Source organism: Enoplosus armatus, chromosome 6 (genome assembly GCF_043641665.1).
Source record: "Enoplosus armatus isolate fEnoArm2 chromosome 6, fEnoArm2.hap1, whole genome shotgun sequence".
Taxonomy (NCBI): Eukaryota; Metazoa; Chordata; class Actinopteri; order Centrarchiformes; family Enoplosidae; genus Enoplosus; species Enoplosus armatus.
Window position 1 is genome coordinate 20378660 of NC_092185.1, and position 60948 is coordinate 20439607.

General features: G+C 41.5%; 1 protein-coding gene across 1 annotated transcript; it reads right to left on the bottom strand.

The window, feature by feature from the left end:
- Window positions 1-16876: 16876 nt before the first annotated feature.
- Window positions 16877-58847, bottom strand: LOC139287017 (solute carrier family 66 member 2). The gene is made up of 4 exons (XM_070907976.1): window positions 58639-58847; window positions 57994-58127; window positions 33475-33691; window positions 16877-17051 (listed from the first exon to the last, which is right to left on the bottom strand). The coding sequence occupies exons 1-4, from the start codon at window positions 58845-58847 to the stop codon at window positions 16877-16879; spliced, it is 735 nt and encodes a 244-aa protein (XP_070764077.1).
- Between the last annotated feature and the right edge of the window lie 2101 nt (window positions 58848-60948).

The following is a 60948-nucleotide window of genomic DNA, read 5'->3' on the forward strand; positions in this document are numbered from 1 at the left end:
GAAGCGGTAAGCCACTTTGCTGTGCTTGTCATGTCAATAAAGGTAATGGTAAGGTCAATGGAGAACAAGCCCCCGCTGATAGCTTTTCAATTTAGTCATAGTTCAGCTTCTTGCTGCCAGTCACTGCTCAACACAAGACTGTGTGTCGTAGTGAACTCAATTGTCGTAAAATTATGGACTCGAAAGTGACAGTAAGAAGAGAAATTCACCGTCTACAATATATTGTAAGCACTCCATTCATTCCCTATTTTAGATCCCTTACCCTTCCATCTTGGTATTTGTTTTACCACTTCATTAAACATTTTGCCTCTCTAAAATACTTGTTATGGACATAAATGCTGCCACTCTCTCGCTATTCTACTACTGTGGTTCCCCAGCACGGCCTCAGCTTGGTTTTCTAAACAGCATGCGCAAGAATATTCAATAGTCCAATGATTCACAGCAGGTTTTTGCCGCCCAAAAGCTACAGAAAGAATTTGACTTTTTTGCACCACTCATGTCGCCTCGTACACCAAAACTGTAACAGAAGCAAAGCACAGAGGTCATCTGACAGCCTTTCATGTTTTCTCTTCCTTGCCCTTGTCTTACTTTCATCCATGTCATCCTGTCTCCCTTGCTTCTCCTTCAGCTTCGTTGTCTCCGTTCCAGCTCTCGTGTTGCCGTTACAAATAGAAGTGCTCTCAGCTTACCTTCCCATCCATTGTCATGGCTCAGAGAATGTATTTAATGGGGTGGAAAAATACTATTAGATTTTGTTGAAGGTTAGATCCATTAGGCAGCCCCACTCAAATAACAGCGAGGTAAGAGGCGTCCTGGTCACTCAAGGCTGCAGAATGCATGTGTGTTTTCAATTTATGAGGTTAAATGTTGTAATACGGATTGCGAATGTAAAGTGACAAAGTGTTTGAATTGTTCTTTTACAGGGATTCCTAAAACTCCTATTCCTGAATTGTTATTCGCTCATGAGGTTGTGCAGTTACAGCTGCATCACGATTGTCTTAAAACCCCTGAAAACTTGGTTTCAAATCTTAAATCTTAAAAATAAAAGAGTTTTTAGGCCACTTGGGAGCAGCACAGCAAGCTGGGGAACCTGTTAGCAAACGGTTGCTTTTACAGGCATCCAGCCGACATGGACCGACATCTTCATACATTTGGAGTTTTCTGTCCACCTGATGAATGTAAGTCCAACATTTACGTCAATTTTGTCTGTCTGCTTGTCTGAGCTTTATTGGTGAAAAAATCTGCCTGTTGCAGCACGAAACTGAGTTCATGAGAGCAATGAGACGCAGGACATGAAAACAAAACAATGAGCTAAAAAAAAAAGCAAAAAAAGCAAACACCTTTTACGTGTCACATCGTCATTTGATCCAGCAGCTTTAAGTGTTTCTCTATTATACTAAACTGCTCAGACTTCAGCAGTACCTGTTGTGGTCGTGTGTCACTACATTGCTCAAGAGAGAAGCTGATTGAGAAAATAGCTTTTCAGGGCCTTTTAAAACCTTCCCACTCTCTTTTCTTCCCTCTTTCGCCATTTTAACAACTCTGCAGCACACTCAAGGTCAGTGAGCATCTGGATTGTCCGTGGATCACAACAGAACGCCTTTCAGCGAACCACCTCCAGCGTGTGCTGTGGACACAAAGCACTGGAGGACTGAACTGAACTGCTCAGAAATAATGCAGCAATCATTCATAAGTCAGCAGCAGGAATATAGTGATGTGAGAAATAATTTACACCTGCATTACATTTACAACACTGTAAATCATTGCAGACTGTGATACATGCAGAGTAAAAGAGATTTCCTGACAGAAGGAAACTGTAAGCATAAGCTGTGACAGCCGTACATACCTTCATGTAAGCTAATGTATGAAAGAAAGGTGTGATTAGGCATGAAACTGCAGAATTAAAGGCTTCACAGACTGCACAACTGTCATATATACAAGGCATTTGTCATTCTATCCTCGTATTGCCAGAATAAACATTTACTGCGATGGAGAGGACGTTATCACCAACAGACTTCCATCACCTTTCTGTTTTTTACATCCCAGCACACTTTGAGGAATAATGAGGAGACAGCTGAAGCATGCATGCTAAATATCCTCACACTCCTGCTCGTCATCTTTAAACTCCCTTTCTTTTCATCATCTTTTCCATCTTCCCCCATCCCTGTCACATAGCCTCTCCTTGCAAGTCTTCTTCTTCACAGTCAGATTCACCCATCCTTGCCTCGCCTCTCCTCCTCCCTTCTCTGCCCTCTCACCCTCTAGCCATCAGTTATCTCCCTCAGGGTGAGGGAGGGGAGGGCACCGCTGCCCTTGGATCTCAAGAGCACTGCCAACATCTGTGCCGGGGTTTTTTACTTTCCTACAGAGGAAGGTGACACACAGAGCAAACTCGCTGCACAAACATTACAAATGTAAAGGTCAGGGTGGAATTTCCTTTTTCTGAAATTCTTTTGCATTCGTAATACGTTTCGCATTCCCTCTGATCCATATAGTATTATGTATTACACAGTAGAGCACAGATTGTTGTGACCGCAGCGCGAGTGGGCTCACCTTCAGCTGTGGCTGCTCAGGTGCAAGTTTGTATAGTTGCAGCTGCATAGATAACTAGTGGAGATAGTAAACATACAGTTAGGCCCAGAAATATTTGGACAGTAACACAATCTTCATGATTTGGGCTCTGCATGCCACCACATTGGATTTGAAATGAAACAACTAAGATGCAATTGAAGTGCAGACTTTCAGGTTTAATTCAAGGGGTTGAACAAAAATATCCTATGAAACATTTAGGAATTGTAACCATTTTTATACAAAGTCTCCTCATTTCAGGGGCTCAAAAGTAATTGGACAAATTAACATTACCATAAGTAAAATGTCCATTTTTAATACTTTGTTGAGAATCCTTTGCAGGCAATGACTGCCTGAAGTCTGGAACCCATGGACATCACCAAACGCTGGGTTTCCTCCTTTGTGATGCTTTGCCAGGCCTTTACTGCAGCTGTCTTCAGTCGTTGCTTGTTTGTGGGTCTTTCTGCCTTAAGTTTTGTCTTGAGCAAGTGAAATGCATGCTCGATCGGGTTGAGATCTGGTGATTGACTCGGCCATTGCAGAATATTCCACTTCTTTGCCTTAAAAAACTCCTGGGTTGCTTTCGCAGTATGTTTTGGGTCATTGTCCATCTGTACTGTGAAGCACCGTCCAATCAACTTTGCTGCATTTGGCTGAATCTGAGCAGAAAGTATATCCTTATACACTTCAGAATTCTTCCGGCTGCTTCTGTCTTCTGTCACATCATCAATAAACACTAGTGACCCAGTGCCATTGGAAGCCATGCATGCCCATGCCATCACACTGCCTCCACCATGTTTTACAGAAGATGTGGTGTGCTTTGGATCATGAGCTGTTCCAATTCTTCTCCATACTTTCTTCTTCCCATCATTCTGGTACAGGTTGATCTTAGTCTCATCTGTCCAAAGAATGCTGTTCCAGAACTGGGCTGGCTTCTTCAGATATTTTTCGGCAAAGTCTAACCTGGCCTTTCTATTTTTGAGGCTGATTAATGGTTTGCACCTTGTGGTGAACCCTCTGTATTTACTCTCATTAAGTCTTCTCTTTATGGTAGACTTAGATACTGATACACTACTTCCTGGAGAGTGTTCTTCACTTGGGTGGATGTTGTGAAGGGGTTTTTCTTCACCATGGAAGGGATCCTGCGATCATCTACCACCGTTGTCTTCTGTGGACATCCAGGCCTTTTTGAGTTCTCAAGCTCACCAGTGCGCTCTTTTTTCTCAGAATGTACCAAACTGTTGATTTGGCCACTCCTAACATTTCTGCCATCTCTCTGATGGATTTCTTCTTTCTTTTCAGCCTAAGGATGGTCTGTTTCACTTCCATTGAGAGCTCCTTTGACCTCACGTCGTGGGTTCACAGCAACAGCTTCCAAATGCAAATGCCAGACCTGGAATCAACTCCAGACCTTTTAACTGCTTAATTGATGACAGGTTAACGAGGGACGAGCCCATGCAGCCTTCTGAGTCAATTGTCCCATTACTTTTGGTCCCTTGAAAAAGAGGCGGCTACATATTAAAGAGCTGTAATTCCCAAACCCTTCCTCCAATTTGGATGTGAATACTCTCAAATTACAGCTGAGAGTCTGCACTTTAAGCCCATATTGATTATATAACTGTATCCTGAATATGTTTTCGCAAACAGCTAAAATAACAAAACTTTAGTAGTCTACAGACTGTAGCCGTGCCGAGCTTGTGCCTGCATGGAGTAGCCTGTTTGTGCAGGTAAACTACTTTCAGGCTTAGCCATTATATTTGCTTATTGTGTTAACCTTGGTTACACTATATTTGTTATCCTTTCAAATGGAGGTCAATGGTTGTCAGCGGCAAAAAAAAAGAACCGAACCACATTGACCTTGTCCGATGATTTGATATCTTGCACTTCTGCACTTTATGAGCTTTGGAGTAACATGTTGTGATGTTCTGCATCTCTCCTCATTATCCAGAGAGAACTATATAATTCCAACATGAGTTTAATGAGCTTGTTGCGTATCTGCTTTCATTTCCAGCGTGTAACTGACAATGATCAGAGACCCAGTGACAAGGAGCTCTGCAGAAGTTGATGTTGTCTTGGCATGCACATCACACAGATGACCTTTGGTTAAATCCCCATCAGCTCTGAGATGTGCTGTAAAGACTCAGATCATCAAGCTAATGCAGTACCATAACATGCAAATGACCCCCGGTTCAATACCCGTCAGCGGTAGTCAGTAACAGTGCGTAAACCCTATGAACTGAGAAATACTGCAGATAGACGCTCTGCCTTCCTCAACTAATTGTGGGAAGAAATCAGTTTGGCGCTGATGGCCATGAGGGTTATGACCCATATCATCATCTTCATCATGGTCGTGTTTACCATTGTCTGCATAATCATCATTATTAGCCCCTCCAACTTACATCACCTGGCCAATAGATAGCCTGGGGGCTGGTGATGGTGTTCTGAGGTACATGCAGCCCCTTTGTGTCATAAACCTCTTTCCATATAAAAAGACATTATAATTACCTCACCTGAGAGCAGAAAATGGCTTCCACCGGAAGATTAATAGTCCGGGAAGCTACAATAGAGTCCCAGTGTTCAGTTTAACAGCCAGATTAGAGGTGGTTTAATTTGAATCTAAATTGAAGCATAAAAAAAGACAGAGGAAGGTGAAAAAGAAACTTGTTTTGGTGAGAAAGGAATTGGAATTGATTAAAATGTTAGGCAAAATGGGAACGCAGTGGAGTTGAGGGTACTGACCTCAATCTAATCCTGAGCTAATTGCTGAGGGAATGGAGGAATTGAGTGTGAGAGAGTGTGAAAAGGATTGTGAAAAAGCCTTTGGGCAGTCTTCATCTAACCCTAGCCAGTGAATGGCTGCGCACGGGCAGAGGAATTTATGTTAAATATGCTGCTGAGTTTTTCAGTGAAGCTTTCCTGTCTGCTGCTTTTGCTGCGGCAGTTTGTCTTCGTGCAGAGAAAACAGCTGGTGTGTGTGTGTGGGTGGGTGGATGAGTAGATGTGTTTATATGGGTGTGCTACGTGACCTTACATGCCAACTAGTGAACAGAGGAGAGAAAGCAGCAGAGTGCTGCCGAGGCAAACATGAGGCAAAAGGGGCCGATGACTGCAAACACACACACACACACACACCCACACACACACACACACACACCTCTCTGAGCTGGAGAGCATATGGGCAAACAATACAAAATGCTGGCTATTCTGTTTCAAATTGGGGGCCAGCTGTGGCACAGTGACAAGGTGGATATTTCACTCTCCGACTGCACTCCCCTCTATGAAGCTAACTTATGGAGTCATTTATAGTTTAGTCATGGCTGAGGAGAGGGGATCTGGAGAGAGAGATAGAGAGAAAAGGGACTCAGTGAGAAGAAGTGAGACAAGAAGCAGTCATAATGAGTGTTTGAAGTGTGTGACCCTTATGCAGCTCTTTGACTGACTTTTAGATGCCTGATGATGAATCAAGTCATTTATAACTATGGCTACAACAAATTGAACAACAATAAATTTCAGAAAATAGTGAAAAATGCTTCAAATTGCTTGTTTTGTATGACAGTCTATAACCCAAATATATTTAATATTTAACTGACAATGATATCAAGAAATAAGCAACAAATCCTCACATCTGAGAAGCTATTCTGCTTGGTTAGTTATTGGTGAGGGGTGGACGACAGCAAAACAGGAAAAGGTAGCCAGAGCAGGAATGGTGGGCAGGCAGGTAGCAACCGGTGATCACAGCAAGCAGGAGCTTCTGAGACACACGGCGAGACACAGGTTACGGTGGGAGCAAATGACTAGAAACAAGCACAACAAAGCACGCTGCCACAGCAGCTGACGGAACAGTCTGACGGGGGCTGGAGGGAGAGTCGGGGTTGATGTGCTGCAAGTCTGATTGGATAATGAGACGCAGGTGCCCTGATCACCGGTGCTCCAGAGCAGGAGCGAGCAGCCACGCCCAGACAGAATCACAGGAGACAAGAGGGAAACTGGATTTCTGGCGGGACTGTAACATCTATAACAATACAGTTTAAAAAGTATATCAAAATCGATGCAGCAGAACCCAGAATATTATTACAGAGACCCAACAGTTCCTGGCAAAACTTCACAGAGAGAAGAAATAACCTGCAGTGAATATCCCACCCCATCCTAACTCTGACCCTTCACTTCCATCCACAACCATTCACTCCCACTGATTCTGCATTGCTCTCCAGAACACTTAGTCCTTTGCCTTTATTTGACTCCCTGAGTTTAATGTTTGGTCTGTTTAGGTGTGTGAATCGCTGTTTTGTGGGATGTGTGAAATTTCAAGTTAAACAGTAAAATGAAACAACACTCAGAGGAAAGTACAGTGAAGTCAATGCTGCTCCCTTTTTCTGTGAAAGACATTGTTGTTATCTGCATTGTTGTTCTGCAGTGAACCCCACTGAGCTGAATTCTTTCCACAGTACGAGCTGCTATACTCTTCTTCTGTCATCTTCCCTCTCCAGGAGTTCAGTCTTTGTCATCGCTTATCTGTTTACTGGCCGGATGGCATGTTTTTCTGACTCCACTGCAACAACAGCAACTAATGTCGTAACATGACACTTTCTGTGCTGCATCCTCCGCGCATGACAGACAGCAAGTACACACACGTGTGCACACAGCAGTCAATATGAGCGCACACACGGAAAAACTTCAGAGAGAGAAGAACCTGTCCCCTTCACAGAACAGATGATTCCAAAATAAACAAGATGATGTGAAGAAGAGCTATTTGGCCATCTGTGGACTTCAGATGGAGAAATGTCAGTGAAAACATGCACTCCACAGGGGAGCAGTTGGTGAAGTAAGGGCATCCTCAAGGAGACTTGGGAAATGTTCCTCTCTCTCCAGGTACAGTGGCTACAGGAGCCTCAAACAACCCCTTTCTATAGCAAAACACACTGCAGCAGCATCCCATCTGTAGGATAACTCACACATGGAGGTCACTGCATGCAGCTTCATTTAGAGATCGTCTCAGCTGTTACGCGTGTCCTTTACATTTCATCTGTGGTGTGAGGTATGATGACCTGTGATGCTCTGCTCTTGGCTCCCTGGTTGGAGCTTCAGGCCAGATGAGACCATCCATCACAGCTCTCAGGTCTTCATCCCGCTGGGTCGTTTCCTCCTCTTCGTGAAGCCGCACTGAGCTCTCTACACACCATCTGCCTGCTTCAGGCCTGGTTTCCTCCTTCCACAGTCACTAAGCACTGCTTAAAGAGGAAAATAAATACCTACATTAAAAGTATTCTTTTTTCTTTTGTACATTGAGTTTAAAACTAAATAAAAAGGATAAACTAGAAGTAACAACCTGCTTGCTTGGCACTAAAGACTTTATAGCCTGCCCGCTATAGCACATAGCGGCAATTTTTTCCTACTTATGAAGAACACATGAACGGATATGACTAATATGAATAAAAAAATAAAAAATTTGGACTTTTGATTAATTTATTAATCGTTTGGTCCATGAAATGTCACAAAATGTCAACATATCCAAATTTTCCAAGTGCCAAAGATGACATTTACAAATGTCTTGTTTCTTCCAACCATCAGCCCAAAACCCAAAGATATCTAATTCCCTATCAATGAAGATTAACCAGGACATTTAACACAACAAAGCTGGAATCACTGAATTTTGGGATAAGTTTTATGTTGATGAACCAATTCATCGACCAGTTCAGCAAAAAAAAGAAAAGAAAAGAAAGGTATAAGATGTACAGAAGGCAGGATTATCCTGCAGAGGTGTGTGGAATAATTCTCTCTTTGATGGATTCTCTGCACTGGTTTCAATGGCTAATGCTCTTGTTCCATATACAGAGAAATCTGTTCCCTATACATGATGGATGCATGAGGTCTCTATGGAGAAGCTTCAGGACTGTAATGTAAAGTCATGTAATGCAATGTGGCTTCACAACATGCTTCTAAAATCTAAAGTGAAGGCTTCAAATGAGATGTTTTGCACGTTCTTATACTGAACAATCAAATCCAATAAAGCAATGAAGAGATTTCAAAGTGCATTGTGGTCAAATTGAAAACAAATTCAAACACGAGAATTTTTAAAGATACCGGAGTCTTCTTCTTTACACTTTGTCCCTCTGGGTACTTTGTCCTCCTCTTCCTCCCTGCACCTCTCCAACATCGATCTTGAGAGTTTGATCCTGTCCCTCTGTGCCCAGCGTGTCATTACATGCCTGGGATGGGGGGGGGGGGGGGGGGGACTGTCCTGGACTGTGGGACCCATGAGACTGCTCTAAGCCCAAAGCCATCTGGCTACGCTACATTACCCAAAAGCATACAGTTTGAGTTGCACTTTGTCTTTCCCTCTGGTGCCTTATATGCCTTATGTGTCTAGTGTGTTCATTGTTAACCCTTTCACCCCCTCTCTAATGCTGGCATTTACTGTCCTAATATAAACCGCATGGTTTTGTAGGTTGTTTTCTACATTATGTCTCCTCTCCTGCGTTCTGTTTGCCTGTCTGTCATCATAGCCTCTGCTACTCTCTGTGCCCCATCATCCACTTTTTGACCATGGGGGTCAATTTCAGAGGCAGTTCCTTCTAGAAATGAGCAGTAAAATGTTTTTATTAGTTTTGATGACAAGATAAGAGATCAATTTTGTCTCCCGTTCTCCAGCTGAAGAGCTTTTAGAGTGGCTCTGCTGCTTACCTGGGCCCACTAATATCAGACCATCCTGATTCCCAAAAATAAAATGACTTTGATCTCCCTTTCTAGCTCTCTCCCCCGCTCATTTTTCCTTTTATTAGTGGTGATTCTGCCTTCAATAAAGGTTCTATATAAAGATATTTTGAACATTCATGTAAAGATATAGTGGAGTAATGGCGTCCTGAGCAGAGAATGAAGTCACACTCCCCTGTGTGTGTGTTGTAAAAGGAGTTTCTCTGTTGTGTGTTTTGGTAGCCGGTCCAGCTGCGCGTACATGTGAAACTGTTGGCCTTCCCCCGCGTTCTTAAAGAGAATAAGAAAGTGACCTCCACACAGCATTGTAAAAGCGAGACGGCAGAGTGCAGTTTGAAGTGTTCAGCTGAGGGCATTCGCATTCAATTAAAACCATCAAACTGTAGCTACCTAAAGCATATTCTACTTGATTTGTTGCTTTAGGGAAGCTAGCGTTAGCAGGATAGCTAGCAAGCTAACAATTATGGTACATGGTTGTAGGTCATTTGGCCGATAGTAGCTCCTAGCGAGCAGTTACCGACTGTGTCTGTGTGTTTGTCTTCAGTTCAGCCTCTGACTGAACTCCCTCACCATAGACTCCGGTTCTTTCTGTTATTTCCCTCCAGTCTCTCTTGTTTTTCCCCTCTCCTCCTCCACACATGAAGTAAAGTACATTTCCCCTCCAGTCAGCAGTCAGCATGGACGAAGAAAGACTAATTACATTATAACACGCGACAGTGGAAGTCGGCATCTCCGCGGCTCGCTGCTGCAGACAGGTTGAGAAGCCAGAGTGAAGATAAATCCACTTTTTAATCCCAAGAGTTGCAAAAAATAAACTCTGAGCAGTGAACGGCTCCAGATCAGAGCAGAATTCGGTGTGAGTCCGGGTGTTTATTCCTCCAGAAGCTCCGGCTCTGCCCCCGGTGCGCTAGCTTCAGCAGCTGTCTGTCGGTGAGCAGCGGCTCAGTCCCTCCACTCCGCCCGGCCCTCTCCACACAACACTCTGCAAAGCACTTTACAGCATTTTCAAGATGAATATTTACTATTATTATTTATTTATATAATTTACAGACGGTTTCGTGAGTTTTATTTTGTTTGTGTCGAGTTTCAATTAAGTGTGTTTTATGATGATCTGCAAGGTAAAATTAGTGTTTTTGTCAATGGAGTCTGGTGGCTTTGAGGAGAACGATATACTGGTTTCTGGTAAGGGCGGAGGAGTGGCCGACGAGCCCATTTGTTTTGGTCTGAGATGCTGGTGCTCTAGTGCTACATCTAGTGGTTCTAGATATCGTGTAGTAACTTTAAAGGAGGAAAATGGAAGGCCATATGTCTACTTTGATGACTGAGGTCCTGGCAAAACAAAAGCTAATTATTAAGGTAAAGTGATATTCTGATTTTTCCAAACATACACATCTGGATGCTGTTGATAGTATACAAGGCTATACAGCTACAAGATAAATTTGAATTATAAATAAGTCATTAACTACAGCCGTTGATGGCAGTTTGGAAGAAAATTGTGTTTAATTTTAGTACTCCCATCTGTGGTACTGTGGTAGTAAATACCACAATGAAGAAATACTAAGTAGAAGTCCTGCATTCAAAACCTCACTTAAGTAGAAATACATACAAAAATACAATACAAAGTATTAGCAGCTGCAGCAAATTGTACTTAAAGTATCAAAAAAAACTAAGTATCAAAAAGTACTCCACTCAATGTGTTACATTTATTGTGAAATACATGTGAAATAACCAAAACTTTTGGAACTTAAGCAAAAAAATGTGTCTTCATGTAGGACCCCCACTGCTCATACTAAGACCCCAAACCCCCCAACTTTTACAGTTTTGATTGATGATGAGCTCTCAGTTGATCAAAAAGTTAAAATGCTCATCATAGTTGCCTTGAATTATTACAGTGCGCTCAAAGCACTGAAGCTTAACAAGCACTAGCAGGTGATTTGCAGACTTTTTTAACCTCAGATCTTTGCAAAGTACAAGCTGTCCTCCCTTCTTGGTGGTGATTGTTGGGGCGGCATGTAGCTTGAGAGGAAGACTGTAGACACTACTCAGGGCTGAAAAAGTCCCTAAACTCCTCTGCATGTTTGTGTACAGATAATTCCTCTAAAAGATGATGCATTAAAAGGGGTGCACTTTGTCGTAAAGAAAGACATAATAATATTTTATATTTATTGAATTTAAAGGTCCACTGTTGACATTGGAATATATAACATAATAATAATATTGATCAAAAAGTATCAGGCCAAGAAACTTATAGGTGATTATTTGGTTAGGGAATTATAATGCAACAATGTATGTGGGATTTTTTGGTGTACAAACAATATTATAGAAAGCCTGGTAACCAATATAGTCGCAATGTAGTACTTGCTCGATGATATAAATTAATATAAATACAGAAAGTAATATAATAATATATACTTGTTTTATTTTTGAAGAACCCCTGATTTCATTGTGCCTTCTGAAACCAAACCGTTGTATAAAAAAAAAGAAAAAAAAGACATGTTTTTCTGAGCGGCACAGAATATTCTTGGAGTGCACTAAGTCTGGCACTGACTAAAAATGGTTTGCTTATGAACTCACATTTGGAACACTCAATGGGGATGAAAAGTGCACACGACTGTCTTTCACAGCATGACAACACACTATCATTAATAAATGGAGCAGGACAGGGCATCACAGACGTGAAGTGCAGGTGGACTATTTTAGCCCACCTCATCAATCATTAAAATAAGCCACTGTATAGACAGACATGGTCAGCTGATGGATGGGTGGAGAGAAAGACAGGAAGGCAGATGATGGCAGGCAGCCAGACGGGTCCATTATGAACAAGATTCACGATGAAATATTTGGAATGTTTCACAGGCGAAGTCATGTGTCTTTGTTGGCTGAACCCAAGAGTGATAACAGTCACGTACGATACAGGTACAAGTAGAGAGAGGCTCCCGTCTGACTTGTAGTCAACTTATTATTAATGGATGTACCAACAGGTGCAGCACACAGTTTGCCCTTGTCCATCTCATCTATAAACCATAGAGAGCCTCCCATTATATACTGTATCCATGTTAATATTTTACTATCCATAATGCAGTGCTCCTCTGCACTGCTGACTGTCAGCGATCTTACCTTGTGATGGTGTATGCATATGTGTGTGATGATGCACTAGCCAGAGGGGATTAAAGCCTTGAAGCCATGCACGTCTTAACTAACCCCCCACTCATCAATATCCCCTCCTGTGTGTCCAGCAGCAGGCACAGTCTGGCTCAGCCTCAATCTTTTTTCATGATTTATTTGGTGCACAGGTACACACTCTCAATCCTTTAGAATAGAGGAATTCAAGATTTTTCCAGGACAACACACACACACACACACACACACACACACACACACACATTACATCACATCTCTGTATGATAGAGGGAGCTGCTGCATAGAAAGGATTTATATACAGGTGTTTAAAAGCATATCTATATGATTCAGGTCTGACAATCCTGGTTGACCTGGCTCAAACTCAAAGGGTTCACATGAGGTTTCAGTTCAGATTTTAGGTAGAAATCCTGTCTGAATCCGGCTAGAAGCTCTCAGGCTCAGATCTCATCAGATTTGTTCTTTTTCTTTTTCAATGTCAGTGTCAAACTTTATGCTCCAAGACATCCATTCATTTCAAAAACACACAGCTAGTAACGACTCAAGACAACACGCTGAAATATAAATAGTTTATATCTGAGAAAATAGCATGAAAATATTTCATGTACATACAATCTCCATATGTGATGTCACTAGTATATACTGTCGCATACCTTCACATCTTATGGTAATCATAATTGTGTTACATGACATTTAACTGATCACTTTGTTCTGGTACACTTTAAAATACTTTTGGTTGTATCTTTGGTTTCACAGATCCTGTGAAGACATTACCTGAAGAAACATCAGTGAACATTACAACAGTAACTAAAATTCACACAAATCCTTTTATGGCTTCTGTTTTTTTCTGTTGCAACTGATAATTAGTAAATTGTTTTGTGACACAGATGAAATACATATCTTGCATCTGGAAGAAGTAGCAGTCCAACCCTCTCATTCCTCAGAAATGACACCTATTTCTTATCAGTGCTGCAGTGGTAAGGCAACAAGAACGTCTACCATAATGGAAGTTGCTGAGGGATTATGACAACCAGGCAGTGTGCGCTAATCTGTCCTACTGCCCTTGAGAAGAAAAGGCTGCAGAGAGCCCAAATGTTAAACTAAACCCAGCGAGGGTGCCATTCTGAGCCTCTACTGAGAGGGACAATATAAAGATACACATCTGCTGATAAGAGCATATAGAATACAGAAATAATGCAACTGCAATACAACTGAGGTATGCAGGGTACAGGAGATAAGACACACACACCGCTTACAATATGGCCAACAGATGTAATGTAAGATAACTAGAAGTGAAGAATGCATGCGTACCCACATGGAGTGAATTACACAATGGAAGGTCACAGAATAACAAAAGCTGACAGCTTGCAGTGTTAGCTGCACATCAGCAACCAGGACACTTCTATAAATATCATTTTGACCGATCGCTAAAATAAATGACATGAGTTACAGAACAGCAGAACAGCATTTATGGATTCATAGACTCATACATAATGTGGCACAGTGAGGTGCATCCACCAAAAACATAATCCCAAAATATTCCAACATTACCTGTGAGAGAGGTTTGTTGTTTTCATATGTACACATATATAAACATATAGCTGACATAAATTGATATACATACACAAAAACTGGGAGGGAGTGCTTCTCCGTTTACATTTTGTCAGATTCTCCTTTGACCTTATAATGCCTTAAAATAATTGCTAATATAACGTTCAATGAAATGATTAACATTAAAAGCAATAGTTTAACATTTTGTGAAATAAAAACATTTATACCACTCTCATGGCTGTACGGTAAATACGAAGCTACAGCCAGAGGCCAGTTATCTTAGCTTGGCATGAAGACTGGAAACAGTGCCATACTATTTCTTTGGCAGGGACCAGGCTAGCTGTTTCCTCATTTCCAGACCTTATGCTAAGCTAAGCTAAGCTAAGCAGCTGCTGGCTGTAGTTTCATATTTACCGTACAGACATGAAAGTGTCTTCCCATCCAACTTTCTGCAAGAAAGCAAAAAAGGGCATTTCATTTCCCCAAATGTCAAACTATTGCTTCAATACAATGACCTCATATACTTGTGATGTAACATCAAAGCAGAGGCAACACTTGACATGATACTCAGTCACCGTTATATTTAGAAGGACCTTGTGCATTGCCAGATTATTAAAACCCAATTCAGAATTTTAACAAAATTCTCTTTTCTATATATACTTCTTGCTGACCCTGAGGATTATAATGAAATACACTGAGACCTTTACAAAAGTTATCCTATTGCAGCGGCATACTGGCAGCTACAGGAAGAGGTTGCCTGCATGATACTAATCACAACCACTGCAGTGTGTAACTTAAACAAGATGTTTACCGAGGAGAAACTAAAAACAGACAGGTAACAAGCGGACACAAACTGGCTGTTAGGTTAAAAAGGTGCCTGAAATACTTAATAAGCAGGTACAGTAGCTTTATGACTTAATTAAATCATGCCTAGGGGGAAGTGAAAAGAAACCTGCACTGACTGCTGATCAGCTGCTGGTGGATTTATTTTATCCTGCAGTGCTTTTTCAAAGAGGAAACACAAACGGATGAAACAAACACAACTTTCCTGCAGACTATATTGTTAAATTAGTGTTTCGATTATAAACACAGTTTTTAAATGAAATATTTGTGAACATGTTTGCGTTTTGGAAGGCTGGAATGGATTAATAAGGTTTCAATGCTTTTGTTATGGCATGCATTACATAAACTGTCCTCTGCTTAATGGGGCATTTCTGGCTGAATGAAGATGCTTCAAAGTTTGTTTACTACTTTAGATCGCCCCTCTAGGAATTACTTGACATGCTATGAAAAGGGAAACTAAATATTCTAATCTAAGGGACTGTACTAAAATGATTTGGGTGTATGGGAGGGCAGGGGTTCTTTGATTTTTTTTCCACCCTGGATTTATATTTATTATTCTATCCTTCCCTCAATATAGTTATAGAGTTATAGTTACAGTTACATAAATAGCTCCATCGAGCTTATGCAACTCAACTGCAAATCAACTGACTGAGAACCAATACCAATTCAATACTGTTCAATATTACTTTGAGATATTGTGGCATTTTTTTTTATTCCAGGGGAGGGTCCAAAGAAAATATTGCTAACGCTGGGGAGGGTCTCACTCAGAAAGTCAAACGGGGGAGTTCCCGCCTCCCCACGCCAATCATTTTCATGCAGTCCCTAAAAGTAATTTTCTTTTAGCACTAAACCAATTTTCACCTTGTTAGAACTTGGAAAAAGGAACATTTAAGTCATCCATTTTCAAGTATTTCTTGCTTAGGAGTGTAAACACTAACTGTGTTCAATAAGAGATGAAGTAAAAAATAAATATACTAAAATATACTGTAATATTCCTGCAGAGCGTGTTGATTTAACCGTTACTTATCCACGATGCTTATGTCATCCTTTTCCTTTCCTTTTCAAAGAGCAAGAAGACCTCACAGAATCCGCAGATGATGGGATACTAAAAATAAGTATTGGGATGATAGAAATGACAATGCCACAAATATTCAATCATACTGTTACATTATGTCACATATTTTGACGTGAAGTTCTTTGGAGTCTACAAAAGATTTTGTTGCTGAAGTACAGTGCAAAGCAATGCAGCATGGGCACATTTTTCATTGTTTTTCATTTTCTTTGTGGTAGACCTGCATTACTTGTCAATTAAACTACAAAGGAGAGCCATAACACACAGATTGATGTCCTATGTAGTTAACATTACTTGGAGTACGTTCTGTGGCCTTGGCTTGGCGCTACATGCCAACGGCAAAAATCAATTTCAGCTGCACAGACACCAGCAAGCATGCCACACACACACACACACACACACACACACACACACACACACACACACACTATGTACTATGGGAACAGTCCTGTAAGGTGTGGAGTGTGAAGTGGGAGACTCATCAGTCAGGCAGTAGATTCCAGTGCACAGCTATCAGTTGTTACAGCTGCCATTACAGCAGCACAGATCTGCTGTTAGTGAGATGCCAACGTGAGTAATGTTTCCCTCTAACAGTTTCCATGTCCACTTCAGGATCCAAGTAATGTCCAACAGACAACAAATAAATAGTATAAAATGCTAAAAATGCACCAAAATACTGCTTTATCTTTCAAACAATTTAAAGGCAAAGGGGTTTTGTTATTAATGCTTAATACTGAAAATGCTTGGTATTCTGTTCAAGGCTGAAACTGCTTAATTGCACTTGAAGACAAATTGTTTGGGTCTGCATGATATCCATGACACAATACTTAAAAAAATCTATATTGACTTTGGTTTTCTCCATGGTCTTGATGCTACAAGTCTCCTATGATAATTCCATCAACTTATAAAAAGCCTTACATGATCACACTTGTTGAAATTTACATGCAAGCTTTTTTTTTTTTTTTTTTACATTGCCCAAAGCAACAGCCACGTTCAACCTAGCTTGGCCCGCGCGTCTTGGCTGTAGAAAAGGACCTGCAGCAGGATGGCGGCATCGATTACGATCTGGACCGAACCGCAAACCCAGAACTGAGTTGGGCTTTCGTTCAGCACAAAGTAGGTGGTCTTAAAGACGTCGCCGGCCGTCCACAGCAGCACCATCTTCACACTGGAGCAATGGAGACACAGAGAAACACGGTGAAGGTGTGAGGACAGACAGAATCAAGGAGTCTACTCTTAGCATAAAGACAAGAAACAGGGGTGAACAGCTAGCCTGGCTTCGTCCAAAGGTAACAAAATCCATCTACCAGCACCTCTAAAGCTCACTAATAAATGCTATATCTTGTTTCTTCAATTTTTTACAAAATCCATGTCGTTTTTACACTGTGGATTAAACAAACAAGATTGAATGTGTTAGTGAGCTTTAGAGGTGCTGGTAGGTGGATTTCATTACCATTTGACAGAGCCAGGCTAGCTGATTTCCCATTTACAGTCTTTATGCTAAGCTAAGCGAACAGCTGGCTTAAGCTACATACTTATCGTACAGAAATCAGTGTGGTATCAATCTTTTCATCTAACTTTCTGAGTTTTTTTCTTTTTCAATTTAGAGCAATTTTCTTGTTGATGATGTTCCTCAAAAACCCCCAAAGTGAATGAAGTGCAGTAAAACTAAAATAACAGCAGCCTGTCAGCCAAAATTAGAAGTTGCTCCCTTTCCGCATTCATCCTTTTGCATTCAAGTGTTTTGGTGTTGATTTAGCTCCCGCTGTATAAGAAACAGCAGGGAGGCAGTCGAAAATCAATGAACAGGGTGAAGTAAGCTACCAATTGATCACATCAAGCAAGGGAAAGTGAAGGAAAGAGAAAGACGCACAAAGATTGCCTGTCTGAGAGACACAGAGGCAGAGAAGAAAGACCTTGAAGAAGTCATCTGCCATGCCAGCGGCCTGCTGCCAACTCAACACCCTGAAGTCCTCTGAAACTTCACAGAAAGCATTACAGTATAGAGAGGATACTCTTCACCTTGTATCACTGCTTCTTGTACTCCTCCATTCATCACTTTCTATCTCGTCTTCATCCTTCATCCTTTTCCCCCCTGTGCTATCATTCCTCTCTCCTGCTGTTCCTTCTCACGTTTCTTTAACGCTTACCCTTCACAGTCTCTGCCCTCACTCCTACTCCACCTCCATTCTCTATTCTTTAGTCCCATAGGTATAAATGTAATATGGGTTTACTCATTTTATTAGGGCTGACCGGGCCTGGGGACGGAGCAGACCATCAGTCATCAATAAGACATACTGTAAGGGTCAGAGGGGTGAGGGAGAAAAGAGACGGACGGAGACGGAGACAGAGAGCCTGCAGAGGACAGCATTTATCTAGCATGCAGAGAGAGAGACGGGGCTAAGACAGCAAAACCACCAGAGAGAAAGAGAGGGACCTCTGTGAATGGGGAGGAGACCTCTGTGAGATAGATATGGATGATGAGTGCATATGGGGGTAGAGGCAGCCTAATGACTATGGGGACAGCTGTCCTGTACTATCCTTGAGCTCTCCTTGCAGAGTCATGTCAAACTCTTAACTCTCCCCTGGGCTCCCTTCAGGCCCCGACGAGGAACCGAAACATTTGAGGCAAACAGTCCTGCCCTGACATGGGAATGTGAACATTATTATTCAACGTAACAGAGAATGAAGTATTGAAATGTGATTAACTACCCGGACTGACGCAGGCTGCAAACACAGGCTGTGCTGGAGAGCTACAGGATGTGTAATGATCGAGGGTGAACTCTTACATATTATAATAATACATGGGACGGCCGAGCTGCACATCTGGACACTTTCATACGCATCATATCCGCATTGACGCACTCGTGAATTGAGTAATTAACTGTCTGGACTGATCATCACTGTAGGGCAAACTGTTAAATGTATTAAGGTAAAAATAAATTAAGGCTAAAAATCTTTTTTTTGTTGGTTTGTTTTTACATGTGTATTTATTGTCAAAATTCTGATTACCAAAAAGAAGACATTTCAGTTCACCAAATAGGTTGGTAATGGTAATTTGATTGATTTCAATTAAGATTTCAGTTCAGTTTTAAAGTGACACTATGTAACCCATTATTCCTCTTACATATGAAAAGTTGAATTCATAAGCAATTAGCTAAAGTTGGCAAACTCACATTGCTGTATAAAAGACATGACTGAGTCAGTTTGACTGTCTTTGCGACTGCTGTTTCACTTTGTTTTATTATTTACCTTTATCCTGTAATTGCCACTTGTGCCTAGTGGCCTTTGTCCAGCAAAAGTTAAATACTCTCGCTTCAAATGGATTTATTTCAATCCAAAGCTAGAACAGATCTACCCTCAATGTGAGACGGCTAAAAAAGCCAGATGGAGCCAATCTGCTTCAGTCAACACACAGCTCCCTGCTTCTTCCCTCTTTGGTCCAACCGATACTCCCACCTCCGGCTTTAGTAAGAACCAGGCTATTTCCACCTCTCCCAAAGGCTGACCACAGAGTGCTTGTTTAGAGCCTGTTTGAGTCTCTGATGTGTTCTGCTCCCCTAACAATTTAAACTTTCGGGGTAAACACTCCAGGGTTTGATTGAACTGCTCCAAAAATAAGTGCGCCAAAGAACTTAAAATCGTCATGCTTTTACTTCTCTCTCTCTAAGCTGCCAGTATTCCTCTGGGGAAATACTTGCTTTTTGTTCCACTGAAGTTTTTTTTTCCTCAGAGAGTACCCTTCATTGAACTTCAGATTTCTTGTTTCATCTCTCTCCTCATCTTTTCCTTTCACTGCGCAGCTTTCTTCTTTTTTCCATTGTCCCGCTCAACTGTCATCTTTGCTTTTATTGCCTCTGTCATTGCCTTTACTCTGCTCCTCTCTTCTCTATAAAAGGGAATAAAGTTACAGACTTATCAGACTTAAAAGTTGCATTTTTCTGGTTGGAACAAATCCTCCCAAAAAGAATTTGTGAAAAGGTAATATTATATTTAAAATAATTGAATAAAAATATTAGTCATTTTTGTAAATTAAAATTAAATATTTGATCTGTAATGATCTATTTGAATTCAAAGGTCACAGTGTATAAGCCCAACAGGCCATGCCTTGTACTCCAGTGTGGAGTGTTGTCTGTCTGACCCATATCAGTAAACCACGCAATCGTTGTACTCTTCGCTGATGCTAAATGGAGAAAAATAGCGAGCCGTGCTGAACAGATAGACATGACACCAAACCAACCGAGTGGTAAAGCATTTTGCACACCTCCCCATAGATGGAGAAACTGTGGATAAAGGTAAGGCTAACTAATGTTTGCTAACTCCCCGTTAACGTTAGCTTGTCTCTCGAGTGAGGCAGAGCAGCGGAGACACAGAATAATATGGAATAATGTCAAGTATAAAATGTAGTTAGGATTAGGCCACATGCTGCATTCGAATTAATTCAAATAAATTGTGTGTTACGACGGTTTTGTACCAAATGTACAAGAGTGAATACTTTGCGTGAGGTAGTGTGCAGAATGAAAAGCAGCACAGAGCCTCACAGAGTAGAGTTAAATAACTATGGGAATTCAGAGATGAGCACCACCAGTCTTCTTTTCAGTAAAACTGTCGCCGTCATATCTTCTGCCTCCCGTCAAGACGAGAATCTCAAAGTGCCATTTAGTTGAACTTTTAGTTGAAACTCAGTACAGTCACAGCCTCTCTCCCCATTGGAAATGATGGCTTTTCTCTGTGTGAAGTCGAGCTTGCGCTTTAGGTGTGAAAGCCCTGTTAGTTCAAACTTACTTTCTTGAAAGAATGGCAGCCCTGATTCTGCTTGTTCGATTTGTTGACTTGTGACAGAAGTTGAGTGAATGTAGCCATGCCCTCTGTTGTAGGGCTACGGAAAATATAAGTCAGGAACAGAAAGTGAGTAAAGATCGCCAGAAATCTGAGCACATGGTGATCCTATTAAAAATATTAATCATATTTGCGGTTACCTTGTGCTTTAAAACCATATAAATCACAGTAGTAGAAGAAGAAGTAGAGAAAATCTACATGCATAAGAAACGTTGCTGGTCGAAATGTTGGAGCTACAATTATTAGGGGAGATTTTTAATTCAGTGGAGACGATTTTTCTACCATAAAAATACACCTTTAAACTCTCACTATACTTGATTTATTTTTTAACATGGTCTCCTCTGCTCTTCTCTGCAACCCTCCAACCTTCATTTATTCTTTATCCTCCTTTCAGCCTCTGTCTTTCTCTGCTACCCATCTCTGCCCCTGCCTAACCTTCCCTCCCTTCCTTCGCCCTCCCTCTGCCTCCCAAATTCTCCGCTCCCCCCTTTGGCTAATTTCTTTGCTCAAGAGACGGCAAACATCATTAACGAGGATGAGTCATTAACAATGTAATTAAGGAGGGCGGGTCATCTGTACAAAAGCAGTGAAGCAGAATGGAGACAAAGCACCAGTTTGAGGTCATTCATCTCTGGCAGGAACACACACACACACACACACACACACACACACACTTCCCACATTTTACAGACTCGGTTTGTCATGCTAGCCTCATGCAGCTCATTCTGCCAGAGACACCATTAATTGTGTGACTTGTGGCACAGTTGACAGGTGATGAAAGACACACAGAACAAACAACTGAACGTGGCTCTGAGTGAGGCTTTGACTGTCCACAGGGAGTAGGAGTTATTATGGTATTGATTGAGAATATTGACTGACCGACTACCTCTGTCTCACACACACATGCACACACACACAACCAGCGTGTGTGCCAGCTTGCATTAATTTGCACAAAAACACACAGAAATGCAGAGAAACAGAAAATGCAATTCATGAAATTTCTCATTTTCTTCACGTTCTTCCCAAAGCACTCACACACACACACACACACACACACACACACACAGACATACTGACGCACACACATGCACTCACGCTGACTCAATTCAGTCTCTCATCGATTACTACTGACCTGACACCTTCATCTGAGCCAAGTGGCAAGTGATGAGAGGAAGGGGTGAAAGGGTGAAATGGTGAACTGCGTACTTCAGGGATAGAGAGCAAGGAGATGGATGAGGGAGGATGGAGGTAAAAGGGAAAACAGTGAGAGATGGATGACAATGTAGCCGGGCGGGGGGGGGGATAAATCTAGAGAGGGGTGAGAAAGGAAGCCACCCTGATAGTTGGAGAGTGGCAGGACAGGGAAGAGCGATGGAGAAAGAGAGAATGGGGGGTCTGATTGCACGGCGTGATGGCTGTGCTCTATGTGGGCCAGGCAGTAATTGTGCTGTGTATTGAACGAGTGCTGTCAGGCCAGCTATTAGCTCCTCTAAGCGGCTGGAGTGGACGAGTGGAACACTACTACAGGAAACAGGGCTGAGTGACATTTAGAAAGAGAGACAGAGACAGGGGAGAGGGGGAGGGAGAGCGAGAGACACAATTAAAAGGACACGAGTGTGGTGTGTGAATTCAGTGATTTCACGTCCCAAATATTTGCAAAGTTGCCTGATGCATCTTTAAATGTCACTTTGCAAAACAGCATCTTATGGCAGGTTTAAAATCATTACTTAATTCCTTTATAACTGTTCAAATCCATCATACTGGCTGTGTGTTACAGTATATTTTAGCAGAAGACTTGTTAAGGCCCAATCTTTTTGCCAGACAGAAGCTTGTTCTTGTACAATTTTGCAAAACCCCAGATTATATTCAATGACGAAGGTTTTGGCTTTTCTATGCAAACTTTGCACATGGTAACTCCAGTATGGTTACGTTTAGGCAACTTAAAAAGGCACCCTGTAGAGTTTCTGACCAAGTGCTATGGAGCAATGTTTTGAAGAGTTGATCCACGCTTTGTTTGTAGCATGTGTGCACACAAGCACGCAATACACGTTCCTGATGGCAGTTTCACGTTATTCTACTGATGGAAAGTTGGCAGTGATAATGCACAAAAAAAAGTAGCAATGTGCCAAGAAAGGCAAGGAAGAAAAAGAGAGATTGCTAGCAAACATGGCTGTAAACAGTTCCCAGATTTAGAATATCTGCTTTGCGAATTCTTTTTTGAGAAAGGAAATGCACACACCACATTTGTTTGATCTCAAGGATACACATATTGTGCTTTGGTGAGCAACATTGAATGGAAACATAACTTTGTTTGTTTACAAGAAAACTCCACAGGGCCCCTTTAAATGCTTGGTTAGGGAAAGATCATGGTCAAGGTAAAAGAAAAAAAGAGACAAAGTAGTTGAAGCTCTTTTTGCTGACCTCAAGTGGTTTAACTTCATACCTTGCTGCTGTGATGCATAAACTCAGGGTGTGGTCAGTACACTGTGACAGTTTATTTCATTGTAATTTCAAAACATCAGTTTTGAGACAAAACAAAACAATTTTCTTTGGGCATTTGTCATTTACAGACTGAACAATTAAAATAATCACATGTTGCAGCCCTACAGAATATACAGTATGCTTTGAAGGCAAGCATTGGCCATGCCCATAGATTCTTTCAGCCCATGGTTTCTAAAGTAACCATACACCTCCATCTGGATTACTCGGATGCCTGTTTCAAATGGTGCACAAGACAACAAGCAGGTTCCATTTAATATATTGGTGTAGCTATATAACACTCGTACCAATAGGGATCAGAAGGCCAACAGGATCTCTGTTACTGCAGCTGGTTGATTTATTGCAACAGGCATACTTCATTAGAACATGTACTTGATTAGGTTTACTCTATGTTTTATTCTGTGGCCACTTCACATCTTTTAACCTCCCTGCAAATTACCCAGTGCCCCCACTTCCCTAACCTCATTCCTCTGCTGGTTTATCTGTATACCAATCTGTCTCTCTGTTTGTATTCATTCCTCATACCCAACCTGCTTCTAAATCTTCATCCTCAGCCCTCCTTCCCTTCTCTGCCTCTACTCCTGTCAACTGCTGTCTCGTTATCTTCTCGTCCCAGCCTCCTCTGCTGCCTTTCGCCTCGTCCACTGCCCAAGGGACCACTGGCTGGGTGGATGAATATTGGGATGGAGGAATGAAGGAATAGCTAACTAGAATGAAATATGGTTGAAAGTTTCTCGCAGGAGCAGAGCAGACTGCTATCGTGTTCCTGCATCCCTGCACACAAGTTTGTAACCACATACGTAAATTTTATGACTGCAGTCCGGAGTGCAAATGTGAAGTTGACCGTGTAGTCAATGACAAAGCTCTCATGCAACTTTTACAGAAACAATATGGACTAAACTGGAAGGAATAACTGGGTTTTGGGTAGGTAGATTTGTCTGCATTATGTGGTGGATTTCTCATGGCTTAGAACATATTATGACCAAAAGCATCTTGTTGGAAGCATTTTCCACTGCTGTTGTGGAGATAAGTAAGCAGCTGATCACAAATTATACCCAGTGCAGGCTTTAAGCTTTAATGGGGAATCACACTTTGTATGTGAGTCTCCAGAGGGGGGTTAGTCCTCTTTAATGCTTGATAATACTAATACACAACTCTATGGAAAAAGACACACTCGAGCTGCATGGGCTGATGTTCAAAGCTTCAAACAGCTTCAATCACCTCTTCCACCTCTTTTTCAGCTCAGCCATGCATGTGTGCATTGGCATGATGCGTGCGCCCACACATGAGGGTGTGTGTGCGAGGTGATTAAGAAGCAGGGCTGTAGTTTTCCTAGGGGGGACAGATAGAGAGACGAAAATCAAAGGGCCCAGCGAGAGAGAAGCCGAGCTGCTCTTAACCCACTAACTATGAATTATGCATGTTGATCGATTGCACACAGGCAAACAACGAAAAGTTCCCAACCTGCCAGAAAAAGATGGATTCTGCTTCACCAAATGAAGAGGAGGGGAGGTGAGGAGAAGAGTTTGCCTAAGGATATTTTAGATACTTTTTTTGGAGAATGTAAACAAGCCAGAATAGATGAAATGGCCTGTTGGTGATGGCTATTTTAGTAAATGTATTACATCTATAATCTTATGTAATCTAAAGCAACGCTATGTTTGTCATAGCTTTGTTTTTTTAAGCTGTAAATGCTTATAGAAAATAAAATAACACAACATTCAGCAAAGCTACACAATCCTCTAAAAGGTATTTTAATAAGCCAATAGGAAATGAAATCCACTCACTTCCTGACAGGAATATTTCAAACAGAGCCCTTCTTCAATGTGCAAAGTTTGGCAAATACTGTAGTACAGACAGTAGTGGGTGATCCCTGTCTCTTATGGAATCCATACAGGGGATTCAGACCAACACAACAACAAAACATTCCCAAGGTATGTAATAGATCAAACGTAATTGATATAAATGGTCCACAGGGGGAATGAAACACTGGGAAAACATTTTCCATGAAAAAATTGATTAAACATACAGTGTATGTACAGATAGATAGACACAAGGAATCCCAGATAAGAGAATAAAGCAAGTAACCCATGAACCTCAGTTGGCTTACAATATAACATATATAATGAATGAAGTCATTATTTTGATCCCATTACCCTTTTTTTTCCTTAAGTAACAGAGTAATGTCTGCACTACATGTCTAAATATATAACATGGAGACGTCTTTGAGCTCTGTCCAAAATGCTTGTGTCCAGATCCTGTTTTCTATTGGTTCATTTTGTTTTTTGATTCAGTACCTGTGCAGTTCCAGACAAGAAAAGATAAGGTAACAGTTCAGTAGACTTCAATACCTTGGGTCGTCCATATTATCTAAGAAAATGGTTGTAAGTTTTTATCTCGATCTGGATCTGAAATAAAATACAAACAGTGAGAGACAATCTTGAAATACATGTGCCAGGTTCATTCAAGTAGTTTGTGAGAAACCTGTGAAAATATTCAAAAATACTCTGAATATGCTGATTAATTCCTGGAAAAAAATATATGTCAACAGTGCAACAAACAGTTGGTACTGTGTTATATCTTCCTCTCTTCTTTCCTGCTGCCTTAAGCACAAAACTAAGCCTGCCACAACAGAAGAACAATATAAAGCATATAAAGTGAATCTGCAGTGTTGCCCTGACTTCAGGAGGTTTTGGGTGTTATTTCCTGAAGAGAAATGTCTTATTGTATATATGTGATATTATCTCTAAAAAGCCCGGACTCTGGGTTGCAGAGGTCCAGATATTTTTTCTCCTCCATCATTGTGATAGCTACAAGACAGCAGCAGAAAAGCTGCAATGGCCCAATCAGACGAGGTCAAGGCAGAGGAGCCAGGATGAGTCTGAGAAAAATGCTGCTTTTCACTGTTGCACTTGTGTGTGTGTGTGTGTGTGTGTTTGTTTCCAAATGTACTCATAGTTTGCATGATGCCTTACTTGTTTACTTCACAAACAAGAATGAATGCAATCACACAGTACAACCACAAGACACAAGACACAGCAAAAACACCTCAAATTGCTCTTCTCCAATCCCTTCTATGTACTGTGGAACCAAAAGAAAGTGTAAGGTCTCAAAACACAATCTCCTGTCTTGTCTCGCCCCAGGCCAGACAGGACTCATTTAACAGCGAGAGCTACTGCACTGACAATGGCTGTGATCATGTTCACTATACCCTAGCAAACACTATTATATACACACTATACTATGTAAGCACAAAATGCATGCACCCTCTCATGCATGCACACACGTACATATCTCACACTGAGACACAAATACAACTGAAGGGCTAATCCTGGAGAGTACACTGGTTACCTCAGACTGTGAGACGAAAACGTGTACTAATGTCAGTGATGGAAATAGATGGGTTCATAGAGAAAATGTTGTCAAATTGTATCTACAGTAAATGATTCAACTTTTCCGCTGTATATCCATCACACTTCCTGTTCTCAGCTCCTGCAAAGACTTCATTTATATGCCCAGTAACATGTCAAAAATACTCAAGGATATTCAGATGCCACATACAAACACCACCTTTAATATGTTCAAAATAGGGCTGCAACTAACAGACATCACTTATTACATTTCTGATAAATTTTTTAATTTATAGCTCAACAGAAATGTGAAAAACTAATGAAAATAGTTGCACATGCAAAAGATCCCATCACTACTTTACTTTAAACAGAAAAACAACAAATCCTCACACTGAAAGACGTGAACCCAGTGAATGTTTGACATTCAAAAATCTTTTAAAAGATTAAACCATTACTTTAAAAATGTCAATAATTTTTTTGTTGATCAACAAATCTTTTTTATTATAAATGTTTTAGCATTGTTAGCTGTACTTGAAACGAATGTGGAACCAAGCACTTGGAACTGTTATTATTAGATATCCTGACACATATAAACATGTTATCACACACTGTTGTCTTGGGCTGTACTGTTTCAGAATCTACATTTTCTGAGTTGCCAGATTTGGGGACTACTTCAATTAAAATCTGTGGATACTTGTTTATTTTCATACTTGACATTTCCATCCTCCTCCGCTGTGCTTTGTGTTTGGTGTGGTGGTGAACATGGCAATATAACTTTACACCTACTAAACAGCTTTTTAGCATTGTCACTGTGGGCACGCTAGCATGTAGCTCAAAGCCCCGCTGTCCCTCAGTACAGCCTCACAGAGCGGCTAGCATGGCTGTAGAAACTTGTTCATCAATAAAGTCTTATTCATAAATATACCTTATCTAGAGTTATCAGAAATATTCATTGCCTCTACCTAGTTACACTACAGTCCAGCCGCCTTTAGACTAAACTTATAACCTCAACCTCTAATAGCCTAATAGTAGGTTGTTAGTGCAGTTGATCTTCATCTGTGATGCACCTCAGAGCATCTCTACAACATGGCTCCTTCTTCCACCCAGGGATGCCATGTCTAGAACACTGTGCACATGTACCATATATGCAGCCACTGTCCTCACACTCACCTTCCAGATGGGCTCCCTATTGAGACTCACAACTCTGGTTCACAGGTCACAAAGTGCTTGGAGGTCATCGCTGTGTCTGCATGATATCCTCCAGGGCCAGACTGTAAAGGTACTGGCCCTTTGTACAAAATGACCCCAAGAGAAATGTGAAACCACCATCAGGCTGGGTGGCAAATAGGACCACCATTAACGCTTGGAGGGTGTTACCCAGAACTGAGAGCAAGAAAAAAGCTGCTAGCTGTGAATGTGTGAATGAGACAGAGTGACAAAGAGAGGGAATGGGAGACGAACAAGCAGCACACACACTCAATAATGGGACAGGAGTTTATGTATATACTCTATTCCTTTTGCTGGACTCAGTTGAATGTAGTTTGACTACTCTTGTCACATTCAGTAGGGATGTGAAATGATAAGATTTGTACAGCATTCGTTTTCATCTAGGTTTTCTGCTAAGCCTGCCTGCGTGGAGCTAATGTTATTATAACAGGATGTTTACCCTCTGTAACGGACGCACTGCTCGGTTTGGAAGCAGCGGCACAGAGTGTCAAAATACATGGCTTTCCTGGAGTTTGAGCCCATGTTACGTAGAAAGACGTTTCAGCGTATTGCTGGTGTTTCCAAACTTACTTGAAATGATTGTTTTACAGACATTAGAACTAGCACTGTTGTCATATTTCTTCATGAAGTGAAGCCACACTTTGGACCATTTCTTCCACTCTGCACGAGTTTTACGTCACTGTTTTGCAAGACGCAATTGTCAAAAAAAGACATGCATGCATTGATAAAAGGAATTGATAAGCTCAGAGGCATACGATTCTGATGGTTCGGACAATTTGGAGCATTCAGGAGTATAAAGAACAGTAGATTGAATTAAGAGACAGAGAAGAAGAACAGATACAAAGAACGTAGAGGAAACTAACAGAGGTAAGTATCTGTTGAGAAGGGAAGCAGTATTGTATTTGTCTGCACACCTTTTAGTCAGTGCAACAGACAGACTGCCATCAACAGCGTCCCCTCCACTGCCACTCGGTGACATTGTGAAGGTTGGCAGCTTTGTTGCAGAGCTGCGAGAGGAGAACTGGAGAGGAGGCAAAATAGATAAAGTTTAATGAGAGGGAAGAGAAAAACAGGCGGGCTCCCCAGGCAGCCGAGCAGAGAGCGCTGAGCAATCTCTCGCACACAAAACACGTTGTTTATATAAACAAATCGCAATTTTACCATTCAACTGTAGGTTTTGCCTGAGTAATCTGCACTTTTAAATGCCAGACGGGTGACAGCATCACTCAACGACCAAACGCTGTCAGATGAAAACCTGGCATGTCCGTGAAGTCAGTGTTTAATGAAAAGCGAGAAACAGCTTTATCCTTTGACTAAACAGCAGGTAACACTCTCAATTTTGAAATAAAGTGAAGTCACGGAAATAAGCTGGAGGGCTAAATGTGCAAAGTAGTAACTTCATGCAGTAGTTAAGGCTGCTTTCACACCAGCAGTTTGGTTCACTCAGTCCACACCAAAGAAGCTCTGATGCATTTGATGTTGGTGACTGTCAGCCTGCATTATCAGTGCTGCATCAACCCACAGAGGGAAATCAAAACCAAGTTCACTCAGAATGACAGCAGCTCATGCAGCACTTTACTACACCTATGCTCTTATCTTCTGGTGGTCACAAAGAAAGTATCAAAGAAATTATTGATAATGAGAATTATCAGTTTTTTTTTATCCTTTTAGTTATTCATAACCTCATATGCCATAACTAATGACAGGGAGGTATAAACATGACAAAAAGGAGGTGTACTTGTACTATTATAGGAGGATTGCTGCTATATGGTTGCTATGTTTCACTTTTTTTTTTTTACAAGGAACTGCTAAAATACATGGAGGACACAAGCTCAACACACCTTGGTTTTGACCTTTTTTCATATATCATATAGAGCGCTTAGGACATTGTTTCCTTGACAATTCCCACAATCAGCGCCGGATTAAGGCAATCTAATGGTACTTTAGCTTTTGAATTCATGCTAAAATCACATATCTCATATAACTGATCTGGTTCATTTTCACACCACAAACGAACACCAGAGTTTGTTTTGAAATGGATAGAGTTTGAATGACAGAGGTTACACCATCTAAATGAACAAAACCAAATGTGCAAACCAACCAGAGTTTGTTTGTTGGCTCATATTACCACACCAAACAGCTTAGGTGTAAAAGCTTCCTAAAGTGCAAAGTTAAGAAATGAGGCTAGAAATAAAGAGGGCTCACTTTCAGATGTGACTTCTCTTATTCCCCCATATATTTCCCTTTCTATCGCATCCTTCTGTTTTTTCTACACCTCATCCAGTCTCTCTCTCTCTTTGTACCTTTCCATCACCACTCTGCCCCTTCCTTGGTTTCCCAGGAGTAGTGGTATGACTGTGTGTGGTGAGTGTGCGCACACACAAAGTGTCAATAGTGACCAGGAAGCATAATTGCGCTGCGATTGAACGTGCCTGCGTGTGTGTGAGTCTTTCCAACTCTCTCTGCTTTTCCACAACATGCATCTGTTTGAAGGCCGTCATTTGAGCGAGCTGGAAAAGGTGAGCAGTCCTTGATGAAATGGATCCATACACTCATCATCGCACCTCAGTAATAGGACTCAGGGGAGTCTGACTGAACAACAACAAGTAACTGTTTCGCAGGGGACAACAAGGGAGGAAGTGCAGACTTCATGCTGCATCATCATATCTGGAAAACAGTTAACTGAACAAATGGGAGAATCCTTAATTACACGTGATGAAGGTCAAAGGATCTACAACATGTTATACACACAGAGACAGAAGTGCTGAATGGGCTGTTTCAACCCAGCAGGGTCATTCCTCCAATTAAGCCGCAGAGATCGATGGGGAGTTTAGAAAATATTCATGTTGAAGCTGCAGTATTTTCTGGAAAGAGTCATTTAGTATTGTGAAGTGTTTGTGTTGTCATATTATATTATCACATTTCTGAGTATGCGGGGACTTTGCTATAGATCTGAGTTTAGAGGACTGATGTTCCTAACTTATTCATCAGTCATTTTAGAGATCTAACGTAGTGTTATTGCGTATTTAATCTTTGGCGTGACATGCACTCTGAGTTGAATGGCTGCTCACAGGAAGTGCAAGCCCAGATGTACACCCTGAGGACACTATGTGAAATGGGGCATATTACAGAGAAAGAACGTCTTGCCATTCAGACAGTTAATCAACTATACTGCAGCATCTTTAAGTACACGACTTCAAAACTAAAGTGCAATAGAGCTTATTTCTTGTGTTTATGGATGCATGTGTGGTATAAGGCAAAATATGTACAGGCTTGACTGAATTTTCCTCTGCGTGTGTTCATACAAACGCTACTGTGACAGTAGAGTGAAAGTTAATACGGAGAATTGAAGAATTCAAGAAGAATTGTGGATATACAGTGAAGACTGCAGTATGTATACTATAGATGACTGTCAGTTGTCTGCAGTGAAAAGGATTGTCTCTCAAGGGAAAAACATGCACACCACCTTCGTGAATCAAAGACATTCTCACCTAAAGTGTAAAGTATTTCTATGGTATTCTTATGCTTTGGGGAATCAGCAAAAAATAACTTAATGTAGCGAACTAGGACAGAACGACAACAAAAAAATAGAGGGATTAGCAATGTGAAGGAGAGAAGAGGATACATTAGGAATGGGTCTGCAAAAGACAAACTGTAAATTGTATGTTTTTTGCACTAATTAGCAAATGTTCACATGCTAACATTCCAACTATAATTAGCATGTTAGCAAGGTCATTGTGTACAGCCTCATTCCCAAGATCCAGCTTCTCAGTTGAGAGGATGTGCTGCTACTCTTATGTGATAGTAAACTGAAAATCTTTAGGTTTTGGACTGTTGGTCGGACAAAACAAGCAGTTTGATAACATCACCACGGGCTTTAGGAAATTGTGATGGGCATTTTTCATAATTTTTTGACATTTAATAGACCAAATGAAATGAGTTGTTTATTTTGTCATTGATTTGTGTATGAAGTTTGAGTAAGGATATGGAAAACAAAACCACTCCCAAACCTGGGGAGAGTTGCTAATTCCATCTTACGTCACTGCAACATCCTAATTTTAGGATCATCATCACATTCCCCTGGTATGCATGTTAACTTTTGTCTGACTTCAGACTTGTATACTTCCTGAATATCTACTGAAAACAAATTACGGTTGCAGTGTCTTGGAAAGGAAAAGTAAAATATTTTGTTTTGTCTCTACAGGTGTTTTTGACCAGCAAAGCATGCGACTACAATGCGCACACACCCACACACACACACACACACACACACACACACACACACACACCACACACACAGAGTATGCATGGTTTTTGCCCTGATGACAGACAAGAGACATAATGAGGAAATAATGATCATAATTAGTATGAGGTTCTGTGCCATTAGGGGCGTAATTGATCTCACAGTCCTTTACCTGAGAGGCTAATCAGTATACACATTGACCTTTGCACACGTTGACATAACCTTAACAAGAAAAACATTCATAATGCAAGCTAAGCCTTTTGTTTGCCCCCCTCCTTCACCCTCTAACTCCCTCTCTCCATTCAAGGTGACCTTGAATGTAACGTGGGTACAGTCTAAACCTCGGGAATAAAATGTGGCAAGTAATGACATGAGCATTACTTGGATGGGACACGTCGATTCTTTTAGATGGCAGACAAGGTGTTATTTTACAATATCATCACCACCATTCTCTACTTTTTCTGCTGCTAGTGCAGTTTCGACATGAGGCCTGAAAGGAGGGACTGTATGCAAAATTAATCTTTTTTTAAGTCAAATCAGTGTGTCACTGTTTATCATTGGTAATGCCTTTACCCTTCTCAATGAAACAGATACATAACTGTTAAAGACTTTGGTTTACCCAAACCTTGACTCACTGATTTTTTGCCCATTTAGCCTCTAAAGATTATAAATGACCTTATTAACATATTTTGTTCACAAGAATATAAATTACTTGCACTCCCTGGACATTTAGGTTAATAAGAATACTTTCCATGTGGTGTTAGTGAGCACTATGCCAGTGTGAGTACCAGTGTTTCCCCTATTTGCATTTAGCAGCGGAGCAGTGCTGATTATAAATCGAACACCCCAAGACATTGCCAATGTTTAGCAGTCTGTTATTGGTGGTTCGAAAGCGTTGTAGCAACAAAGCAAGAAAGGCTTGACTGCCAGTCTAGCAACCGTAAAAAGACGTAGCGATGACGCGGATAAGCTTGATTAGTCTACTACCCTAAACTCACTAAACCCTATTATCCAAAAATATTAAATTTCACACTCACACAAACCCAAAGTGATGAGTTTGCCATATTATTAATGTAACGTACATTAATTCACTGTCAAAATGTCTCCGCATGTGGGCGTATTGGGGGTGGTCTCAGGGTAGAAACGTCAAATATCTGATCAAATTCACGGTTTATTAATGAATGTAATGTTAGGCCTAACCTTAGATGGCCGTTTTCTGTTATGATTTAATTAGCAAAACTAAGAATCTAATTAAATGTAATTCAGCATCTACAACTTTGTACAAATCAACGGACGCGCTGAATATCTTCCGGCAGGGCAAAATAATAAAACGTTTCAGCACCGCTGCTGGAAAGAATCCTAGGGGACACACTGGAGTACAGTGAATTAGGAGCTTTCTGCAAAGCTCTGCTTGACCTTAAAGTGTGCTCTACCTCATGCCTTTGGTGGACCGGTTGTTGAAGTTTTGCAGCAGCTGCGGGAGGCCCAGCATGGCCTCAAACATGACAGCCAGGGAGCCCAGTGTCTCCACAAACACGGCAGAGTCCAGCAGCAGCAGGGTGACCACTGCACACAACACGGTGAAGCCGAAGCAGAAGAGCAGATAGTCCTCGAACGCACTCCAATTCCAGAAGTAGCGAAAGTCCAATTCTGGAGAGGGGAGACAATGAAGCAGATACAGAGAAACAATTTAACTTATACTCAATACTTGTCATCAGTATTATCTGGAAAAACTAAATTGAATAGATGTGACAGGTAGAGGAGAGAGGAAACAGGAAGGAAAGTGAAGACTGGGAAAAATTGTGGGAGGATTTAATGGAAAGAAAGCAGATAGAAAAGCCTGAAGAGATGATCAAATAAAGAAGCAGAGTAAGAGTGAAGAAGGGTGTGTGTGTAGTGCTGAAGGGTGAGAGGATGCTTACAGTATGTGAAGCTGGAAACAGTAGAGCAATAGTGACAGGCAGAGATTGAAAGCAGCGAGGGGGATATAGCGGGAAAAAGACTGGAGGAGGAAAGAGCAGGAATAAGAGCGTTTCATTAAAGGATGCATAGAAATTCTGCAAAGACAGCACTCCTAAATCAATACTGTGCACATGCATTAGTGAATGGAACAAAGATAAATGAGATACTCGAAAGCTTTTACCTTTCTATTACTTTGGGATAACCTGGCCTTTGGCGAGGCCAGGCTTTACATTTAGAAAGTTTATTACCTTTGATATAAAGCTACTGTATCTTTCCACTGACATAACTCTATTTATCATGTGTGGCTTTTACACCTCACCACAGCCGCCTAAAGCTGTTGTTTGTTCCCTAAACCAGCTACTCAAGAGGTGGCCAGCACCAGGTACTGAGTGCAAAAGTCAGAAAGATTTTGGAATTTAAATTTAACCACCATTTAAATAGTCACAGTGGTCCAGCAGCCCAAACAAATGTCTCGCTGATCAGCTTCAGAGGGACTGAGCTCACAGCTCGGAGGCCGGTTCAGGAGCTGCCAACGAAAGCTTATGGAGGGGAAACATTAGGCCTACTGCATCTACATTCTCATCACCATCAGCCATCTCCTCAGTGGACAATAATGTGAGATGATCGATGATCTCTCATTGCTTATGTATGACCATGGAGCTGTGGAAAACCAGCTGACATAAGCTAAAGAGGATTGATGGCTAAATAAGAGCACATTAGTTAGTGTGGGGACTCAAGTGTGACGCCGCATACTGCGAAGCACCTGACTTCAGCATGTGCTGCTGTTACCTTTCACACTGACTATACACTGTCAACTATTGAATAAAGGCAAAAAGAGTCCAAATCCTAAATATCACTTATTTCTGTCCAACCAAAACTCTGACACTCAATTTAAAATGACAAAATTGAGAAAAGCAGAAAATTCTTATATTGAAAAGATGGAACCAGAGAATGTTTTTTTGTGATACATTACTGAAATGATTAATCCAAATGGTTGCCAATTAATCTATTGTCTATCAACTAATCAATAAAAAAGAGTAATCACCAGCAGCAGTTTGGTCAGGACTTGGATTTGGACTAGGATTAGGAAGTGTACTATATACCACTACTCAAACAATAAAACAATAAATTAGTTAATTTAAAATGAATCACTGACAGTTTTGACAATCACTTAAAAAAAGGCAAAAAAGGATTTGCAGTTTACAGTCTCTTAGATGTGTGGATCTGCTTTCTTTTCCAAAATCCAAATGTTGTAAAATGAATACCTTTGGCTTGTTTTGACTGTTCATCAAACAGAGATGAAATTATAAAACATCACTTTCAGCTCTAAAAGGTTGTGATGAGTATTACTGTGTAAAAAATAAAAAATAAAAATACATTTGACCTATAACAAATATAACTGTTAATTGTACCCACACTGTAATAAAGGATTAGGAGTTCGGTTATAACTGTTGACAAAAAATCTCTTAGTAAGTCCACTCACTATCTATTTTTTGAAGCTTTCAGCAACATTTCAAGGTTTCCGTCAAGTGAGAGTGCCGAGAGCGACAAGATCCATGAATATCATCTCACATACTGTACATATATGGCCACACAAAATATTCAGTACACACACACACACACCTAATACCAGGCTGGGACGTTTCCCGTTGCACTCCAGTGAGCTGCATCTGCTGTTGCATCATGGGACAGACAGAGTGAGACATCTCACAGCGAGTGCAGCGTGGCGTGTTTGTGGCAAACGGCGAACGTGATTAATGGCTTTATTACCGAGAGCCACAAAAGACACATCGCCCACAGCTGACAACAGACATGCAAGGTGGGAGAGGAGAGCGATACAACACACACACACATTTCTCGGCTCTCTCTTACCACACGCACACACACATACTACTTGATATATCGACTGTCAAGGCATGACTTATGTCTGTTCTAACAAACTACGTCGCTGATAGAAGCCAAAGAGCTGAGCCTGGCACACTTTGGCTCTTGATCACAAGCCCCTCTTCACTCCTGGTGCCCCTTTACTTCAACACAACATCAAACCTGAGTCATGGCGGCTGGCAGAGGGAGACTGGAGAGACTGGAGAGTCAGGAGAGGCTTAGAGGCGGCCCTTTATCAAGCAACACAAAAGCCCTTTCATTTCCGTTTTGAATGAGGCCAAGGTGGTGAAGTACAAACATGCTGACAGCAGCAACAATGAGTGTAGTGGTATTTCAAAACTACTGTCAACTTTTCAGTGTGCAAAGCCTCCCGCTGAGCCTCTCACATTTTCATGTCTCGATTTTTAATTCAGCTTCCCCTCCCTCTCTCCCGCTTATCAGACACACACACACACACACACACACACACACACACACACATACACACTCTTTTCTTGTCCTCTTACCATGCAATCCAATCCATTCTCATACAGAGAACAACCTTATGCCTGCTCCTCTTTCTCTCTCTCTCTCTCTCTCTATCTATCTATCCCATCTCATCTCTCACTTATATACAGCCTCGTATGTTTACCTGCATAATCGAATTGCCCGGAAGAGTATAATGAGAGAGAAAGCTATGCATCATTCATGGACTCATCTCTTTTATTTGTCCTCCTCTCATATCATGCATCATCCCTGGCTTCCTTTCCCTGACCAGCTCTCCCTTCTTCAGTCACCCACCTTTTTAGTCAGCGACTTAAAAAGTGTCTTCACTTCACTTCACCCACACACACACATACACACACACACACACACACACCTCCTTTGTGGCTGCTGTCCTATCACCCCAGGACAGGACAGGTGGCCTGGCCTTTTCCAAACAGCATCCTCCTGTCTGGTGTGTTTTGAGGCCTGGGCCGCACTTCAAAAGACCCCAGAGGCTCCAAAGCACCAGGGAGGAGGCAAGATGCTCTCTCTTCACACAAGACTCTTTGTTTACACAGAGCCCATTCAAGATCAAACAATTCAATTACTAAAACGGGCGAGGAAGCAGCCCCGAGGAAGTCAATATCTGTGTATGAAGTTACTCTGAGAGGATGGGAAGTTGCTCGGGCAGGATAAGTCAATCGGTTTATGTATGTGTGTGTCTGTTCAGGTGTCAGTCCGCAGTTGTGACAGCGGGTCTATCTGGGGTGTGGCATTATCAAGACTTCAGCGCCGATAGACCTGAACAGCGGTCTCACACACGCTGCACAGAGGAGGTTGTGTCAGAAAAGAGAGGAAAGGTAGCCTTGTCAGGTCAGGTTGTATGGAGGCTAAACTCGCGTTGTTTCCCATCAGGCCGAGCAGAGAAAGTACAGTACGGAGCTGAGAGAGTAGAGATTCCGAGACAGAGACAAGGATGGGCACTGACAGCTGGAGAGTTTCGAGATATACTGACTCAGCCCCGTCAGTCTGCGAGCAGAGCGACTCAGCTCTGTGGAGCCTGCTTGGTGTGTGTTTTAAGATGTGTGAAAGTTGCTGTTTGACATCTCGTCTGTTGGGCGCTCGGCTCACTGGTCTAATCTGCGGAAAGGTGCGGCTTCCTATAGGACAGACAGGATGTAATGGACTTCTCAGATTATCAGGGTAAAAAACCCTATTTTCTTTTTTAGTTCACGGATGAGGCTGACGATGCAGCGGACTAACTTACCTACCATATCCTAACCTGATCCAGAAACCAGTCAAGGGCGATGTCACAGTATCTATGAGCTGAGAGTTCCTGTATTTTTTCAGCTCACGAACACAGCTCAGAGTGGTGACAGCACAGCCACAAAAATCCCCTAATACCTTATTGACAAGCTTTAATCGGGACACCGCAGGCGCTCTGCAATAATTTGGACAGACAGAAAGTCACTGGACCGCTCTGAACTCTTTCTGTCTCTGACGGATAGATTGTTTCTGCAGCACAAACAAAACTGAGACAGATAGGAAAGGGTCCACTGCTCTTTGTCTCCCTCTTCCTCCGTCAGCTCTCTGAATAATACAAAAGCTTCTAAAATAATGTCCACTCATTAAGTTACTGTGGGAATGTAACACACAGAAGCACACGCAAGAACAAATTGCCTTCCCAGTGGATTTACACTTTTGAACAAGTTCATATTTAACTGCCTTCTCTGGTAAAACACTAAAGTAAAGCTTTCCACTGTAAGTGGAAATTAAAAAAAAACAATGATGACAATGCCTACAATCTACCGACCCTCCACATCATCCTTTCCATTTCATTCCTAGTGGAGAGGAATTTTCAGAGGGGATGCTGCAGCACACTGTCAGACTGGATCAACACCAGCTCTGTGTGGAGAACGGACGGCTCGAGTCCAGCCATGCGATAGAGGGGTTATTTGTGGTAACAAAGACTGCTGTTTCGGTCCAAATTCATACCTGCCTGGCAGTAAACTGAGTCACGTTCTTGAGAACTTCGCTGACTGATCTCAGTCAACAGCTACTGTTTGTCTTCAATCACATCATACCATATCATTTGGAGAAGAAAACTCACAAAAAAAGTAAGTAAGTAAATAATGGCTTGTTTACCGGAAAACATAACAGCAAAATAACTGAAAATGTGCGAGACGGTGATAAGCAATGAGAGGTGCAATGAAAAAGTGAAAAAGAAAATGCAGTTATGGTCATTTTCACTGGGGAAAGCAGGATTAAGATAATACTTTGCGTCGCTGTATACTTCAGGCTGATCCTTTTTATGCATTATTGCTGAGAAATTTACAATCCCATCTTGACAATGAACACACACACTTTTGCACAAAAATGCCTGTACACATGCAAACACACAGGGGAAGCACAATGTCCAGAGCAACTACTGTAAATATCATTTCCAGCTTCTGTGTGCATGTTTTGCCACAGGGGAATGAGGCTTTTTGAAATAGGGCGTGCACCACATTATGTCTAGAGTTTTCATTTGTTTCTGTTGCATTATCTTTTCAGCTTACAAATTTAATCCAGTTTTGGATTTGTTGCTTCACTGCCCAGTTTGTCGCAACTACATCCTCTATTCTTTTATCTTTTAAGAGCAGTAAATTAGCTAAGTAAATTAAGTTGTAACAGAGGGCCACGTTGTTTCTTTAGTCCCTGACAGCACTGCAGTGGTCTCTCTAAGCTCTGTTTGGTCACAAAAGCCTGTCTGCATCTTCAAATTGTCACAGCCCGGCTCTTAGGCTGCAAAAATGGGAGACCCACGGGTAAACGAAAGTTATTTAATTAACAAAATAATCAAAACAGACAAAAACAAAAAAATGGGAGGAATCTGTAAAATCAGTAGTGCGGGTAGTGGATGAATGAAAACGTGCTGCATGGATGCAGTAATGGAAAAACAAAGAAAAGGAAACCAAAAGCCACAAAACATGTGGGGTGAGGAGATCTGCCAAAGGACTGGCAGCTGCTGTGGCTTATGTGCATGAGGCTCACCGAGCCCAGGTGTGTCCCATGCTGCTGATTAACCTGCCAATTAGGTCTGCAGCCCTGGAGACAGAGAGCAAAGCAACAGCAGAGCGAACCAAGCGGAGGGGCCATCACACATAATGCACATCTATTCACAAGGACGACACATTCATTTGCATAATATTTTGTGTATTACAAAAGTCATTGATGCAGAAACATCCAAGTAATACATTGACAAGTCAAAAGTTTACAGTTGCTTGCTTGAATGCCTAATGGGGAGACATATTGTGCATTTTAATAGGGGTTTCCTAAAGGCAACTACAAAGAAGCTGCAAGTTTGAAAGGTAAGATGAATGAGATATTAGGACAGTTAGCTTAGCACAATTACCGATATCAATGAGGAGAGGAGCAAAAAAGGGTTAGGGTTAGAAATAGAGAAATATACCTCGTCTAGCAACTTTTTCACCAACAAAAACAAACAAAATCCTACAGATAACATTAACAGTATGAATTTTAGCCTTTTTATCCCCCTTTTCAGTCTCGCTCGTCAGATGCTCTCAGATGCTGAGCCTGCTAAAGCACAAATAACATACAAAAATAGTTTCAGCATTCACGTAGGGTTTGCATGATGCACATTTTGTCATCTTGTCCTCAATAGACACCATAGTAGTACGTACAGAACAGAATACCTATCCGCTGTCCGCCCTGCTGTCCATATCTGATGTTTATTCTATGTTTTATTTATCTATTTTTCAAAGTTTCACTTTTTACAGTTACCTCTTGTTTACTGCATGTTTTGACATCTAAATTAAAAAAAAAATGAGGAAAGAGAGAAAGATGAAATCATAGAACTAAAGAGAGAGAAAAGTATTTTATTCACCGTCTGCTCAGCTTGCAGCAAATAGTCTTTCATCAAGAACACTTTTTCCTCTGCGTTTCTGCCGCAGTAGCACTTCTGAAAATGGGCAGCTTTGACCTTGCGAGTGAACCATGACTGTGTCTTTCCACGACCGATTGCTTCCTCACTGAGTGTATGCGCGTGTTCTTTCTAGCCTCTTGACCCAGACAAGGCTTAACTAATGAGCTCTATTGGCATTAAAGGCCCACAACAAGAATTCTGCGACTGCTTGACCTCTGTTATGAACGGTCTCCACATCCGTACCCATTTCGTAAAAGAATAACTCTCTGACCCTAAAGAGCTCCAAATCCAAGTCACAATATACACTCCTTGACTGACAGGGAGTGAACAACACTCACATCACATTGCGCACATGATAGGGGCCTGTTAATGGATAGATAGAGCCACACAGAAAAGGTCTATTCAAACATTTGTTGTAAATGTGTGCTGGTGAAGTTGAAGGATTGATGGCCCAGTCCTGTGGCTTGTTTGTGTGCATCCTGTACATCAGCGCAGTTGCTGCATGACGTCTCCACGCCAAACAACATTTGTTTCAGCTTCAGGTCCATTGACAATTCTGGCACACTGTCAAACTCACACATCCAGCACCACCATCCAATCTACCTTTTAACATTCACTCTCGCAGCCTAAAATTCATTGGCCGGCGCCTGCAGCTGTGAGATAAATGACAGTGAGTGAGTCGGCCACTTTTTGTTTGTATACATGCATGTGTTTGCTTTTGTGTTTGAGTGTGTATCCTTTGAGGGGCTCATGTAAGGCTGGGCAGTAATTCAAAATGATTGTTTATTGACTTTGAGTGGAATCGCATCATCTTTGCCCCGGCTCCAGGCTTATGTAAATGCCATCACAATTGATTTTCTTTTATTTTTGTCTCCCTACTAAAAGGTCTTCACGGGTTCGGTTAGAACCAGTCCCAAATAGACCGGAGGATAATTAGACCCGATCCAAAGTAAACACGCAAATAGATGACAAACGGAAACACTGGAAGCAGCATGATACCAAACCTGATTAGACTCAATATAATGTGGACCCAGCCTCAACTTAGGTTCTGGTCCCAGGTCTGTTCTCAGTTATGAGTAACAAAGACGACCTTTACTCTCTACCTCTTATTGCACTCTCTCGCTGTCTTCTCTTTTCACTTTCCGCCTCACTCTATCAATCACAGTACTTCCTCCCTGTACTCCGCTGCATCCATCCAGTACTGTAAGCTCCATTAAGCAGAGAAAAGCAGAGATAAAAAAGCCCTTGATTGGCATTGTCCTTCACTTGTCCTGATAGCATCCCTATAAGCCTCTATATCTTGCCACGGATGCCAGCTAAATCCGTAAATGTCTCAAATCTTTTCAAGTTCACACAAGATCGGGTGCATCTGCAGGTGGTTTGTCCTTAAGAAGCTTCAGCGTTCACTTTTTGAAGTTCATCGCTTGTTTAGGATTTGCTGTCGACAGCAAAATGAAAGTTTGACGTTGCTTTTACAGAAAGTGCTGTTCCTCTTCCGTTTCATGTGTTTTTCAAAGGATATCCGGCGTGATGAGTGAGCAGATATGTTTTGTTAGCTGTTGTTGATGAGCTGCTATCTCAAACACTGAGGCTATTTTCATCTCTGCCATCAATGTAATAACAGACACTTAATCATACTACTGCCCAGTTTCCCCCAAAACTTAATTTTTGTTATTTTTTATTCATAAGTTTGTTCACAGAAACTTAAAAGACACTGACACTGATCTGACTCTTGTTTTCAGTAGCAGTAGAATAAATGCTGAAGGAAAATCAGGAGATTCAGATGAGGCAAAAACATCCCTCATCCCTTTTCTTTTTTCATTTGCAAACTAGCCTTTTCTAACCGGTGTTGGCAGCTTATGCTGTCAGACTCAGGGTTGTGAATGCTTGTTTGATAGCAGAAACTCAGAGCAGCGCACTGACGCTAAGCTGACAGTGAACAGGAAAGTCCATCTTTTTAGGCTGTGATTACGCCCATTATTGTAACTACATACAATACAGTGGCACAGTTTCATTGTTCTGGCTCTAGTCCAGCACTTTGGATTAGAAACGAAACAATAACTATGAGATTTAAGTGCTGGCTTTCCGCTTTAAGGGTGTTTGATGTTTACACCCATCTTATGTTAACAATGTTGGACTCAAAAGGGCTTTTTTTATACAGTCCATATTAGGACAATGCAGCAAGGTAATGAGATTCGGTAATGAGAGGCTGTGCATTTGCAAATGCATTCGTATGTCATAAATCAAAATGTTTAGCCACTACTGCTTTTTCTTATAATGCATATGTCCATGTGATACTGCTTATGTGTGGCGACATTGAATGAGTCAAGATTTACCTCCATGTAGAATGAGTGATACTAGCCACAGATTGTTATACACAACCTGGCTGACCAATTATGAAGTAACTGACTATTCAAGTAGTTCTTACTCCTACTCAAGTCATTACGATGAGTGCTTCCAAATCTTCCAAATCAGATTCTGCAAACTCTCTTAACTGGTAGTCATACTTGCCATACATTAGCCTACTAGTTTTAACTGTATGAATGCCACCCGCTCATCAGGACGTGTGCTTTTGTGACATATAAGGCTACCTTCCGCTCTGTTTGCGGGAAAGTTTAATTCACAAAAAGAGTGAAAAGAAGAATTTCACACTGCCGAGCTTGAAGTCCTGCAGTTGAAAATCAGGAGACGAACAGAAGAACTTCAGCAGTGTCAGTAGTGGTATTAGGGGAACTGAAACAATGAGAAAATATTAATACAGCTGTCAACAACATTTAGTAAATTGGCAATTATGGTTGGCGATTGGATGGTATATATTTTTATTTGGCTAATTTAATGGTCTGTGTCAGAAGAACGAGTGAGAGCTGCTGCTCAGCTACAGACTCTCGTTCAGCGAGCTCACCCAGTCGCACAAAGAGGCCAGCAACAGCAGAGAGAGGCAGCGGGGGAAAGGAGCGTGTAAGGTTAGAGCCAGAATATTTTCACATCTAACTCTGTGAATTAAGGGTTTACCTCGACAAAAACAGAGTCGGTGAATGTTGGAACAGTGGAAAGACTATGGTGTGTGTTGGCACACACACACCTGTGCGAATATATCGGGAACCGCTGGTTGTTGAGCTGATGGTGGAAGGTTGGAAAATATATATCACCCAACCCTATTGGCAAGCCACAAGGATATGGTGAACAGAACATTAACAATTAATGCTTTCTGATTAAGGCATTATAATTCTGTAATTATCTGTACGTGACTCGTGCGACAGGTCTGGACCACACGCAAATTTCATTCTTACCTAAAAGAAAATTCTACATCTCTAAACTTAGAGATACTTGACTTGTATGTGCCACTTAAGAACAAATCTGTTTGCATGAGTACATTTTTTGGCTACTTTCATTATAGCAGAAATAAAAGGGTTCTGAAAGGCTGAAGTGTTGGCGTAGTGGACCATGTTGCTGTGTGTCATATGGATGATAACTGGACAGAGAGGTGAAGCCAAAGTGACCTTGGTGCTGAGGATGGTGGAGTCGAGTGGACGGGATTGAGGGGGTGAGGCATCGCTGGAGCGCTCACGCTGGGAGAGCATGGCAGAGACAGAAGAGGAGATCAAATGAACTACTCGGGCTTCACTTGTTCTTGACTCGTTCCATCCCGCTCATACATTCTCTCGCAGACACAGGCAGACACACACACACGTCTGTGATGTGGGTACAAATACAGTACAGTACCTCATGATTAACACATAGACAAAAGTAGATAGACTCTAATTCTCTTTCCCTCCCTGCTTCCTTCTTGCTGTGTGTGAAGGTGATCTGGTGCGATAACAATCAGCTGTTGACCAGATGGAAGAGTCGGGAGGTCCAGATAAGGACACAACGGCACAGGAGACCAAAAGAGTCTGTTTATTAGGGTCTACAAGGGCAGACACGTTATCAATGGGAGGCTTTCTTCCTATAGAGATAAGCAGGTGTAAATAAAAGATAATGGGGGGCAGCAGGGCTATTATTAGCTGCAGAATTACATTGTGTACATATAAAAGCTTTCCAGATCAAACAAAATGACCTTCATAGCAGTGATGATGCTTTGTGATGTGGCATGTCTGTAGGTTTTGCTGAAAGAAAGAAATTTACATTTAATTTAAAGTCTAACCCACACTGACAACTGAATACAGCCTGAGTGCCTGAAATGCATGTCTGATATACACAGCATTATTGCAGTTCATTAGAAGTATGACTGCCCAGGGCTTGTGCAAATAACATTACCTAATTATTGGGCACAAGCTGACATTTCCTTATGTTGTGGATATAAAGGAACACACACTCACGCACATAACAGACAGTGCTCATAAACCCTATCGCTCCCTTCAATCACTCAACGCTTGTGATCCATCCCACTAACACGTAGTGTACCATGCAGGTTCTACGCTCAGGATGAGTGTGGTCGTAAACAGAAAACGGACGAGACAATATGAGATTTAACTGAAGATGACAGAAAGCACAAACACATTTTTCAAAACTTTGTGTTTGATCAAGTTTAAATTTGTATGATTTAGGCAAGAATAAACATGAGGTGTCTCACTCTGTTGTAAATCTGAACAGCAATGTACAGAAACACAGACAGCGTGATGCAACTGAAATTGGCGAGTGACGCCAAGAATCATAAGAATTTAAGTTTTTCTACAAGAAACAGAGGATATTCATTATGGTATAGTCTCTCTCAGGATTTAACATGCACGCACACACATGCGCAGGCACACACACACACGGCCGCAAACACTTCTTCATCTTCTTCCTCAGGGTACAATTACCTCATCACCCAGGCTGAGCCAACAGTAATTAGCTCAGCAGTGCCTCATTAAAAGTCATTATTTAGATAGAATGTCCATTGACCTTCCTCACTACGCAACTGGCTACTTTCCTTTGTTCCCTTCTCCCTGTGTGTGTGTAGTTACCGCCACAAGATAATGTCCACTGCATTTTACTGGGACTGTTTATACCTGTAGCTTTTCATTCAACTATAATACCAGATGAGTAAATATTTTACCATCTATGGAAAATAGCAGAGAATAGCACATTGGATAAAACATGAAAATATATGTTGACAAAAGGATGCGTTTATAGCACTGTTGCTGTCGATCAATAGGAGTACCAACAAATTGTCTTTGTCTTTTTAATGTCCAATGTCTGTTCCAATTTTAGTTTTTTCTTACCATCTCTACACAGCGGAGACAAAGGAATAAGAAGGAGCCATGGCAAACATAATGACTGCCAAAGGAAAGTGCAAATTAGCTGCTCAGATTTGGTTTATTCACAATATCTTTGCATTTTGAAGTTAATGTTTTAACTACTCTATGAGCAGCAGTAAGTAGAAGTGACTGCCCGTCAGTCAGTTGGTGACACAAACATACTATCAGGTGGCTATGCCAGTGCTTTAGTTACTCTTCCGGTAAAAACATTTCATGTCAATCGCACATTCTGCCTCTTTCAACTTCATATAGGACCCGTTGAATCAAAGATTAAAAGTACAATTTTCTTCTTTGTGCACGCTCAACACTTTTTCTGACACCGAAACAATAAATATATATAAATAAATTATATTCTTCAATTAAAAAATGCTCTGCATCTCCATTTCAAATGACTCAGAAGTGGTGTTAGCCACAAAACGCAAACGTGTTGCTTGATAAATGTTGTTCTTATGTAAATAGATCAGTAAAAAAAAATGATGTATGGACTTGATTCTAGCTCTGACAAATAGGAGTAAGAGGAACCAGGGACTGGGCCTATTCATAAACAACTTTAGAAAACACTTATAATCTGACTAAATCTGACCATGTATGTATGGTCAGTAGCTCACCACATGTGCCAGATAATGTCTTCTCGCAAATTCAGTACCTTTTCCTGTTTATAGAAGCGGTGGCCTTCAGTGCTTGTTTTTTTTAACATGACGCAGACAGAATAAGATCTGAGAATCAGCAAGCATGTACTTGCTGTGAGGTTGCGTCAGTGTCCACTTGCTTGCTTCAACGGTTCAGACAGAAGAGGAGAGAAATAAAGAAGGATTTATAGGGTTGGGGAGAAAAGCGGGGTATTAAATGGAGCCAGAGTAGTGGGAGTAAAGGAATGAAGTTTAAGAATGACAAACAAAGACAGGGTGGTGCTGAGAAAGAGACGGCTGGCTACAGAGATGCTTCTCTGCGGAACGTCTTGGGGAGAGACAGAGAAATGTTCCCTGTGAGACTTGATAGGATTATTAAAACATACTTCCTGGCAGGTCGCCAACGCCGACTTGCCTGGAGAGGGTTGGTGCCCTGCTGTTGTGCTGTCCACATCAAATATGCTCGACATTTGCAAAAACCTCGCTGATAGTGGCCAATACATTTGAAAGATGTATGCTACCAGTACTTAAAGTCTGAGTTAGTCTGCTACCTGAGTGTTACGGAGTGTTTGCATCTTGCAGTGTGCTTCCATGTGACATTAGCTTATCAGTGTGCCCACTGTTCCAGTGTCGAGGTGTTAATTACATTCGGGAACTGGGACATGTTTTCCAGCGATACTTCTCCTCGTCAGTGGGGGCATGAATGCAGTCATCTGAGGAGCAGTGGCAAACCTGCCAAAGACTGTTTGTTTACTGAAGGGCTAAATACTCTATTCCCAACTCAAATGAATCTGTTCCATCCGTCTGATAGTCACTGATCATACTAGGACATAGAGTAAAACAGAATTATGTAAGTTTAGTAATGGAACTTATTGCTTGTTACTCACCCAAAACAGCCTGCAAGAAAGACACACTGTCAACGAACAACAGACAAACTCTAATCATCTGGTTGTCTGTCTTTCTTGATATCTTAGCCTCTCAGTGATGTGGGTATTTTTCTAGCCAGTTTTGGATGTTTGTCATGGTCTGACTTTACAGGTGTGTGTGTGTGTGTGTGTGTGTGTTTGGGTTTGAGGGCAGTCCTGCAGGCACTGATGTTCTCAGGAAGCACAGTGTGACACGCTGGAGACAACCAGAGAAGTCTGCGCAAGCCTAGTGTCTCATGGATGGCGTAGTGCCCAGGGCACAGCATCACCTCTCCAATTAGGACAGCAGGAAAGCAGGCACCCTGCCACATCCGCTATTATACACACAGCTGCAAGTTCCTGTTCCTCTGCTAAATGGATCATCCCCGAATTCAGAGTTTGCAAACTTTCTATGAGAGGATTTCATGGCAAGTTTGAGCTGCAACTCTCTCAAACTCACGAGTGACTCATGAACTTAGTGATGCTAGGAGGGTTAACTAACACCAAGAAGATTTATTCATGCCACTAAATGCCTTAGATCATGTATACTTGGCCAGTTATCCACTGAAATAAGCTAAATGTACAAACTAAGAATCAAGATTTTTTAAGTAGTTTTAGTGTGCAAGGCAGGGGTGTTTGTGTCTAGAGGTCTGTGTGTGTGAGAGAGACAGAAAGAGTTTTCTCTTAACGAGCGAGCCAGAGGCTTTTTTAAAGTTCGACTATCGCTCATTCCCTCTGATCGAGCCCGATCAGACCACAACACACTGAGCAACGAAGCCGTGAGAGAGTGAAGGAGGAGAGGTTGAGGCCGATCTCATTTCACTCCAACTCAATGAGGGAATAATGAGCTTAAATCTCCCAGGGATCTGTGTTTATCATGTCGCCTCCCTGACATTGTGGAGTCAAGGACTAATCTGCATTAACCCTCCAAGAATCGCATACGTCGCAGGACAAATTTGCTCACCTTACATGCTTCGCTGGAGGAATTTTACGGACATTCCTATGTGGTATCAAGATGCCACTACAACCTCAGCTCGGTGAGCATCTAAAAACAACTTCTACAGTCTAGAAGAGGTACAGCATGTCCATAATAGCAGTTTTGTGGTGAACTACTTAATGCATTTGAGTCCTAAACATAATTTGTCTTTGTGGTGTGATTCTCTTCGGTTTCATCTTCTGGCCTGACAGAAAAGCTGCAAACCTCTAAACACTAAAAGATGTTTGCTTCCTCTCTGAAGATGAGAAAATAATATTGCAAAAATGTGAGGAAGACGAAGGAGGGAAAAGGGTAAAATCAAGACAATGAAGAGACAATGGACATAAATAACTAAAGAGACTATAATGTTGAACAGGAAGATAATCAACCAACTAGGAGCTGAAGGATCTTTTCTGCCACTATAGTTTTCACTTGCTGCAGGGAGCCATCAGCCACTACCACTGCCCTGACAAGAAAACCACAACAATACATCACTGTATAATGTCCTCGATAGGGGTAATGCACTTTGGGAATCTGTATTTAATATGGTTCTTGGTGTGTGGCTTTAATAATCGAGCAAGCCACCAGCCACAGTGCAGGCTGCAGTTTGTTTCCACAGTCTAGCACAGCTGCTAGCAAAAACACAGAGGTCATCAACTGTGAGGAGAAAAGGGCAGAAAAAAAAAAAAAAAAAAAAAGAGAACGAAGAAGTGTTTTCATTTTACCCTCAACATGTGAGAAAACTGCTGACAAAGAAGGTCAAACAATGTTAATACGGGTAGTTCGTCATTTAAAAGCAGCAAGGCTTAGACAAAAATTGTAAATTATACCTTCAGCCAGGGCAAACGAGGACAGGGAGCTAATCTCCTCCATCACCTGAAAAGCACATAGGCTATAAAACCGCAGTCAAAACCACAGCGTCCAACGTGATAATATCCTGCAGTTAGCAATAGTGGAGGGTGGCCTAAACAACAATCAATACTTATTAGAAAAAGAATAGTTATTATTACTACATCATTACTCTATCAAATCAAAACTTAATGTTACTATAAGTTAATGTATAAGCTAACGTGGATGTTTTCAGTCGTTTGTAGTAGCAAATCATGTAAGTTTTGACAATCAATTAATCATTTAAGTGATTTATTAAGTAAAAATTCTGCTTTTGTGCTGTTTTATATATCATTTTAAATGTAACATGTTGGGGACTTGGATTGCAGGTTGGAAAAAACAAAGTATTTGATGACACCACCCAGCACTCTGGGAACTCCCAATGGACATTTTCCCCTATTTTCTGACATTTTATAGATGTTCGATAATGAAAACAATCTAGGTTGCAGCCCTAGCCGTGTATTAAATGTTCATGCTCAGCTAGATTTTTTTATTTGTAGTAACTTAAAATATGTGTCTTTGTGTCAAACAAAGCTTCTGGTTTCTTCAAGCTTTAGTGAGTATCAGGATACTTGTCAAATACTATAGCAGGATTATTTATACATATAGTGATAACTAATCATAGAACATTTATGGTGATAATATTTTTTGTCATATCAAATATCTGCCACTCTGAACAAGCTGAGGATGGTTTTCATCCCCTTAACAGGCACTCAGAAGGTATTGACTTTATGTCCAGTTAGCGGGCATCTGGCCGGCCTGATATATGGATGTCTTTATCGACATCATATAAACACACAAACACACACATATAATCTGGTACCCATAAACAGTTATGCAACATGCCATGAGACTCCCACACGCACTTAGATATAGTACACACACATAACAGATGGGTACACATACCCTAGCATCCAGTCTTTTCTCTCACACACACACACACACACACACACACACACACACACACACACACACACACACACACACACGCACACACACACACACGTCAGGTTATATGGCGGAGATGGATGGTGATAGATGGTGTCTGTTTGTCAGGGCATCTCTCTGGTGCTGGTCTAATGAGGTGACACACTGTCCTGACTGACACAACCAGTTCAGCCAGGTCAAAGACACGTTCATGAATTACTAACCCACATCCATAAATAACCACAAGGTATCGGGGCAGACCATCAGAGAGAGGCTCAGAAATTTTCTCAATATCAAAATGTTTCCATTAGAGAGCCAAGAGCAAGTTTCTATTCTGGTTGATGTGACCTTTTCTCAACCAGGTGGGTCAATTAGGAGCACATTCAGATTCACACTTACCGTGAAATGTCTGATGAAAAGTATCTCCATTAAATCATTTTCTAAAACAAGTACTTGATATTTGTGCTAATGCCTCCTCCTGAAACTGACTGATCAGGAGATTCTGGGTGAATGTTAAATTAGATGTCACCCATTGAATTCACGAGTCATAAAAGGACAGCAGTGTTTTTCATGTTAACAACAAATAAACTATATTTAACTATGTCATATTCTTTAAAGCATACCATTGTTTTACATTGTTTCCCACCTTATAGGCAGCCTTTCAGAATCAGAAATACTTTATTGATCCCCGGGGGGAAATTATACAGTTACAGGTGCTCCCATTCAAGAGTAGAAAGTAGCATAAATTTAGAAATAAGAGTATGTACAAAATAAGAAATAGAAAATAAAAAATATACAAATTGACAATATTTAAGTGAAAAATAAAAGTAAAAAAATATATACAACAACAATGTATATATATGTATATATATGTAATGCACTCGTGACATTTAAAGAATAAATAATGAGGTAGTATATGACAGGTGAAATAAGTCCAGAATCAGTTATTCTGAGTGTCTGACACTCAGAGGGAGGAGTTGAACAGTTTGATGGCCTCCACCCCCACAACGTCACTGGCCTTCCGGATCAGTTTGTTGAGTCTGTTGGAGTCCGCCACCCTCAGCCTGCTGCCCCAGCATACAACAGCATAGAGAATAGCACTGGCCACCACAGGCTCATAGAACATCCTCAGCATAGTCCGGCGGACGTTGAAGAAAAAAGGACGGCTCTGGCCCTTCTTGTGGAGGGCATTAGTGTTCTTCGCCCAGTCCAGTTTCCCAGTCAATGTGGACTCCCAGGTACTTGTAATACTCTACAATGTCCACACTGACCCCCCGGATGGAAACAGGGGTCATCGGCACCTTGGTCCTCCTCAGATCAACAGTCAGTTCCTTTGTCTTTGTCACGTTGAGCTGCAGATGGTTCTTCTCGCACCATGTGACAAAGTTGTCCACAGCAGCCCTGTTCTCCTCCTCATCACCCTTACTGATACATCCAACTATTGCTGAGTCATCAGAAACCCTCTGAAGATGGCAGGTCTCAGTGCAGTAGCTGAAGTCCATGGTGTAGATGGTGAAGAGGAAGGGGGAGAGGACAGTCCCCTGCGGGGCCCCGGTGTTGCTGTCTGACACACAGTGTCGTAAGTACACATACTGTGGTCTGCCAGTCAGGTAGCTGACAATCCAGGACACGAGGGGGGGCATCCACCTGCATCGCCGCCAGCTTCTCACCCAGTAGAGCCGGACGGGTGGTGTTGAATGCACTGGAGAAGTCAAAAAACATGACTCTCACAGTGCTCGCCGGCTTATCCAGGTGGGCGTAGACACAGTTGAGCAGGTAGATGATGGCATCCTCAACTCCAAGTCGGGACTGATAGGCGAACTGAAAGGGGTCCAAGTGTGGCTTGACCATGGGCCGGAGCTGCTCCAGGACGAGTCTCTCCAGGGTCCTCATGATGTGGGAAGTCAGAGCCACGGGTTTGTAGTCCTTGGAGCCACCAGGACGCGGCAGGTCCCTTCCCTTTCAGTCCCTGCATACCCACACAGATGTTTTCCGTTATTTTGGCTGATTACACCTCTGCTCAGGTTGAAGCTGGGCCCAGTCTGTACACCGTCCTGAGAAGAGGTCTAATCAGGGGAAAGTGAAAACACCTGTGTGGGTGTGCAAGGGCTTTAAAGATCTTTAAAAGTTTTTTAGTCAAAACTTTTGAATTATGAAAAGTCCTGATTGGTGTGTTTATGTGCTTGTAAATGAATAGAATGCGCAAGTTATATGCTCAAACATCAGATCCTTGCACATCAATTACCAGAGTAGCTAGGGTAAAAATAAGAATATTAAACAAATGTAGGTAGATGACAAAATGGCCTGTGTAAAAACAAGCAAAGTTTTCCCCTGAAGGGTAGACAAAAGTAATAATGTACAATGAGGTATGGAGCACAACACCAGGACAAAAAAAACACGTCTTTTTCACAGCAGACATTGTTGTTGCAGTAGGAACAGCACTACTAATTACTAATAACATTAACAATGGCTCTGTTCTATTCAAGTCTCCCAGTAAGCTGTGACAAAGACCCAGCATGCAGAACACCAGGATCCTGAAACTGAAGCAGCTACAAGGATTTCATCCGTCATTCGTTTTGGTTTAAGTATTATAGTATGTATTACACGTTTGAGGATATCAGATGTATTCCTCACAGTTATATAATTCATTTCAAGACATGAGAACAACAAACAGCCCTTGAGGGCCACATGGCCGCCTTAGCCATCAGACAGTTTTAATATCCACCAACATGCCACCGCTCCTACTGCCAAATGCATCACTCACTCACACACACACACGGCAAAACACTGAGAGGGAAAAACAGCTTCAACATCCAAAAGGTAATTACAAGACTTATCTTTGGTTTAAGGAAATGTTTTGACATTGCGGCTCTTCTGTGAGCTTCTGTGAAGACTTACAAGCCAAAAAAATGATCTCCACAATACTCCCTCTGAGGCATTTTATTTCATTTCCATTTTTTAAACATTCTGCACAAGTAATCCAATATGCTCGACTGCTAATAAAGTACTTCTCACCTACTGGACTTCATTTGACTTGCTAATTAAACTTTGCTGTTATCAGGGGTTTAATTAAACACACTTGACGTTGAAAGTAAGCAGAACACTTTGCTGTGTGTTGTAGTATATGTAAATGCAATTGGTCGGCTTGTGCAGTGTCTGTCTTTGTGTCAGCGTGAGTGAGCGTGTGTGTGTGTGTGTGTGTTACGCCTGATTCGTCCCACTGCCGTGCTGCCAGAGACTTGCAGATAAGGGTGAGTGGCAGAGTCATCATACTCTGCACTGCACCATTCAGTAATTACCTTACTGTGACAGCATATAGGGTCAAAGTCAGAAACAAATGCATCACGCATACATGCAAGACTCACCATTACAGCCTCTGCAAGGAAACTTCAGCCCAAATATTTGTCTTCAAATGCTGTCAAAAGTCACATATCAATCTGAGGAAACACTTTCATCTTCAAAGTGGTACACTGACTCAGTGGTGTAATGTGGACAGTAGCGGCCTCGAGACTCGGAAGTTAAAGGGTGAAGTTTGGGTGCACTCTGGTCAAATATGTGAGTTGGAAATGAAAAGTGAAATATTCAGCTTTCCCTCACCATCAAGTTGACTTTGAGAAAAAAGAAAGTACTCTGCCCCCAGCAGTAGTTATGTGTCTATTGATGCAGTAATTTATTTAAAAGGGAAAACTCCAAATCAAATAAGTTGGTCCTCAATGGATTTTCAGCTGTAAGACAGTCTGCATGACTCAAGTTAGTTTCCACTGCTCAGCACACAGAGGAGAACTGGTGTGAATGTACGAGGCAATAAGTTCCTGGAAAATACCGTACGTGATCACTTGTTCTTGCCTGGGTAAATTAAAGTGGAATGAAAGTTCATTTTGCAACATAACAGGGAAATAATTAGCCACCGACTGAGCACACATTCTCTAAAACAATTCCTATCACGCGCCCAATGTCTGCTCTGTCTAACCTCTCCCGAAAGAGGTTATCTTGAACAAATTGCCATAGCTTTCACCACTTCAGTGCTAACAGTTTTAAGGATGACATCGGGGTCAACTATCAGCTATCAAGAGTCCCATCTCTTCCTGTGTTTATGGTCTGGCAAGCTCTCGCTGGCTCCCACAAACAGGGTGGTAAATTGCAATTGCGGCTAGGCGAGAGCTGAGAGTGTTGGCTGGTTAAAAGTGTGTGTGTGTGTGGGGGGGGATTAAAGACTATAAACTGCATGCACAGGTTACAAATGTGTTGAAGTAGTCAGGTTGTGCTTTGCCTAATCCAACCAGTAGAGGAGGATGTTGTTCTACTCTTTAATGGATTTCAAATGAAATTCTGGTGGCTCAAATCAAGTCAATTTTATTTATTTAGCAAAAAACAACAACTTAATTTCTGACACTTAAATAATTCACAGAACACTATGTAAGCAATAACAATGTCCTCATTTGGCCTTACTCTGTTTCCCTTGTCCTTGCACTTTCTATCCTCACTTTTTCAAAGTTACTTCCCACTTTCATTACACCAAGCCTGACACTTAGCCTGAGGTCACATTTGCCTTTGAACATATTCTCTCCCCTCGCCCCCCTATCGGCCTCCAAATCCCTGTATCATAAGGCCAGGACTGTTAATGTGGCACCCTGGGGCAGCCACTGGAAGTCACTGCAAAGTCATAACTCTGAGTCAGCTCAGTGTAGAGACCATTACAAAGACTCGGCGGATGAAGCACATGGGCTCCAATTTTAGTCTATAAGTCACTAAAATTGTACTTTCATTTGGCTCATAATCCAAAAGCCACATTCTTTAGAGATTCTAACATCTACCTTACAGTCAATTCATTTTCAACATATTTTCACTAGCTTGTATGAGTTTTACCTCTATTGGTGGTTATGTGAAGAATAACGTTGTAGTGGGCTCTGTAACAATACTGACAACCACCAAAAACAGCGTCTGTTTTTGCTGACCTTTCATTCTGCAGTTACAGCACCATCGCCAGATTAAGGCAGCATTGAGAGCGACCACTTCTATGTGAACGTCAACAACAAAAACAGCTATGTACGGTGTGTATATGTGTGTTCAAAGGTACAGTATGTGAGGTGATTATATGCAGATCAGTTCCAGTCAGACTGTGGTACTGAGTCAGAATGCAATACATATGCAAGAAGAAAAGTCTTGTTGACATCATGATAACATCATTGCTGCCGTTCTTGCACGGCTAACAAGAAAACAGTAGACATAAAATACCTCACCAACACATAAGAGTACAACAACATAACAAGCCCAACACAACAGTTCTTTCCTAGGAGGTTCATGGAGGTTTTTCCTAGGTTTGTTTGCTTCTTTGTGGACCACTCTCCTTTCAGCCGTGCTAACATGGCTCCACCTGTACATTGTTCTCCATTTTCCCTGCACATATCAGAAAAGGATCCAGCATTGTTTCCTGGCAACAAAGGTACACACCTACACCTTGTTGAGACGTAAACATACCGTGGATGGAAACAGCTGTTAACAAGTATGAAAGCAGAGCAGCAGGTTTGGGGCAAAGGGGACAATGAAACTCAGCCTGGGACTCAAACAAACAAATAAACCCATTTTAAGCGCATTGAACTTGTGTCAAAGCATTTAGCAACACTGCAACAATGCATAGCCAGCTGCATTTTGTAGAAACAGCTTGGTTGGAGCCCACATGAATCAAAGCAGGATGCCAGATTTCTTGAGCAGCACATTGAACACCCATAGGTGATATAAAGAAGAGAATTTAACAGACATGTATTACTAAAATATGGACAACACCATAATATACACACATGGCAAGAGATGTCTTCACAAGTATGGAAGAAGGAAACCAGAACAGGTGGAGGCTGCGGGGAGTCAGAATGTAACAGATACAGGAATCAGCACCATAACTAGAAGCTGCACATACAAGTGACAAGTCGTCCATTTCAACTTTTCTTTCAGTTTGTGTTTGTCCTGTGTGTGTGTATTTGTGTGTGTGTGTGTGTGTGTGTGTGTGTGTGTGTGTGTGTGTGTGTGTGTCTTTCAGAACTGGAAAATTAGGTCAGTAAGTAGGGAACAGGTGCTGGCAGACGGACGACGGGATCATAGATGACCCGGGTATGGCACACGTGGACTTCAGTCTCTAACGTCCCTTCTAAAAGGAGACATTAGGGACATTAGGGGAAGGAAGAGGAGGAGACGAGGTGGGAGCAGATGAAACAGCAACAGAAGGACAGAAAGAAGAGAGAGGACAGAAGAAGAACAGTGGAGGAAGGTGGGAAAAAAAAGAAGGGAGGTGGAAGAAGAGAAAGCTAAAGAGCAGAGAGGGGTGCTGGGTGGATAACAAAGAAATGGCAAGAAAGAGAGCTCAGCATGAAAGATCTTCAAAAATAGTTAGAAATCATGCCAACATGCATCTTGGGGAGAATAAACTACTTTACATAGAGATGACCCTGATCTGTTGGAAAGACTTAGCGATGGATGGTGGGATGGAGGGAGGAGCGGACAGTTGGGACGAAAGGCTGTTCTGATCTATTCTTGGGCTGACCCCACCATCCCCCACCGTACCCGCGCTCTGTGAAACCGGACCTCAGGCCTGCTCTCCGGAGAGGGGGCCCTTGATGTAAGAGGGTGGTAATGCTGCGTTTTAGTAACCGGGGTTATAACGGACAAACTCATGTGCGAAGATCTGATCACTTTTAATCAATCATCTCTCTGTATCTGACCCTGTTTAACATAGAGCATGACTTGCAGGCAGACTCATCGTCCAATGTATGCACGACGTGTAGAAATCAGAGAGAAAGCACATAGATACAAAGCCTATGAAAATCATCCACCCTCAGAGAAAACAAGCAATCCACCACCAGTCCTCATAAATTATTATATTCGCCATGAAAAAGTTTAAGCGTGGGCCTTAATAAAAAAAAAAAAAGGGCTCACGATGAGTAATACACCAGCTCTTTGCTGAGACAAGAGAAGCACAGATGCCTAAGATAGCGGTGATCATTACTCTCATGTCCAAACACCAAGGCAATCTGTAGTTCCTCAATCAAAACTCACTTCAGACTAATCGCCACTGACAGTGACACAAATAGGCACACATTCTGTTTTACTTAGATAGATAGATAGATAGATAGATATATTTCCCTCCTTACAAACATAAAACCAAACGCTTATCATAATTTATGTCTTGAATAACGCATTCTGCTCTGCATGATGCAGAGTCTTACAAGATCCCGTCATTCAATTTCACTTCATACGCTGTTATCTAATAAAAATTGCACTTAGATTGAATTTCTGTCAGTCCCTTTGCAAAAGCAATCAATTCGAGTGTCTGTAAAAAAACACAATTACCCATAAAACACCAAACCCTATAAAGAGTGACCCTGAAAATAATCTTGGATGGGCTCCATCTCTTTGCACTCGCAGACATGACACACACACACACACACACACACACAATACACAGTAGATGCTAATACTGGTCTGCTTAATCTTAGCCCTCTCCAGCCCCTCTCCAGTTCTCCCTTACCCTGCACCGAATCCTCACCCACTTCCTCCACACACACACACACACACACACACACACACACACACACACACACACACACACACACACACACACACACACACACAGTCATGCCCAGAATAGACTAATCTCATGTGTGACAGTATAGCAACTAACACATCTATAGGACATTTGTGCTTTGCCTTGCACTTTCTTACATATCCTAATATCTGATGCCATTGTTTTTGTCACCCTTCAGGCTTCACCATAACCAGTGTACAGCAGCATCCGTTTTAATTTCTAAACGCAAGGAGCCTAAAGTGACTACTCAATCAAGAATAAGGCAAATGAATACCAGATTGGTGGTGAATAAGTGGGTGTCAGAGGTAAGGAATTTTGCAAACAGCAGCCTTGCCATCTAAGCTTTTCCAATGGCCCCCTCTTTTGGCAAGAAGTAGGAGTTGAAGCACTTGACGTCTAAACTGCTGACACAGACAAGTGGTAGGCTGGATATGTCGTTTGCTACCCCTGAAACAATTTGCAATTTCTATACATACATGACAGCAATTATGTTGTTGATGTCAGTTTTAATTGCATTGTTAATTATGACTGTTGTCAGCCAAGATGTCAGGTTTTGCGGACAGAAAGCTGGCTACCTGAGAGTCGGTGTTGCTTGGTGCTCACTCGGTTGGTATTTTGGACCGTGCAGCAGAGGTGGAGCATGGCAAACATGGTGAAGATCATCACCACGCTCTGGAGCAGCAGGGTGACCTCAAACTGCTTCCCTATCCTGCAAGGATGCAACCAAAACACCAACACAGAGTTTATATAAGAGAGAACGTATAGAGTACAATCCAAAAATACAGTATAGACAAGAATTCAATACGGTATTTGCAATAAAAGTAATAACAACAAATAAACACCACAGTTAACGCATAGGAGAATATGCTGTAAGTAGCACAGAAAGACCTTACACATAATACAATATTCTAAAGAATCTATTCAATTCCCTCTTCTGTCCCTCAAATCAGAACAATGACCTGTGCTCCCTGATGTGTAAAACAATTTGAGAAGAAGCCTCAAAGTGAACTGTACATGGCTCAAATGATATAATCAATCTCATTTTATTCTGTGATTCTATTCCTATTCCATTCAATTTCTGACACCAAGACTGATCTGAGGAATGACCTTGTAAATGGCTCGTGCCTTCATAAGGGCAAAGAGCAATATGGTAAACAGAAAAAAATCTGAAAGAATCAAAAACTCATATGAAAACACAAGCCGTTCCCTCTTGTCCTCACCAGAAGAAGATGCGTAGGATGTTGGCTATGAGCAGCACCAGGCAGACTCTGGTGGAGAAGCCATCGCTGTTGCTGCTCCTGTGGATCTCCTGGTACTGTGGCACATAGGGCAGGGCTCCCCCAAACACCATGAGGCAGGACGCCAGCCAGGTCAGCAGTGTCCACGAGCCCTCCATGTCCTCCTCCTGCAGAACTGCCTCTGCATCCATCACGCCGAGAGACAGTCAGGGGTGTCCAGAGGGTCTAGAGGTTGCACCTGGGAGGCAGCAAAAAGACAGGTCACTGTCAAAATAAAGGGAGTTCAGCAGAGTTATCACTGATGGATGTTGTGAGGTAGCCAGAGGTCAATAACAGTAACATTCCCCAAGAGCCCAACAGCGGTAAAACGTATTAAGCTGATTTGATTTAAATGCCTTAGTTATGTGTGCACCAGTTTTTTTTTTTTTTTATCTGTTTGAAACGTCTGTCCATGCTGACTGCACAATACTCGCTCTCACCACAAAACAAATCTAATTAAAGCGAGACAATGGCCATGCTCGGCCAAATGCATGCAAACTGAAACATATCGTTAGAGAAAAGAAAATTGATATGAAACATTAGACCAACAGGCCTTTTTGACTGTAGACAATTTGACATGAACACATGCACAAGCAAAGGAAAAGCACAGGTGTGAATAATAAAATGAGTGATGGCTGAATTCCATTTAGCTCCTTTGGTTTCAGGGTGCTGGTTTTGTGCATGCTGACTCACTGTCACAGCTTACTGGGTACTTGAATACAACGGAGCCATCGTTAATGTTATTAGTAACACCTGTGCTTTTCTTACTATGACAAGTCAAAATGTCTGCTGTGTTTCTTTAGATGGTAAAAATCAGAGAGTCCACACTAGAGAACATTTATAAGCTCATCAACTGCTAATATGCACAGCAGCAGTAAACTACCATGTGAGTATAGCGGGACAATAGAAGAATAGAAACTGTAGCTACTGTACATAGTTTTCTACATCAACATCTTTTAATGTTTTTAGGTTGAGCACATCTGTATTTCCTTTTTCCTACATTCTGTTAAGATTACCAGCTTTTGGCAAACGAGTAGGAAAAATGAATTTTGCTTACTGACTGATAAATCTGTCAAAACATTACGTTTTTTTGATTATTATTTGTTTTATTCATTTGGTAGAACATTTGGCAATTAAATTAGCTTTGCTTCTATATTTTTTATTTATTTATGGAGCAAATGATTAAGTAATTAAATAATAGTGAACTTCTCACTATTCCAGAGCTCCACCTCTCTGTCTGCTGATATGAACTGATATGAAAACCTTTTTATTGTAGTCAATTATATTGGTGTATATTGCAGGCAGAGAGTAAGCAGAGTAGTTATTTTATTATAGAATGATTGAGTAATCATATCATTTTAATTAGTATGTTATTATACTGTGCGGGACACACCTGGACCATGCAAATTACTTTTTTACATAGACATGAGCAGTAATGCAGGCTCACACATTTACAGAATGGTACAGATGTGTGTTTTATGAATTAGCAGCCACAAAGCCAGATGGGGATGACAGGTGGGGAATTAAAGTCAAAGACTTGGAAATGCCCCAAAAGGTTAGATAGCCAATAGCCAGTGAAGGAAGAGATGAGGTGTGCTGGTTGGGAGGTCAGTATTAGCTGCCACAGTGTGGAGATAACAAGTCAAAATGCGTCCACACAGTTAAACATATTATTACCAAGTTGTCCTGTCTGCATTTCAGCTAGTTCAGGTACGTGAGTGCTCTAATCCTTAAAATAGTGGTATTGTCAACGGGCATTCTTGAGGGGATAATAACATCAATTGCTAAAGGGACAAGGTTTGTAACTCCCTCTTTCTCCAGAGCTCCCGACAGAGCAAATAGAGTGATTCATTACATTTCAGACAATGTGATTTTCAAATGCTGATAAACAGCTCCTTAGAAATAGAAATGAAATGTGGACATGTTTGATGTAAGAGCCAGTATGTTGCTGTGTACACAAAACCATGACCTACAAATTCTGTAGTACAAGTACAGGAAATTGGTGTGGCAGGATTCTTGTGTGACTGTATGAGTATTCTTGTGGCAGTGTAATAATAACAAAATCACTTAACACTATGATTTTCATTGTCAAATCTAACACAGGGGGCCAGCATCAATATAAACTCCTCCTGTCAGCTGACAGGTCACTCAGTATAGCTTAGAGAGCCAGTCAACACTGGGTCACCACACTAAGAAGTACTTTAGACATGACAAAATAAAAAACCTCATCAACAGGTTCTCTGGTGCCAACTT

Bases quoted from the DNA above. Each gene is read 5' to 3' on its own strand.
- LOC139287017 (XM_070907976.1), bottom strand. From the start codon at position 58,847: ATGGATGCAGAGGCAGTTCTGCAGGAGGAGGACATGGAGGGCTCGTGG. The intron at 33,692-57,993 runs GTAGCCAGCTTT...TCCCCTCTCCAG, and splicing joins CAAGCAACACCGACTCTCAG to AATTGGACTTTCGCTACTTC. The intron at 17,052-33,474 runs GTAGAGCACACT...CCATTGCTCCAG, and splicing joins CGGTCCACCAAAGGCATGAG to TGTGAAGATGGTGCTGCTGT.